Source organism: Lactuca sativa, chromosome 8, assembly GCF_002870075.4.
Source record: "Lactuca sativa cultivar Salinas chromosome 8, Lsat_Salinas_v11, whole genome shotgun sequence".
Classification (NCBI taxonomy): domain Eukaryota; kingdom Viridiplantae; phylum Streptophyta; class Magnoliopsida; order Asterales; family Asteraceae; genus Lactuca; species Lactuca sativa.
This window is the reverse complement of record NC_056630.2, coordinates 110202429-110259296: the sequence shown is the minus strand read 5'-3', so window position 1 is coordinate 110259296 and position 56868 is coordinate 110202429. Positions and strand designations below refer to the sequence as shown.

The 56868-nt window shown below is 36.3% G+C and overlaps 1 protein-coding gene across 1 annotated transcript; it reads left to right on the top strand.

Annotated features, from left to right (window-relative positions):
* The first annotated feature begins 35078 nt into the window (after window positions 1-35078).
* On the top strand, window positions 35079-41043 carry LOC111893149 (uncharacterized). The gene is made up of 11 exons (XM_023889214.3): window positions 35079-35465; window positions 36026-38272; window positions 38368-38497; window positions 38586-38677; window positions 38890-39122; window positions 39205-39291; window positions 39380-39479; window positions 39851-40061; window positions 40166-40295; window positions 40394-40451; window positions 40575-41043. The coding sequence occupies exons 1-11, from the start codon at window positions 35364-35366 to the stop codon at window positions 40719-40721; spliced, it is 3537 nt and encodes a 1178-aa protein (XP_023744982.1). The 5' UTR covers window positions 35079-35363; the 3' UTR covers window positions 40722-41043.
* The last annotated feature ends 15825 nt before the right edge of the window (window positions 41044-56868 follow it).

The following is a 56868-nucleotide window of genomic DNA, read 5'->3' as shown; positions in this document are numbered from 1 at the left end:
CCTCTTTACCTGATCCCTACTCACGGATCTAAAACTAACCTCTCCACCTGATCCATACTCCCGGATCTAAAAATAACCTCTTGATCTAATCCATACTCCCGGATCTAAAACTAACCTCTTGATCTGATCCATACTCCCGGATCTAAAACTAATCTCCTAATTTGATCCATACTCCCAGATCTAAAATTATGCTCAATCCATACTCCCGGACTAGGGACAAATAACTATGTCTTAATCCATACTCCCAGATTAATAACAAGTTTATCTCTTTTATTGACAGTATCGTTTTCGAGACCCCTATCGCAATACGTGTCAATGGGTTTTTAGAGTATACCGGTGAACATCAAGTTCACAACCCCCAACAAGTTGCGAGCCTACTAGTGTTCCAATGGACTGTCTAGAATAGTCTGTGGTTGTCATCCCTACTCTGTTGAATGACGGGGCCATCGCTTGGGTAAAGGTTTCACTCATTTTTCACCTGTCACCCTCATCTCAAGATCTAGATCACCCTTTTATCTCATTATCCAACTCATCTTTTATCACACACCAACTATCTCATCTACCCATGTTCTACCCAACATATTTGTAGATATAAAATACATATACAATTTAACTCATTTAAAAACTATATAAAACATCCATTCGACACTCATCTCAAATAAACAACAATATATAAACACATAGTACGTTTTTCATAGCAAATACTTCATATTTATGTGTTAGAAGAAAGTGACTACACACTCTCACATAACATATATGTAATACATTCAACCAATACTTATATTAAAATCGTGTTTATGAAAGAGACTATACACTCAATTGATAAGACGATTATCGGACAAAACTATGGCTCTCCAAGTAGTAATTCTTCGGTGAAACCGAGATATCTTCACACATCGGGTTTCTCGCGGGCAGAGCTTCGACTTGACAACTCTGTTTATCGGGATCTTCAGAGCATCGGGACTCGCTTCAAGTATCGAGATGATACCGGGGCTTCGGGGGGTTAAAAGTAGGCTTAAAGATGAGTAGAGTAGGAGAGAGGTTGAGAAATTAGCAACCAAACCCGGCTGCCTTCGGTTTCTATTTATAGGGCTGAAATTTCAGATTTCACGTCGTGAACCATCATTTCATGTCGTGAGCTTGGTCAGGCAAAGCTCATTGCGTTCGTCATCAGTCAACTTGCTCTGTCAGGCTCCAGAAGGCGTCAGAAGACATTTCACGTCGTGAACACTGTTTTCACGTCGTGGTCTCTGAAACAACTTTGGGGTTCGCGCCCCGAACTTCAAAAATTCATAACTTCCGCATACGAGCTCCGTTTTTGATGTTCTTTATATCCACACGTAGGTAAGATTATTCTCTACAACTCTCGTTTAGACTCTGTCGGCTAATTTTGAATTTAATTTTTATTATATTTATTTTTAGTAGGTCGAGACAGGAAAACTCCGTTATAAATTCATAACTTCTTCATCCGATGTCCATTTTCGTCTGTCTTTTTATCGTTGAACTACTATTGACAAGATCTTTGATTCGTGTTTACATTGTTTCAGCTAGAAATCCCTCGATCTCATATTCGAACTTCAAGTTGCATACTGCTAAGCTGAAACTTAGAAAAATCATGACTTCTTCATACGAAGTTAGATTTAGACGTTCCTTTTATGCAAGCTCTCGGTTTAACGTATTCTACGACTTTCATTTAGATTGCTAAGGCCAAATATCGCTCTATCGTAAATTCATTATTTACGTCGCACTGTGTCGTGCTGGTTCTGTCGCGAAACTTCGACAGGTCATAACTTCTTCGTTATAACTCGGATTTCTGCATTCTTTATATATCTGTAATCCTTGTCACGACCACTACAACTTCGTTAAGTTTATTCATTCTAAATAGTCTTCTATCAAAAAGTCATTTTTGATGTTCATTGTCTCTAAATTGACTAGCCCTGATCTACGGGCGTTACAGCATATATTGAATGTTGAATTAAAGATAGTTAGCGTTTTGGTTGAATTAAAAATGAAATTTTACCTCATAATTTTAGTTCGTTACATGAAGTAGGTTCAATGAAAAGAGAACCATCAAATCATCTGGATAAGAGCATGTATGTAACATCCCAAAATTCAAGGCCAAAAATTTCGGTTTTAGTTTAACAATTCATAAACCAACAGTATAAAAACATTCGTAATAATATCCCATGTAAAAACCAAAGCACCACTAATCAAAACAAGTTATTGTACAATAATATCATAGTGTAATCCCAAAGATCTCATGCAGAAATCATAGTGTGATGCGTTGCGATCGAGCCGACTCCTTTCCTTTGAAAACGAAGTACCTGAAACCAAAACTAAAATCATAGTGTGATGCGCTGCGATCGAGCCAACTCCTTTCCGGTCGCTGAGCTAAAAGGACCCCCACACAGTCATCCCCACACGACTTTCGAACAAATCCTCTTCTGTCAATAATTACGACTAGTTATCTTACCATTGTGGCTCTAACGACCTTCTGATCTAATTGATTAGGTCCATACTTCGAGTCCTGAAGTCACCAATCCAAAGCTAAAAGTGATTGCTACCTGACCAATGGTAGCCTTATATCACAAGCAATCTTATACGGTCCATTGCTTCCATGATCCCATAACTGTAGCGGCATTCCTACAGTCTTATTACTGGCTCAACCAGGTCTAATTCCTCTGGGGAAATCCATAAACCAATCTGTGGATCTGCCACGCCCTCATTGCTGCACCCAAACTGGTGGGTACTATTGTTCCTTTCACGTTCCAAAAACATGATCATGCTATCTACCAACCTTGTGAGTGCTACGGATACACCTACCGTCTCCTAACACTCTATCACTATCTACCAACCTCATGAATGCTACGGCTACACCTGCAGACTTACAATATTCTAGCACTGTCTGACCGCTAGTGAATGCTACGACTACCCCCACAATCTTACAACACTTTCCATGCTAACTGGTTGTTAGTGAATGCTACAGCTACCCCTGCATTCTTACAACACTTTCCATACTATCTGACTGCTAGTGAATGTTACGGCTACCCCTGTAGTCTTACAACACTTTCCACATTATATGACCGTTTGTGAATGCTACGGCTACCCCCGTAGCCTCACAACATTTTCCATACCTGGTCGAACACGCACTCGACCTAACACTCAACTGAACTTGAATTCTAACCGAAGCTCTATCCTGGTTCCCAAAACCTGCTATCTGATGCCAAGAAAAAGCATGAACCAAATGTTGGAACGTTTTCTAAACTCCCAACTCACCCAATCCTCAACCTAGACGGCTACTCGACCGCCTTCCCCCCTGACGGGGATGTGTAACTCATCCTAGTTTCACACTTATTTCTTCTCTTGAATATCGATCGATTCTCCCCCACTTAAATTCTACTAAGTCTTCCCGACACGTGAGAATTGAAGGATTCCCAATCCTTCTTACATCCTAATAGTCCATTGTCGACAACATGTTCTTACCAATGCTAGCGATCAAATACCAGTCAAACCTTAAGATCGCCCATCCTCTAAAATCTTGAAGAGTACTCTTGAAATCTGGTCCATTATGACACCTCAATCCACCTCCCATGCTGACAACTGGAGGCCTTAATCTTCACTCTGGCTGACGAATCCTTGTTCCTACTTCCAAATCTCGTAGCACCACAAAATTCTAACCGAACACAGCCTATGTGAAACTACAACTCTCTTGAACATCTAATGACCAACCACTTATGCATCTAACACCCACAACTGACACCACCATCTTCATACTACCACTCCTTTCCTAGCAACAGTAGTGCCTTGAACTCCGAAGTTCTTCCATAAACAATTGTCGACCATACCTGAACAATGATGGGACCACTGAACTTTGACTTCACTGGAGAACTATCGCTCTAACCCTGCCCAAATATCCTCTAAATGATACTCCTGCACAAATCCATACAAGAATCCGAAATGGTAACGGTACACATGAGACCCATCCCGCAAGATACGTCCCTCTGTAGGTTCATCAAGGACTTTCCGGCATGCAGAATGGCGTATAACAATCCTTGATAACCCAGACAATAGCATAGAACCAATCCGAGACCTGACTTATCCAAATTCACTCACAATTCTTAAGCGATATAGATTCCCGACATCCACCTAGTAGTAGTAGAAGATGACATACCCACAACATCTGGAGGAATCCTGATCAACTTTTATAGAGATACTTCGACCCTCCTGAGATCATGGGGAAAAATTCCCTTCCGATCTTGATGATAGGAGCTAACTATGGGATCCTCCTTCCTAAAGGATTTTTAAGGGTTCACAGACTTTGGGCTTTAGATGAGCCCCTAACTGCCCCGCGACAAATCTGGCCCGAAAGGCCCCGAGATGACTGTCGAAAGCTCCCAAATCCCTTCCTTGGTTGAACAAAAGACCACCGAGGTCCATTCCCAAAACTGTGCGAGTAATCTCCGATGAGATGAGCTCTTGCGATCGCGCATCAATTGGCTTAGGCCCTACTCCTTAGCTGAAACCAAAATCTAAGTCCCATTCTTGAGTGCTCAACACTATACCAAACTGACATTTAAGAGATCCGAATATACCCAAGATTCCTTATCCCACAGGCTTCCTAGATTCTGCATGACTATCCCTTATTCGAATATGGATCCTGTGCTTTTAGTAGTATGGGCCCAATACTACCTTCCATATTTATCCATACTTTCCTCAAGAATCATCCAGAATCCTCCAAGTCACCTTCTCAACTGATACCCCGAATGCTCGCTAACATCACAACCAAGTCCACTAAATCATTTCCTAGGCTTCCCTAGGTTCCTGAACCCACCTAGTCCTCAACTAGTGAAAGATTCCCAGTAATGTCAACTAGCTACCTCATGAATATAGTCACATGCAACAAAGATCATATACTCCTTCGAGTAAAAGACTCAACCCTAGAACGGTTGGACTCAGACAATAGTTTCACAATAAGGTCAAATCTATCACCGTGATATTATCCAGCCTATGCCACAAGTGACTTAGCATATTCACTTAATAGATAGCTCACATTACTAAGTGTCCCACAAATCACAAAGCAAGCAACATTCAAACAATGGAAAATCTAACCAACATATTCCAATCAAATCATTCTATCCTCTTATCGGGAATCTATACTAGAATGAGATTTTAAGGCTCATACAATCAAGCTATCCTATCTTTGACTAATCAGTACTAGGATGCAAGTCTACAAGCATATACAATATGTATATAAGGCATCCTTCCTAGATCCTTAGCCCTAATATAGCATGCAGTTCTCAAACTCATATCATATTATAACATAACATGTATGGGTATCTTAGGGAAAACTTACTTAAGCTCGGCTGATTGCACGCATCACACACCTTGTTCTTTTCAAAGTTCTTTTCCCTTTTTGAATCCCTTTTCAAATTATTTTTATAAAAATGATTTTCTTTTGAAAATTTTCATACCAAGTCCTCAGTTTGAGTCCAGACACACCTGAGAGTGCCCGAATCCCTAAAACTAAGGCTCTAATACCAATTTGTAACATCCCAAAATTCAAGGCAAAAAATTTCGTTTTTAGTTTAACAATTCATATACCAACAGTATAAAAACATCTATAATAATATCCCACGTCAAAACCAAAGTGTCAATAATAAAAACAAGTTATTGTAAAATAATATCAAAGTGTAATCCCAAAGATCTCATGTGCAGAAATCGTAGTGTGATAAACTCGATCGAGCCGACTCTTTCGTTTTCAACGAAGTACCTGAAACCAAAACTGAAAACCGTAAGCACAAAGCTTAGTGATTTCCCCCATCATACTACATACCATATAACACACATACTGCAAAACATATTTGGGTGCTGGCCTACCCCTTCGGTATCTTTCAACCGGTATTCGGGGATTGTTTCACCCCTATCACTACCACATAATAACATAGCATAACATACCTAAATATACTATCAGGCATATCTGGGTACCTGACCTACCCATTCGGTATCTTTCAACCGGTATCCGGGAGCTGGCCTCCCCTTCGGCATCTTTCAACCGATAACCGGAAGCTGGCCTCCCATTCGGTATCTTTCAACCGGTAACCATGGACTATTTCACCACCTACCACTACCATATAATAACATAAAATAACATACTACTAGGCATACATGGGTTCTAACTACCCCTTCGGTATCTTTCAACCGGTATTCGGGGACTATTTCACCCATACTAATACTAACGTATATAACAGAGCATCCTAGCACATAAAGCATATCAGATAGTGGCAAACCAGATAATTATCACAAGGATAATCATCTAACAAATATCTCCTACTAGTGGGTCGGCATTGTAGCCTTAGACCCACTTCTACTGGAAGGTAACTCACCTCACACTGTTGAAGTCCCGCGGACAAAAATCTAGCTGCTGGATGGCAGAATTTCGAACTGTCAATCATCAAAATAACACCCAATCCGTAATTGGGTTCCAACATATACCCATAAGTCCATGCTTGGGGTAAAAGGCTACTTTACCTCCAACTTAGCTTGACTCAAGCCCAAGGCCATTCCAAAGGCCCAAAAGTTAACTATGAGTCAAAGCCCAACATATGGCCCAATTATCCAAATTAGGCCCAAACCACTACATGGTCTTCCCCTAAGGTCCATCCATATATTCTTAATCCATATGATTGTTCTTAAATGTCCCATTAATAGCCCAATCACCAAAGCCCAATAGAAAGGCCCAACTTAAGGCCCAAGTAAGATTAGGGTTTCACATAAAATGACTCACTTAACCCATTAAGGACTTAATCTATTAAGTCCATCAATCTACTAGGTCAATCATATAGTGTGGTCGGGCTTAATACATAATCCCAATCCGGTCATCCAAAATGCGGGTCCCGACAACCCATAACCCATATAATCTAAAATTAGGGTTTTCTAGCCCTAATTAAGGTTTCCAACCCAATCACAACCCAATAGGCCCAAAAGCTAAGTCCTTAGATCCATTAGGGGTTCAGGCCCACTAGGGTTTCATTAGTTGGGCACCACCCACTACCACCTCGAGTAGTGGTGGTCAATAGCAGATCATGGTGGCAGCCACCACCTCACGGTGGTGGTTATGGTTCCAGTCTATTTTTGTCTAAGCATCCCAAAAGCAACTAAACACAAGCAAAAGCACACCGCCACCTAACACAGCGGCTGGTGGCGGCAGCTACCACATCACGGTGGTGGTTATGAGTTTTCTTTTTATTATTCTAGCACCAATTACTACATTACAATGCAATATCCTAAATAACACACACACACACTAATACAAACACACACACACACACACAACCACTGTAACGCCCGTAGATCCGGGCTAGTCAATTTAGAGGCAATAGGGGTCGAAAATGACTTTTCGACAAAAGATTATTTAGAATAAATAATCTTAACCAAGTTGAAGAATATATCACAAGGTTTCCATGCATATAAAGAACGCCGAAATCCGAGTTATAACGAAGAAGTTATGACCCGTCGAAGTTTCGCGACGGAACCGGCATGACACCGGGAAGCGTAAATAGTGAATTTATGATAGAGCGAGATTTAGCCTTAGCGATCTAAACGAAAGTCGTATAATATGTTAAAATAAGAACATCGATAAAAAGAACGCCCAAATCTGACTTCGTATGAAGAAGTTATGATTTTTCGAAGTTTCGGACTAGCAGTGTACAGCCCGAAATTCGAATATTAGATCGAGTGATTTTTAGCCAACACGACCTAAACAAGAATCGAAGATCTCAGTAAGAGTAGCGTAACGAGAAAAATATGGGCGAAAACGGACGTCAGATGAAGAAGTTATGAGGATTTAACGGACCAATCCTGTCCCGGCCTGTTAATAATATAAAATTTAAAATCGAGCCAAAATTAGCCGACGGAGTCTAAATAAAAGTTGTAGAGTACGTTCCCGCCTTCGCGTGGATATAAAGAACGTCAAAAACAGAGTTCGTATGCGAAAGTTACGAATTTTTAAAGATTAAACTTGAATTTGTGAAGTTGTTGCTAGATGAGATGACGTGGCACGATCTAGACCATCCATCGCTGAAGAAAGCCTCGCCTCGGATGCATGACACGCAACCCCTCGCATACGCCCAGCGTTAGCATCAGACGCCCCGCGTACGAGGTTCGGAACGCCCCGCGTAGAAGAACTCTTCCTCGGCCCATAAGCATCCACGTCTCACCATCCGAAGCTTGCCATGCCTCAGTCTTATCCGAAGCTACGTGCAACGTAATGCTGCTGTACACCCAGTGTACCTCCGAAGGCTCGTGCCTATAAATAGGCTGCGAGGGTTGCCGAGCAAAACACACCAATTTCTTTCTCTCACTAAAATTATTTCTCTCTCTAATGGTTTTAACCCTCCCCTAAGCCTAGGTGATCCCCTAGCACCCTAAGGAAGCCCCGAGGCTCCCGGAGTCCCGAGAAAAAGGAGCCTTTCGGTTTCAAAACGCTGCTCCAATTAAGTTCTGGTTTTCGATAAAATTCGTTGTAAGTGTGCTACGCTTACGTAATTTTTAATATAGCTTTCAAATAATTATAGGAATGTTATTAGGTCCTTAAAATAATTATTTGGGCTATTATTATGAGTTATATTGAGTGTTATTAACACTTATATAATAATAATAATCGTCAGACTAATTAATTTGTCGCGGTTATCGTTAGACTAATTAATGGGTGTCTACTCTCACCCACCGCTTCCTTGATCGGTGGAGGGTCGTTAGCCGAACGGGTAGGACAAGGACTTATAAATTCTCATTAAAAGTATAATGATACTACTAACATAACTAAACCTTATTAAATTCCCAATCTTAGTTATTTTAGGAAAATGTGAATAAGGTGCTAATCCATGAAATTACACTTTACACTTTGTTTAAGTCGTTAGTGGAGCGTGTGTGGTCAACCGGCACATCGATTGAGGGGTAATACATTAAGGGTACCAAGTAATTTGCATGGTTACTTCACACCTTGTTTTGTGATCTTCGGCATCCCAGTCACAAAACTTGAAGGGCACACTCGAGATTGAAACATGCCATTGAAAAGTTCAATGAATCTCAAAAGAATCTAGGAGTTTCAAAACCAATTAAAACCTAATAATACATTTCATTTATCTTGGTGGAAATTGGTGAATCGTCATTCACCTACCTTGAAATACTCTATAGCTTGGATTACGACATCCTTCTTCCAAGTTATAAAATATTGTGTTGGGTCCTAGCATTAATTTCATATTGGGTGTTATATTAGGGACTTTAAATCAAGTATCTTGAATATCTCCAAAAAAGATGTCTAGTTCAGACATCTATGATCATCCCAAATCTCTTGGAACTTCATTTCCTCCACCTCCTCCAATTATTCTCCCTAACCCACAAGTTCTTGAGAAGTTTAAGGTCACTCAAGCCCTATTGGAAAGCAAAGGTCTATGTGTGATCACATTTTGGAAATGTAGTCACATATTGACAAGCCGGGAGAGTTGGGTGTCAAAGTCTTGAGAAAGTTGGTGGCTCAACTACTTTCTAAGTCACATAGTGAGTTCCTTTGGGACTCCTATGAAACAGACTATGACAAGACCCTTAATGATCTTATCTATTTGCTAAGATCAACTTCCTAAAACTTTATGGACATTGACAATGATGACATTGGATATCCAGTAAAGCTCTCTCTTCCCAATGGAAAGGGATCGACCATAGTCAACTCGGTTGACCAAATGGTAAAGAGAGAGGCTAAGTCTTAGATAGTCCCATTATCAAGGGTCCAATGCCAAAGGAAGGGGCATTGGTTGTGAAGCTGCCAAATTTACCTAAGGATGTTAAAGTCAATAAGTTTGACTCTGCTTCAGGTAAAGTACATTGTCTAACTCTATTAAGTTCCTACTTGGAGATTCTTATTACATGATGTGACTGGATCACATGTTGATGTTTGAAGAATCAAAGAAAAGTGAAGAAACTTAAAGAAAGAATATGCTGAATCTAATCGCGTACATGGATTTCTATCGCATAGTTTGAAGATCGGATTCTTGAGCTACTTCTTAGGAGTTATGATATATTGCTTAGGAATAGATAACAACAAAGTTTTCATGTGCTTTTGCTCTGTAAGGATAGTTTTTTCCGCAAAGTTTTTAAAATAAAAGGAAAAATTTTGATTTTATTTATTTTAAAATATCCTTACAATGGCATTTGTGAAAATCTTTGTTGCTTATAAGATTCCATTAAGAGCAAAAGTGGAAATATGAATTTGATTCTTTCATTTGTGGTAGTGTCCAAATTTACCAAATTAGGAAAGATTCTCATCACCCAAGTTTCAGTTGGATAGAAACTTGGAATCATGCAAGTTGTATAGTATGATGAATGAAAACTTTCAAGCATTGGAAAATTAAGACTAATTACTTGTTCACATGGATGTGTGAGTCAAGTACAGGACTAAGGGATCGAGTACACATTCTTGTGCACTGATTAAGTCCACAACAAAAGATCGATAAGACTATACATCATGATTTAGTAAAGTTTAGTAAATATGGTTATACTTACAGACTTAAGTATAATTCTGAAGCATTGGAAAAAATTTCAGTGTATGGCAGAACGAATGAGAAGAATCAAATTAGGCAGAAGGATAAAAGTTTCTCAAATCTGAAAAGATGAGGTAGTACTTTAGTATCATGTTTTAAGATCATCTTAATGATTTTGAGACCTTATCACAATTCATCCTCCAAGTGCACTCTGATAGTTAAGAAGAGGAGTTATGAATTGTTGAAGTGGTTAAATCAAGAAGATGATTCATACATCGTTCCAAAAACAATTCTTAGAGTTATACTCTAAGATTGTAACTTGAGTGACATGTCTTAAAGAAGGTTTAAAACACTTGTCAAATGTAAGAGTAAAAGTTTTCTACTCGTGTATATTTGAAATTGGTAATTTGTGATGTTTTGGATAAAACAAAGACCAAATAAGGCCAATTGTGTTAAGTGTCTGTCTTGATTAGAATCCACACTATTTCTTGAATATATGGCAAGAAAGTCTTATAGGTCAAGGAGACAGTGGGAGTCTAAAAGATCCTGAAAGGGTTTCAAGAGGTAATCAAGAATAAAACTTGTATTTCATCACCAGCACATAACTAGAGGTTTATAACATATCGTGCTAAAATTTATGTGCTTATTCCAGTTAAGTTGGCTATACATTTGAGTTCTACATGTTCTCAATTGTTTGCATAGCTACTTGGAAGCAATGGCAGGCCCTTGAGCTGCCATGTGTCAAGAAGTTAAGATTGCACAAGTTCAATCCATATGAGTTAGGATTTTTCACTAACCTAGTCTTGTGATTATGGTTTGACAAATTCACGTGGATAAGAACATATATACCATAAAATCTAAGTGTCATAAGGTTTCTCTTCGATTCATGAAAATGATGGTAAGGAAACTCTTTCACTAAGTAGATTTTAAGTAGATAACAATTGTGATATTTGCAGTTCTCAAAGTCGTTAGTGGAGCGTGCGTGGTTAACCGACACACTAATATTGACTTATGAGAAATGGCAAAAGGTCTAAACAATTGAGACTATGATTACAGCATCCCTTTTCATAGTTCTGAAATTGTTTAGATACACCTGTGAGCTATCTAAGATAAGGTGTATAATTTTGATAAAGTCTTATCAAAGCAATCTAGTATCAGAAATCTGAACTTTGGTAAGAATGTCAATAAAGTATTGAATTCTAGAGTTCCAGCTGTTTTTCTGGATACATGTCAAAGCTAGTGGGAGCATAAGTGTTATGCTAATAATCATCATGTTAGTGGGAGCATGATAATTATGATAAGAATTGCAAGTTAGCAATGTTAATTATAGAAAACAAAAGTTTCAATTCGTGAGGTTGCAGGGGTTGAAAAAGTTGTTTTGCTATAATTAAGGGAGAGAAAATTATACTTCATTTCAATTTTAAAAAGCTTTGATTGAGTTTATAATCATTCTAAAGAGCTTATATTGAGGTTTTAATCACCTTTAGTCAAGTATATATATATATATATATATATATATATATATATATATATATATATATATATATATGAATTTCATGTTGGATTTGTTCAACTTAAGAAAATTCTTTATATTGCGTTCTCAAAATTCGATTATGATTACGACATCCCTTTTCATAGTCAAAATTTGAAAATATGGCAAACAAAAATTATTATGGCAAAAGACTGGTCTAGAACCATGTCTTTATGTGAAACATCATGAATCGTGTCCCATTTACTTTGGGTACAAGATCGATTACATGTGCTATAATATTTATCCTTTCTGAATTTTCCAAATGCCTTGGGGCATTAAGGAGGAAAATGTCTAGAATTGGATATGACTAAAGTGATTAAGCAATTGTCGAGGACAATCTAAGGTTTACCAAAGATTGGTTGCTCAAGGACAATTGGAAGTATATTGTTAATATTAGAAGGACCATATTGACATAGTCTGAAAAGAGGCAACTCTTGTTCAGAAGTGGTAGTCAAAATGGGAATATAGAGTTATCTTCATAGGTGGAAGCAATATGTGTAAGGTTAAAAAAACTTAATGCAAGAAGCATGTTCAAATCAATGCGCTTTGAATCTGAGACATCGTTTCCATGGAATTGCTCTCCATTGCGATACTCTGTAATGATTGTTGCCAAGCCTTTGTGGCTTTGTGCATAATCATTACAAGCGGAACAGTGCATATGAGTTTAAAATGTAAACAAATTTCGATAAATGATAGGAATTTGGAATTCTTACATTTAAGACAAGGAATTGGCAGTGTGAAAAGAGGATCATTGAAATTATGTTCAATTGATCTAGTTCACAAAGAAAAGGATCATAGACAAACATAGAGTTCATACTTGGTGTATGGCAAAGCTATTGTTTAGAAAACATAGTGTACATGCTTGGAGCATGGGACACCTAGTGTTTTAATTCAAGTATTATAAAGTTGATAAAATCGAAACAATGAATAATGAGTAACTAGTATGGTGATAAATAGAAAGTGTTTTATTTATATTCATATGTTTTGATACCATATTAGATTCATTTATTCTTGTGTTTCACTTTGCATGTTTTGACTTCCATAATAACTAGGTTATTCTTTCAGAATGACTAAGTTATTCAAACCATCCACAGTCGGTCATATGTTGGAAGTAGATATGAATCAAGACTGTCATGGGTTGGCTTGTAGAGGTCCAAGTTGGTGGACAAAGTTGTGCTACAACACTCATGAGTGCTCATAAGTTCTGAGTATTGGATTCAACCCATGCTCATTTGAATCACTTCATGGATTTTATCACGAGTGACCATGAGACGATAATATCTTATATTCTTCAAACCTAGAGATATGAGTTGTTACTATGAGTTGGTTGTACATTGATTGCACAAAACCGCATTCGGTAACTCGATGTTATAAAACGTGCCTTTGTGTATGATTCAACAAGTAGTAGAACAAGCCATATGAGTCAAAGTTTATCCATTCCTTTTACATTCGGGATAAAAGTGATATATGTGGTCCCCTCGATGATTTAATGATGACACATGTGAGTGCTTGGCCAAGCCAGGACTGATTTGATTTGTTCAATCAGTCAGTCGTCATGAATCAGAAATCGAGAAACAATAAATGGACAGAGAGAATGATTATAAGCCATGTCTCAGTCCATGTGATATCTAGAATGGAGGAATATATGATCCCTTATCTAATGGACAAGTCATTCACAAGGTCAGAGTTCGACAGTGGCTTTAAGAGCTACGATTGCCAGTTAGGTTTTGAAGTCATACTCAATAATAGTTTTAGACTTATCCAAGTGGGATACTGTTGGATTAATGTATAAGTCCATAACTATATTTGGTATGTACTTGACCCGACCCGACATGGTCCATTTGGGTTGCACTTCATTAACACAATTTATATGGATAGTCTTTTGAGAATAATATATTTATGATTTATATTAGTATATTATAAGTTTTAATATATTAATATGGAATCATATTATTTAATTAGTATTGATCAAGACTTAATTTAGAATTAATTAAGTGATCAAAATGAACTAATTAATTATGGACTCTTATATATATGGAATGGGCCAAGTTCATTTAGCTTGGGCTAAGCTTTCATGGATAGTCCATGGAGTGTGTAACCCATGGATCATATGAAATGCAAGGTCATGGGTTTAACCCTAGTCTCCACACTATATAAAGATGTCCTTGGTTAGTGAAAATGGCACGAGTGTGGGTACACTAAGAGGGCTAGCCGATTTCACTAGAGAGAACCAAAGTATTCTTATTCTCAAAGTCTTCCAAGATGTTTTGGTGATTTGTGATTCCACTTGAGGCTGCCACACTATTGGGGCTAAGATCTTAAAGCTTGAAGACATCAAGCTACACCAAAAAGGTATGTCATCTAACTAGTCTTTGTAGTATAGTTGCCTCGTAGTATGCTAGTTAGGATTAAAGCCTTGGAAAGTTCTTATTTGCATGTATAATAGAGAAAACATAGATCCAAGGTTTATAGGGTTGCATGTACGCCGTAGGAGTGTTAGAATGCTCAAAACCCATCATAATAAGGCTTTTGGACAAAGATCTATGTCCTAAGGGACTAGGGTTTTAACTAAACCCAATGAAAAGGATTATCAGCGGGTAAAGTTGGAAACTTTACCCTTAAAAGGGCATTTCCAATGTGTTGATGGAGTATGGACCTTGGATTTAGAGAGTAGAGACTTAATCTGTTAAGATGGCCCAAACAGATAGAGGAACTCGTCAAGTCCATAAAGGAACTTGACGAGTTGATTCGTGTTGTCCCGGTTTAGCTTAAGATAGAACTCGATGAGTCTGCGAAGGGACTCGACGGGTTGATTTGCCAAATCGCAACTATGAGCAGCCAGGGAACTCGACGAGGTAGGGGGATGACTCGACGAGTTGGATCGTGATTTTAGGATTTTTGAGTTATAGAACGCGGCCAGTTAATAGGTCAACTCGGAGAGTTGGGTCAACTTAGAATGTTGAATTTGACCAGAGGTAAAATGGTCATTATACCCTTAGAAGGATTCTCAGTTTTTGATTAAGTGATTTATGTGAATGATAGTCGGGGAGCCGCTGGACCAACAGTCACAAATTCCTCACACGAGATTTCATTAGCCAGCTTGAGAGGGGAGTTTCCTTCAGTAGGAATTAATCGAAGGCACCAATGTCGGCCCGTGTAGAGTAGGTAAGTGTGGGTTGGTCCTGTATTTTAGAATAATTATGTTTAGTAGCTAAGTGTAGGTTGGGCTCGTACCTTAGACTTGTTATGATTAGTAGCTAAGTGTGGGTAGGTCCCGTATCTTAGTATTACTTGAGTATTTTTATGAACTGGTAGATTATGTTATACTTATTGTCTGCGTGATACTTGTATGTATGTTTAGTTAGCGGAGTGTGCGTGGGGGCCTGTATCTCCCGGACAGCGGAGCGTGGGCAAGGCCCGTACCTCCTAGCCAGTTAAGTGTGGGCGAGGCCCGTATCTCTTAGTTAGAAGAGTTTGGGAGAGGCCCGTATCTCTGAGGCAGTTAAGTGTGCGCGAGGCCCATATCTCATAGTTAGCCGAGTGTGGGCGGGGGCCCGTATCTCCTTGAGTGTGGGCGAGGCTTATATCTCCTAGGTGCATGTTATATGTTATGTGTATGGTATGGGGTAGTATGGGGAGACTCGCTAAGCTTCGTTCTTATAGTTTTAAATTTTGGTTTCAGGTACTTTCGGTAGCAAAGGGAAGAGCTCAGGATGATTGTAGTGCACACACCGTTCGTTCAGCCTGGGATGTTTTGAACTCTGATATTTTGACACGTGGTTTTGATACAGGATATTGATATGATGATTTTTTTGATATATTACTTATGTTATTATGAGATGATGGATGGTATCTATGGTTTTATGAATAACTAAAAATGAAAATTTTGAATTATATTTTTGGGATGTTTCATTACATTTCAAATATTTAAATTTATGATTAAATATTTTATAAGTTTTCATTGTCAACTATTTTTATCCATATTATGATTGTATTTGAAAGTTATTAAATGAAAATAATATTTTGATGGATGTATTATATATAATATATATTTTACTATTTATTAAATAATATATATATATATAATAAAACATGCCTAGCTATAAAGTTTCAAATGTTTTGCTATTATCTCAATTTAATAAAATAATTAACAATCATTACTAGATAACATTTGAAAATTATTAACAATCATTACTAGATAACATTTGAAAATTATTGAAATTCGATAGTAAAACCAACAAAATCGTTAGTACAATAAGTGTTTTTATGTGAGTATATATATATATATATATATATATATATATATATATATATATATATATATATATATATATATATATATATATATATCCGATTAGGTTGTCGTATTCTAACTAATTATTGTGTGGATGTAGGAATGATTATGGACCAATCATGTTTGTTATTTTAAGAAAAGACATTTATCCATATTATTAGATAAAAGAAAATAGAATAATATCATTCAATTAAAAGAAGGGTAAAAATTTACATTTTCATTACTTTTAAATTCGAAAACACAAGTTTAAAGAGGAAATTTTCGGGTTGTAAGAGATTTTTGATTATCTTCATTTTGAATTCTGATTTTTTTAATTAATTCAATTTTAATTTTGTCATAATATTATTTTGGTCGAATGATGTTCAATGATATTGGTTTATTAGAATATTATTCTATTAGAATATTAATGAAAATAATAAAAGGTTTTGAACCTAAAATTGAATAATAATAACATTCTAAGATATTCATACACATCCGAACTTAAATACAAATTCATGAATATTCTTACAGACTAATACGTTTTAATATAATTGTAACTAGTCGAATCCCCACGCGTTGCGCGAGAATAAAATTATATAGTTAAAATAATAACTTTTACCAAATTATTATTTAATATTTCTACTTTGAAACAAAATGTTAGTAGTAAAGCAAACATATAGTTAACATATTAGTTTTATTAAATATTATATTTTAATTTTTAAGTCATTGTGATATATACAATTATTTGATAATTTTATAAACCGTTTAATATTGTGTAAATTATATATCAAATGAATGATAATATAATGGGTAACAAAACGTATGAACAAAAATATGAACTGCAACTTTTACTAACATAAAAATAGAAAAACATCTATTATAACATTTGTATTAAAATGATATATATACAACGAATAATAAAAACTATGAAAAATAATACTATAACTTTTAATAACATAAAGACACTAAAACATCTATTATAACATTTATATTAACTGTTCATATTTAAATTACAAAATCTCTTCAAATATATTAATGTTTTTAATAAGCAAAACTTTACAACCTTATAAAAGAAAGGAAAATAAAAAGTTATTAGTGATTACTAATTAATAATCATAAGTTAAAAACTCTTGAGTTGTAACTAATAAATATACATAAATTAGAAAACTCTTGAGTTGTAGCGTGAGTTTCAAGTGAATGCGGTACTTGGAAATGTATTATTATTATTATTATTATTATTATTATTATTATTATTATTATTATTATATTCGTGTAATTAATTGGTTTTGATGCATCATTTTAATCCCTTCAATTATTAAACATAAAGATATTTAATTATAAATTTATAATATATTTTCGTAATTAATGTCATATGTAATTATTGTCATAGTAATATGGATAAATTACTTTCATATGAAGAACATATCATGATAAGTCTATCATAATTACATATCAAATATTCAAAATTATGTTATCTTTTAAATATTGTCTTTTAAATATGTTGTGTAGGATAACCCAACAAAAATATAATAGAAAATAAATATAATCAAAATAGAAAAACTACAACCAAATAAATACGAGCATTGGATAGTTGAATATATAAATAAAGATGTTACATAAACATATATTTAAATCAAAAGAAAAAACTAACATTCGTCAACTTTGCTCAAACAAAAAAACCTATATCCATTTTATGAATCTTCTTTCTTCATTTAACATCATTCAACTATAGAAACTTGATGATAATTCTTCACTAACCTGCAATCAAAAAAAAATTCTTGAAAAAGAAGAATGATGTTTGGAGAGTCATATTCAAGATTGAGTAATACACACAAATCACATATAAAGATTAAATGAGAAACTGAATATAAAGAAAAAATAGAAAAGCTTCATTTGTTTTGGTTGAAAGAAAAAAATCATATTACAATTACCATCGATACGACATAACCCATTTCTTTAAATCATCATATTTGGATCGACATAAATCATTTCTTCAAATCATTATATTTGGATCGTGAATGCTTCAACTACATGAAAACTTTTGAATCACAATATCTTCAAATCCTTCTTACATGTAAGATTTTATATAACACAAAAGACACAAAAGATTGGCCTTTTTATACTAAACTTTTCACTAAATGCTAATTAAACATAATATAAGTTATAAAACTTTTGAGTGTTAAATCATAATTAAGAAAACTTTTGAGTTGAATTAGTTAAAAAAAGGGGGTTTCAAATGAATGTGGTATGAGGAAAATTAAAAAAGAGAGTTTCAAATGTATGAGATTCAAGAAAAAATGCTAGCTTTATAAGTATGTATGATATTCTAACAGGATGTCATCAAAATGAATAAAATTCTTAAGAATAACATTCTCAAATATACAATTATTGAACAAATACACTTAATCTTCTTCACTGGTCCAAATAACCGACTTGTTTACACTTAATCTTTTTCAATGTAACTTGTTATTGAACTCAATTCCAAGTCTTTCTCTTGAATGATCAATCATGGATTCCTTCTTCAAACCATTCTGAAAGAATAACTCATTACCAAATGAAAAAGAAAAAACTAAAGTCTTTTGTACAAATCTGCAGACATGTGAATTGTACCAAAATTCATAACCAAGAATTATACCAAAACTTCATCTTCTAATGAAATCCATAATACACTTGATCTTCTTCAAGAATCCAAAATACACTTGAGAAAAAAATATTTTTGCAAACTGATTTGATTCCAACCATAATAGAAAAAGTCAACATCACTTGATCTTCTTTAAGAATATTGAACAACTGAACCAATTTGTTTGTAATTAGAAGATTAGAACTAACGAATTATTTAAATACATAAAAATAGAGAGTTAGTTTCGTTTTTAACATTCACTATGCACTTATCAACATGATGTCTTGTGCCTGATACAAAATATAAAGCATAGAAATGATACAAAATATAAAGCATAGAAAAAAAAACTCCAAATAGAAAATGTATATGATAGCAATATTCATATCTTCCTTTATTTAACTAGGTATAACTGTGACTATGGTGTCAATAATCTTAAAGAAGTTATTTTAGCCACTAATTGTTTATCGTGCTTTGGATTCTATATCTAATGTTTGTTAATGTGACAGAAAGAGTGCAAATTTAGACAAAACGATTCCTCTAAAATCAAATGTTTTGATGGCTATGATATTGTAAATCAAGAGAATAAAGTTCCACATATGGTTTTCATTAAAATGGTGTTACAAGCAATTGAGTGCAATGTTTTTTCACACATGTTATAGGACTATTTGTTGTTTTTATTTAAATTAGCATTTGCGTTTCCAGAATCAACAGCGAAATCATATATTAATTTGATAAATGTAGTTTTATTGAAACACAGTTAGTATTTTACATCAAACAATATAATAAACATGAAATTATAACTCAAAATAATCAAAAGAAACTCGAGCAGAAATTACCTGAAATCAAGACTGAAAGGGTTCTTGAAACCCCTCTTGGGCATTTTAAGCCTCAAGTGAGCTTTACCACCTTTAAAACCGAACGTATGAGTCCCTCTAGCTTTCTACCCCTTATGACCCCTACCCGCAGTCTTACCCTTACCCGACCTGATTCCACGACCTTTTCTTGTTTTCTGTTTCATAGCGCCTTTTTTCCCTCAGATCAGTCAAGCTCAACAAATCGTGGCAATTAGATAAAAGAAAGTATGGATAAGTAACATAAACATAAATATAGTAATAAGAAGATGAAAAACTCAAAAATCGGATACGAAAAAACTCACAGATAGGGTGTGTTGGCGGAGGACGGCGCATGAGGTGGGTGTCACTGGAAAAAAAGAGAGGGAAGCATCGGGCATATGGCGATTGTGATAATTTTCTGGGTACTCGGACAATTGTGAGAACTATTGGTCGATCGATGATAGGTTTACGGAGAGGACCCCTGATGAATTTTGGTGTAGGTTGCGATAAATTTTAGTGGAGGCTGCGATGAGAACGAATGGAGGAATGAAATAAAATTAGGGTGTTGACTAATGAGTTCAAGATGGGATCGACTTAAGAGATCATATATATATATATATATATATATATATATATATATATATATATATATATATATATATATATATATATATATAGTATTAAATGTTCAATTTTTTTCATTGAAATTTAATTGTTTCCATAAAAAACATAATTATAATTAATGATACTATACAAGATTACTAATATACCCTTATCTATTAATGAAAATTCAAATTAATTAAATTTGAAATGATTTGTCCATAATGATTCATATATCCACTTAATACTTAGTTAGAATATTTAAATCTAACTCTCTTTCTTTCTCTCTCTCTCTCTCTCTCTCTCTCTCGTGTGTGTGTGTGTGCGTGTGTATATATATATATATATATATATATATATATATATATATATATATATATATATATATATATATATATATATATATATACTAGTTGAATCCCCGCGCGTTGCGCGTGAATATAATTATCTAATTAAAATAATAACATTTAACAAATTGTGATTTAATATTTTTACATGTAAAACTAACGTCAATAGCAAAATAAACTCTATAGTTAGCATAATAGTTTTATTAGTTTTAATAAATTTATATCATTAGTTATTTTCACTATTAATTCTTGATTTTATAGACCGTTTTATGTTGTGTAAATTATATATCAACCATATATTGATTTCTATGTATAAAAAAACAAAGTGGTATGAAAAAAAAATACTACAACTTTTGATGATTTTATAGAACGCTTTAAGTTTTGGAAATTATATATAAAATGTATGCCGATTTGTATATAAAACAAATAACAAATAGTATGAAAAACACTATAGCTTTTAATAAAATAAAAACACAATAATACTAACCTTATTTAGGGTTTATGTTCTATAATTTCCTATAAGAGTGGTGCTTGTATTATAACTTGTCAACCATACATTTGACGCGTTAAGGAATATCACAATTAACCTAAAATTCTAATACAAGTTGAGTTGACCTGGTTGACTTGTGTTGACTTTGTTTGACCTAGAATTGACAGTTATCACAAACAACAATATTGGAGAAATCTCTGATAAATCTCCAGTAGTAGCCTGTCAAGCCAAGAAAACTCCTGATCTCGGATGGGGAACTCGGCACCTCCCATCGCATAACTGCCTCAATCTTGTCCAGGTCAACCAAAATCCCATTCTGATTAATGAGGTATCCTAAGAGCTGGACCTCTCGTAACCAGAAATCACACTTGAAGAATTTGGCATAAAGCCTCTTCGTCCTCAATACCCCAAGAATCTCCCGAAGATGCTCCTCGTGTTGCTCTCTGGACCTTGAGTACACCAAAATGTCGTCGATGAACACGATCACCGACCTGTCCAGCATGGGCCTACACACCCGGTTCATGAGATCCATGAACGTTGTCGGTGTGTTGGTGTGACAACCCAAAATTTATTCCATCGTTATAACCCGTTTCCGTTAATAGAATATTCTATTTTATAAAAGTTCCGTTAATTTGGGGTAGACAAATCAATAAATGTTTTATTTTATTTCATTTTATGTTATTACCTTCGTAATGAAATAAATAAAAACACGTGAATTACCCTTCCATTTAGTTGGAAAAAGTTTTTTTTAATTACGACCATTTAATCGGGTAAAACTTTAAACCTCGTTTAACATAAGTATCGGGTAGATGTATATCGGGTACAACACTCAAGCCCTAGATAAGGGTGAGTGGACACTCTTTTGGACCTTTTACCACACTAGACACACACACACACACACACACACACACACACACTCTCTCTCTCTCTCTCTACTCTCTCTCCTCAAGTCCGATTTTCTCCAAAAACCGCAAGTTTCCGCTCCAAATCGTAAGTTCTTTCATCCTAACTTGTTCTACAACCCATTGCATGCCATTATAGCTCAAAAATTGTCCAAGAAGGCAAAGAGTAAGGATTTTACGGCCCAAGAACACTCTAGGGCCGTAAACCCCTAAAAATGTGCCAAAATGGTCCCAAATCCCTTCCTTAGGCTTAGAGGCTAAGTTAGAACATACCCTAGAAGTGTTTTAACCATTTAATCTTATGTTTAGAGGCTTAAAAGAGAGTTTACAGCCCAAGAATATCCTTAGGCCGTGAACTCCCTTAAATAATGCAAAATGAGCCTTTAAACCCCTAAATAGCCTTATACCTTCACTTAGAAATGGTTAGGAATGATCAAATGACCTCAAAATCGAAGAATGGAAGGTGTCCAAGAGTTCACGGCCAAAGCCATGGGGCTTACGACCGTAAACTCCCAAGGAGTGGTCCTAGGACCGTAAACTCCAAGGGAGTGCTCCTTTGGAACCTTAAACACCCCTCTAGCCTTGTATATTGCCTTGGAATCCCTTCTAGAGCCACAAGAGTCTTGAAAACACACAATTACACTCCTCCCATGAGTTTACGGTCGTAAACTCATGGGGGAGGTGCTCTCCCATCCATAAACTCACCTAAGGTGAGTTTGTGAGGAGTAAACTCCATAGTGAGGCCTAAAACTCCTTCCTTGCAACCCATTAGCCTTCTAGCACTCAACCATAGAGCTTTTATTCACATTAGGATGTCTATATGTGTTTAATTAGAGTTTAAATCACTAATTACTTGTAAACATATGTATTCATATGTTACTAGGGTCATAAAGGGTGTACAAGTCTTTACTTGACACCAAATGCTCATTCGATACTTCCACCCGATCTATTCATTGCAGGTGAGTTCATACCCCTTAATGAACCTTTTCAAATGTTTTTACATGTTTTAGGGGGGATACAAGTTTAATGCAACAAGTTTTTTTTATCAAATCATATGTGATTCATAACTTACCATCAAAAAGGGATTTTTTTTATACTTTTAGCTACTTATCAATAAAACTGTTTTAAATAATTATCAAATGTGTTTTTAAGGTTAAATTGTTGTTAAAATATTTTCAAACTATGTTTAAACTACTTTTATTTTAAAATATATCTACACTAATATATTTATATAAGTAAGACTTGAAGGACTTAGGACCGATAACTCGCCTTATTTCCTGTTCTTGTTTGATGTGGTCTTAGGGTATCTGTTATCCGTCCGACTATCATTGATTTCTTACTTATATATCATATATATTTGTGTTAGATATGAAAGTCTTCATCTTATTCAGTACCTTTGTTAATCAAAGGCAGGAAATCACACACTCTAGTTAACTATAATAGGTATAGTTAAGACTGCTGCTCGTTACCTCTATTACTACTATACTCACTATAACTGCTACTATTACAAGTTAATGTACGTATAAGAGAACACTCTATGTACTATACTAGAAGTCTACTATACTATAACACAAGAGAATACACTAATCCAGAGTATAACACACTATCCCTCTATAAGGCACTCTACCGCGCTTACACCATGTGACCAGGGCTTCCCGGAAGGAAAGCAACACTACATGTATAGATCTATACAGAACGGACGCTATTACATCCCGACTGTTAACTACAGTCCGAGCCGACTAGGCCCAGGGGTGGCACTACATCACTACACTACGTATGACCGCGAAGGTCATCGGACTCTCTATTATCATTCAGTTTGGTTACATGAGGGGTTACATCCATATCCAAATTAATACACTAAGACTTAAAGTCTAAGATAACATCCCGAAGTAAATAAATATCTATTACTAATTGAAGTTTGCATCACTACTACAGTCAGCAGGCATAACTTTTCCTCATCTATGTTACTTAAATGAGATTTATTACTGTACTTTTATAACTGAAGGTTTCAATGATAATAATTTTACACACTCAAAGGATTTAACTTATAAATGTACATTTCTGGAAAATATAGGATTTTCTAGGGATTTCTACTACTCACAACCATAAATTTCAGTTTTTATATTACATGTTTGTAAACTCTTTTACACAAACAACGATACTAAATTCTTATGAACTCACCAACTTTATGCTGATACTCGTTTTCAAAATAACTTGTATCCTCAGGTCAAAGATAGACACGTACTGGTGCAGCTTTTGAGAAGATGGAGCATATACAAGACCCATCTTTTATTTTTGTTATACTTTTGGTGTCTATTAACTATACGGAACACGTTTGTATTTAAATCACTATATTAATGAAATGGTTGTTGTCGCTTGTTTTTACTATTATGAAATTGTTATGATACTGTACATGACGTCCTCCACCCCAGAACGTATTCCGCCGTTCTCGGTTTTGGGGTGTGACAGTTGGTGAGCCCGAAAGGCATCACCACAAACTCGTAGTGCCTATAACGAGTCCTAAAGGTCGTCTTCTTGATATACTCCTAGCAAACTATCAAGTCTCATCTGATGCACCCAAATCTCAAATCAATCTTGGAAAACCAAGACGTCCGCTTCAACTGATCAAATAAATCGTCGATCCTCGGTAGTGGATATCAGTTTTTGACCGTCAACTTTTTCAACTCCCGGTAGTCGATGCATATCCGGTGTGAACCAACCTTTTTTTGACAAAAAGAATCGGTGCTCCCCACGGTGAGTTGCTCAGTCTGATAAATCCCTTCCCCAGTAGCTCCTAAAGCTGCGAGGATAACTCCAGCATCTTGGGTGACGCAAGGCGATAAGGTGCCTTGGTAATAGGTGCCGCGCCCGAAACTAAATTGGATCGAAACTCCACCTGCTTCTTGAAAGGCACACCTGGTAACTCCTCGGGTAAAACATTCGAGAACTCACGCACAATCAGGACATCAGAGATAAAACTCGACCTCTCAGTGGGAACTCTCGTATCCGTCACATATGTTAAATATCCCATACATCCCTTTTGTAAACTCTGTCTCACCCTGGCAGCAAAACAGAAAGCTGAGCCGGATCTGGTCCGCTCGCCATACACAGTAAGCACTCCCCCACTAGGGTCTCATATGGTCACCATCTGACGCTCACAGTCAATCAAAGCTCCAAACCGGCTCAACCAGTCCATACCCACTATGACACAGACATCATCCATTGCTATCAGTACCAGATCTATCGGGAACTCAACACCAAAAATCTACAATACACATCCTCAGAATACCTCAGTGGCAAAAACCGCATGCTCGTCAGCTATAGAAACCCTCAATGGTCGACTCAACGCCTCGCGTCTGACACTAATGTGACGACTAAAGGATAAGGACACAAAAGATCGACTCGCACCCAAGTCAAATAACACCAACACAGACACATAACTCACAAGAAAAGTACCTATACACAACACAATATAAGCATAAAAATCTCAAAACAACATAAAATAAGGAGATACGTACCAGCCACGACATCAGGTGTTGCGCGGACCTCCTCCGTTGTCAACTGGAAAGCTCTCCCACGAGTTGTCAGAGCCGCGACTTTCACCGACCGACTATCAGTAGCATGCAGGGTAGCAGGAGTAGAAGTCTGGGCTGATCCCTGAGTGAGCTGAGGGAACTCAGCCTTCTGATGGTCGGTCTGGTTGTAGTGAAAGCAAACTGCAAATCCCTTAGGACAATCCTTCGTTATATGTCCCTCTTTTCCACACTTGTAGCAAATCCTCTTCCGACATGATACATCATGACTCTTGCCTCACTTGCTACAAGTGAGGTCCTTTTGGCCCCCAACTCTCGTATCAGCGGGCTTGGCCCGCTTCGTCGCCGACTGCGACTGTACCGGTCTCCTATCTCTACTCCGAGACTCCTCCTCCTCTTTGGTCTGCAACTCTAGCTTAATCTCCCTCCTTCCGGAATTAGTATGAAGCTCAACCAATGTATGGTATGACTAGTTTGCCACGAACTCCCGAATATCCCTCCTCAAGATGCTCAAATACCGACTCACACATGCTTGCTCGGTAAACACGTGCTCAGGGCAAAATATCGCTCTCTCATGAAACATCCTCATAATCTCTGTCACAGTTTCTATCTTCTGCTTGGGAGACAAAAACTCCTGGGCTAATCGTTCCCTCTCCACCTGGGGAACATACTCATCTCGGAAAAACCGTGCAAACCTCTCCCATGTCACTGCAGCATGGTCTGCAGGAGTAAAACTAGTAGTCACGAACTTCCACCAGTCCTTTGCTCCCAAGCGAAGCTGGTTCAGTGCAAATCAAACCCTCGGGTGATCTTGGCATGAACATGTATAGAAACATCACTCAATGTCAGAGATCCATCTTATGGCAGCAATTGGATCCTGTGTGCCGTCAAACTCTGGTGGTTTCGTGTTGCTGAACTCCCAAAACAACACCGAGCCACCTCCATGTGGCCTTACAGCAGCTATGGTTGCGGTGGCTGCAGCAACAACAGCCTCCATAATAGCAACGTATCGCTCGTCGGATGTCTCAATCATCATGGTCTTAATAGACCCGAACATCTCGGGTATGGCCTCTCTAATAGCTACGACCACCTCCTCATGAATGATCTTGTGGATCTCCATCTCCTCATCGTTGGCACTGTTGCTCTCGGGGTTGTGGCATGTACCCATCATAATGTCTCTGAAACACAACACGAAAAATCATCAAAGACTTGTTCGAGCATACTCACACTCGATTCTCGTCCCTACATGCGCCTTAGTATCTTAAGGATTCTTACTTGGCTTTCATGCAAATCCGGTGCTTTTAGTAGTACGGGCCTAATACTACCTTCCACGCCAACCCGTAGTCACCCCAAGTCCTCCTCCCAGGATCCTAATTCACAAGTACTCTATCTCTCACTAGTATCAATCTACTCTCTCGGTAGGCTCCTCCTATGCCCCATCTAGGTATCTCTCCTAGATTATCCCTCGACTAAAAACTCTTTCTGAGAAATTCCTGCTATGTACTCTCACTCAACACATACTCAAGGCAAATAACAAATAACATTGATCAATAGCATACCCTAGACTAAGGCATCATGAATCAGGCAACTCTAGCCCTAATTTATGAAATACCTAGCCTATCCTCTAGCATGCAGCTCCAATATATCATAAATATCTCATAATATAAACAAATAATGGTATTTTGCAAAATCACCGTTCAGGCTTTGGCTGATTGTACACACTGCTCTGTCTCGTTTTCTCTTTAAAACTCTTACTCGTTTTAGAAAAAATATTTCTCTTTATAAAATTTTCTCAATTCCTCAGTTTGAGTCCAGACATACCCGAGAGTACATCCAAATCCCTCAAACTAAGGCTCTGATACCAACTTGTAACACCGTAAATTTTCAAACAATTTTTTTCATTTTCAAAACCACATAATTCTCAATATCACATTTCAAAACCACAATTGTCAAATTGTCAAAAACACAAATTCATAAATTGTTTAATAAAATCCAGGACCCTCAATAACATAAACTCCATCTCGTGTGTATAATCAAGCCGACGCCTTCCTGTAATCCTGAGAAGTACCTAAAACACATAACACATAACACGGTAAGCACAAAGCTTAGGGAGTTCACCAAAATAGCAACACATCACATTATCCTCTCATGGACATATCTAGATAGAGACCCTTTGGTCAATGTGTCTAAGTGGGAACCCTTCGGTCCCACAACTCGGGTTGGACCCTTCGGTCCTGACTCAATAAAGATCGGGATAATACACATCAAAAATCACAAAGACATAATGCAAGATATCACAATTCTCAATATAAGCATACAAGACCTATCGGGCACACAATGATACCACTCATGGTAAGTATAGTGAGAAGACTCACCTCATAAGTAAGCAAGAAATCCTCGTAACCCTCGAACGGTCTAATCCTCGCCTACACGTCATAATCATCTCTAATTAACACTTATCACCTCAACCTAAATAAGTCAAGCTAACCTCTTTCTCTAACCCTTGGAAAGGGTAAAAGACCATTTTACCCCTCCATGGTCTCCAATCCATGTCTTGACCAAACCCTAAAAGTCAACAGAAGTCAATACTCGAGTCATCAGTCCCTGTTGACTCAACTCGTCGAGTGCATCCATGTGACTTGTCGAGTTCCCTCGTTTCCTCATAAATGTTGTGAAAATCTAAATTAACTCGTCGAGTTGTCTCATCAACTCGTCGAGTTACACATGTTTAGATTTGTCGGGAAAAACCCTAACGGACTCGTCGAGTCAGCTCACCGACTCGTCGAGTCCCTTCAGACCATTTCCTCATTCATAATTTTTTAGGTAGAAATGATGTCTTATACTTTGGATATAGCCTTCTAAGGCTCACTTATCACGTAAAGTTGCAAGCTTTACGTTCATGCATGACATCTAGGGCTCAAAATGCCAAAACAAGCTCTATAAAGGGTTTCATGCATGGAGACTTGCTCAATGCTTGATAAAGCTTGGATCTTTGGGCTCATTGGACCTCGTTTTTTCTAGATCTGGAGTCTCAACTCCATGACAAGCTCCATCAACTCAGGAACCACAAGATAAGGGGGGAAAAGCCCTAAAACTCTCTAGAAAGAGATCTATCAAAAGAAATGCTCAAGGTGGTAGCTTTTTACCTCCAAACTGAAGCTAGCACAGAGAAACACTTGATCCACAAGCCTCTTCTTGTTCCAAAGCTTGATGCTCTTCACTCTTCTTCCAAATGTGCACTAAAACACCCAAAGTTAGCTCATCTCTCTCTCTCTCTCTCTCTCTCTCTCTCTCTATATATATATATATATATATATATCCCACATATAGATACACACGATTAGGGTTTCTCACAGAGGGTTAGAATGATAAGGGAGGCGGAAATGAGGGCTTAAGGTCCTTTAAATAGGACACAAACCCTGAAAATTAGGGTTTTCTCACCCAAATCCGACTCATCGAGTCGGGGTCCTCCGACTCATCGAGTATACTTCAGAAATCACACGGTCATTAACTCCTCTACTCGGCGAGTTGGGGAATCCAACTCGTCGAGTTGCCCTAACATCATGAATGTAAATAATTAAATATTATACCTGGGAGTCGGGATGTTACACAATCCAAGGAAATAAAACATAAACACAAAGACACCAACAAACTCAAAAAAACACAGAAAACACGTAAAGACAGAGAATACAAAAAACACAAGATGAAAGAAAGACAGACACACATAAACAGTAGCAATCAGACAACAGTCAAAGGGCAAAATAAAGTAGAAAAACATAGGAGGAAATGGGAGAAGATGAAAATTCGAGAAATTTATTAGCATTAGGAATGCTGCAACAGACGTCGGAACATGTGAAGGATTGAATCCAGGGGAGACACCACATATTTACTCGAATGAATTAAACCCAACATTGAAATCAAAATCGATTGATTTTTCATTGAGCACCATCAAATATCGTTATAGCCCTAACATTTCATTCATGATCGACATCCAAAGACGATCAATCGAGGTGGAGTTAATTTGGGAGAAAGAAAAAGACATAAAGAATAGATTTCAGAGGCATCGTCATCGTCTTCATCAATATTTGTTTGATAAAGTGGTGGAGGAGAGGAGTCACGAAGGTCTTTGCACATGAACAGAACATGTGTCCAAAAAGAAAAAACCGACTAGTTAAAAATGAAGACCAAGGACTAAACTGTTAATCCCTTAAAATCTTGTGGTCAAACTCTGAATGCCAGGTAATAAGGGGACGAAAACTGTAATATTGAAAAAGTTTGTGGCCAAAATCAAAACCATATAAACTCTACTGTTCCTAAGTTCTATGTGCATTAATATATATATATATATATATATATATATATATATATATATATATATATATATATATATATATTAATGATGTATTTACAACTAAAACGTTGATTTAAACTATTTTTTTCACAACTCATTGCCATTTTTTTCATTTGTGTTTTACTTTAATGTTTTTTCATCTTCGGTTTCAAAAGCATCATTTCAAAACTCAATTTCATTTAAAATTAGAGGATATTTGAGATTACTTTTCAAATTGACTTTTTAGACTTTTGTTTTATTACAAAAAATTAAAAGTTTAAAAGATATTTGGTAATTTCAAAATTCATTTTAAATTGATTTTTTGACAAAAAGAAAAACAAGGTGTTTTAGAAGTCAGTGACTTTTGGTTTTTTGGTTTTTGTTTCCTTAAAAGTTAATCCAAATATATTTAAAAAACTCCTTTTGGAAAAAGTTATAAGCCAAAAAATGATTTTGTCAAAAAAAACTTTTTAAGTTAAAAACAATCCCAAACATCCCCTTAATTTTTATATTTAAATAATGTGTTGTTATGTTGAAATTTTAATTTAGTAATATAACTTTTTAAATTCCAAGTATGGTACTTATTTGATGTTTTTTTGTCATTAATTGATACTTATATGATTTAATTACACATGATTAAAATATTTAACTGTAATTATTCAATTCAATTAATAATATGATCATGTAATATCTCGATTAATAATTATGTCAAAAACCTCCAACTCACTATTAAAAATGTTGGCTTAGACTATTACTTGATATTTTTCTTTAGAAAACGAAAGTGTTAAAATATTTACAACACGTTACTAGTTATTATTACTAATGTGTCAAAACTAAAATTTATATTAAAAACAATTTTTCATTAAAGTTATATGCAAATACTAATGTGTTTCTGGATGTTGTTAGTGATTTTTTTAGAATATTTTCATATCATAACAGTTTTCATAGAAAAACAAAAAACAAAAACAACGCAAAACATAAAATAGGTTTTTATGCAAATGATAATTTTTTTTAAAGGACTAATTAAATATATAAAATAATATTTAATATTCATATCATCATCTTAATATTTCACAACTAATGTTGTGTTAGAAAATGGTAAAAATCAAGATTAAACGTTTTAATAAAAAATATATTTATGAAATAATAAGTCATAAATTTTCAACAATCCATGTTAAAATATATTCATAATAATACATATTGATTCGTTATACAAATGTCTGCAATATTTCTAACCTTCTTCGGTACTATTATAACATTATAATATAGGGTAAATGTCACTGTAGTCCTACAATGTTTTGAGTTTTTGTTGATTCGGTCCCTTAACTTGATTTCTTGCTTTTTAAGGGATTAAAGTTCATAACAACCTGTCTACTTTGCCATCCTAACCGATTGTAGCCGGTTTCACGTGTCACGTCAACTAAAATTGCCAAATCATCACCAACATGGACTCACTTGGTAAAATCAACTTAGAACAGTTGAAGACGAAGATGAATTTTTGTGTTTATGGAACTTACTTTGAAAATCAATATTATCGAACGCACTTGACGTGTCGAGTACCGAAATAGTCAAATTGGTTATGATGCGTCACTGAGTTGGTTATCGAACAATTGAAGAACAGTCAATGTAAAATTCAAAATTGGTGTTTATTGATGTTTCGATAGTAATATGGATTGAAATCGTTTCGATAATCACAAGTTCAAGATCGAAGTTTTACGTGTGGTGATATCGAAGTTCAGATGAATGGTTAGTGAGTTACCAAAGAATGGTCAAACCATAGAATTGAAAAGTCAAACTTGGAGTTCTTTTGGTTAAATAGAATCAAAGTGAAGTCGGTGAAATCAATTGCAGATTGAAGTGTGAATCGGAAGTAAAAGAAAAAAATGTTAGTCGAAGTGGTAATATTCAATCGACTGGTTAAGGATTCAAGATTTCAAAGGTTTCCAACTTCAGAACTTAAACCACCGGTGAGATTGTTATTGCTTAGATCGAGAATACAAAGAGATTCAAGTTTGAAAAGCGATTGAACAATCATACCCTGGAAACGATTCACACTCACCTTTAATGTTGTCAAGTCCGAAAAGAAAACTGTTCAAGTCCTAGTCCACCTTCAAGCGAATTCATGCTCATATCCAAATAACGTAACTTTGTTAATCGGAAAAGTTGGTCGAGAATGGAGTCATTGAAGCTGTTCTGCATTATATCAAGATGAACAAGTCCGGTGAGGTTACCAGACACATCTTCGGGGATCTCACCTACCAACGAATTCATGGATATATCGAGGAATTTCAGGGATTGGGTTTTGAAAAGGGGATTCAAGATACTAGAATACACCTGAACCTGGTCAACAAACAGAGGAGCGATGACGTCAAGGCGGAGCTGGGTGACGACTTTGGTTTTGTTTATGGATTTGTAATTGAAATGAGTTGAAGATCGAAAACTTCATTTTTGGTTATGAGTTGATTCAAGCGTGCTGCTTACATTCTATTCACAAGGAAATTTGGGGAAGATAATAACACATGTTATATATTTAGCCCTAAAATTTCAGCATTTTGGCAATTTTAGTTGACATGGCATGTGAAACTGGCTACAATAGGTTAGGATGGCTAAATAGATAGGTTGCTATAGACTTTAATCCCTTAAAAAGCAAGAAATTGAGTTAAGGGACTGAATCGACTAAAACCCAAAACATTATAGGGATACAGTGACATTTACCCTATAATTTAACTAATAACTTACTTTGTTGATTAAGAGACGATAATTTTACATTTGAAGAATGATCAAACATCATGGAATATACATCAATGTTAACTGCTATTTTTGATCTTTCACTCCTACAATCTAACACAACAAAAAAATTATAGGATCTAATTACAATATATGTAACTTAAAAATATCATGCAAAATAAAATTATAGAATTAAAAAATATAGAAATTTTTTTAAGGCCATGAGCCATATCATTCCCTTGACTTTGAATTTTTTATATCTTTCCTTTAAACCAATAAAATGAATTGATCTTTTGAATATTTGATATATCCAAAGAAGATCCTATAACCCATGACATAGTTCATTTTTATATTACAACTATAACCTTCTTTTCAATTTGTGTATATTTCATATAAGATAATTAGAAGGAGAAAAAAAATTGAGTAACCAAGCATGTGAAATAATATTTTTATATATGTTAAATATTTCAACTAATTTATCAATTAAGTATAGTAAGTTGAAGAGGTGGGAAAAAAGGTCGTCGATGATCACCACCCCATCAGATATGACATATATAGAGAAACTGAACAAATTTAATCAGTAGTATAAAAGATATCAATGAAAAAATATAGGGAAAATGACACAAATGCCCTACGAACTTTTTAGGGTTTACTCGTTGAGTCCCTAAAGTTTTTGTCGGGCTTTATGGGTCCCTAAACTAGGATATGACCTACTCTTTTAGTCTATGTCAACCTGTAATAGTCAGTTCAGTGATCTTTTAGACAAAATCAAGGTTCTAAAAGGCGTGAGGCGTGGCGTGGCGGCAAGGCCAAGCCTCAAGCTTAACGAGTTATGGCGAGTCATGGCGTTTTTCAAGGCGTGATGTAAGGCGGCGATTTTGTATTAATTTATAATTACATTACCGCATAAATATAAATTTATATCAAATATACCTAGTTTTTAGAAGTGTTATATCAACAACTAATAACAGAAAGTTAATAAAAAACACAATAATTGTATGTCCGATTAGAAAATATATAAAAAGAGCAAAAAAACGTGTCTAAAACGAAAAAACACGCGTCATAACACGCCATAACGCGCCATGGCACACCATATCACGCCTTGCCATGCGCCACGCCTAACAGCAAGGTTATGAAACTTTTCGTAACGGCGACGCCGCGCCCTACGCCATGGCGCGCCTTTTAGAACACTGGACAAAATAAACTCACATGATGCCCCTATAAAGTCAAAAAAATAAGTTCAGGGATCAATATGAATTGAGTGTGAATCGACTTTAGAAGAAAATGGAAGTTTTTTTTTGTACGAATTGATCCCCAAACTTATTTTTTTGGCTTTATAGGGGCACAATGTGAGGGTTTTTTATTTTTTTTTTTTGTGTCTAAAAGGTCACCGAACCGGCTATTACAGATTGACAGAGACTAAAAGAGTAAGTCATATCCTAGTTTAGAGACCCATAAAACAGACAAAAACTTTAGAGACTCAACGAGTAAACCATAGAAAATTCGTAGGACATTTGTGTCATTTTCCAAAAAATATATTTAACTAATTGTTTTTTTAGATAATCTTTAGCGACGACATATCGTCGCCATATATTTTTTTGAACAACTGAAATGTTGCCACCTTACTTATTACTTATTATGAATGGAAGCCAATTCATAATTTCGTTGGAGAGTATTCCATCAGATTTTTCAAACTATTTCAATTTTCAACGACTACACGTGTCGATGAATGTTTAAATTTTCGAAATTCTTTTAAAAAAGTTTCATCAGCTACATATCGTTGCTTAAAATTAAAACCCTACATCGACTACGTGCTGTTGCTAAAAATCCAAATTATTGAAGTGTTTGTTATAATTAAGGGAGTGTTTGGTTTAACTTTTCACAGCCAAAAGTCCTTTTTGTAAAAGAGAAAAAACAAAAAGATGTTTGGCAAACTAATAACTTTTGGAGTTTTAATACAAGAAAAAACAACTTTTTGGAAAAGTCAGGAAATCATGACTTTTTGTAACTTTTTGAAAAAATTCTTTTGAGCTTTTAAAAGCTAAGTCAAACACCCCCTAAGTAAACTTTTCGAAATTCAATATTGTAATAAAAAGAAATAACCATTAAATATAAATTACTAAAATAAACAACCATTGTTTTTCTTTAATAAAAGAACTTATTTATGAAGATAAAACATAAAACCAACATGACAAGTTAGCTATATATATTTTCCAAATCTTTCATTTATAAAATGGAATAATGGTGTTTTTGGTTTTTGAAACCCAAAAATCTATTTAAAGAAGTTATCATTTTCCCTCACATATATATTGTTTTTCCTTTTAAACAAGGACCATGTATTTCATCGTTTGAGGAACTTTAACTGCGACATGTCTATGTATACATACTGATACGATAGTAGTGGGGGGATATCGAGAAATAATGCAAGAAGCTAATTTCTTTTTATTTTTCTTTTCTTTTTGTGAAGCATCAATTGGCTAATTTCTTACTTGGCCACAACGTTTCGGGAATTCTCCTCAATGTAATATCTAAATATTTGGGTTTAAAGAATCGATTCCAGTGACATACTAAAACCCTCCACCAAACACGTTCAGACTGGTGATCAAGACTCTAAATTTCAATCTCACACCTCCAAAACCTCATCAATGGCGGAGGACATTGAAGCGGCAGGACTGATTTCTGAGCGATCAAGAAAACGCAAGAAACTCGAACCGATTCATAAGCTTCTTCCAAACGAAAAAGTGGAAGTAATGACTGCCCCCATTTCGACCTCTTTTTACTGTATCTTCTTTTAACCTTTCTCGTTTCTGGGTTTATCGATCATGGTACACCAGAATCTGTGTTTGTGTGTCTGTGAGGGTTTTGGTTAAAATCTTGTTTTTTGGGGTTTTAATCTGGTTTTGCCTCATTTTCCTGTTTATCACTTGTTTGACTGATTGCATGCTTTGACTTTGCCTACATTGTGTTCTTTTATTGTTTCAAGATTCCGATCAGTGGTCGATATGTTGATCAATTTGGGGTTTTTGAAGAGGAATGTTAACTAGTTTGATTTCAATCGGTAACTATTTCTTTGGTTAGTATGATTTTAATGGGGGGCAACTCTCTCTTTGTATGAATGTGGGGTTTTTATGTTTGATTTAGTTTACGACTTCAAAAATTTATACTGATTCCAAGTTTATGAATACAAAGCTAAGAAATTTGGGGGTTCTTTATCTTTCTTCCATTTTGAGCTCTGTTATTCCATGCATTATAATTCTATCCACCAAAAAACTATCTTTTTAGCTTTTAATTATGAAACTAATTTCAGGTAAGAAGTATTGAAGAAGGATTCGAAGGCTCTTGGCACTGTGCAACTGTAATCGATAGTAAAAACCAGATTCGTGTGGTCAAGTATGATCACATTACACATGATGATGGTTCTGATAACCTTGTTGATTCTATTCCAGCTTCGTTTCCAGTGAATCACAAACTCCCACCTGACAGGAATACATCAAAGTTTCATAAAAATCGAGGCAGAATAAGGCCAGTGCCTCCTCGGTTTAAGTGTAATTTGAATTGCCTCCATTATGGACAATGTGTGGATGTGTTTCATGAAGATGCATGGTGGGAAGGTGTTGTTCTTGACCATGATGATGGGTCTGATGAACGCCTGGTTTTCTTTCCAGATGTTGGTGATGAACTTAGAGCTAAAATTGAGAATTTACGGTTTACTTGGGACTGGAATCCAGAATCTGATAAATGGAAGCTTCGAGGGAATTGGGTATTCCTTGAAGTTCTTGAGGAACTGGAATCGGAATGGCCGATTCTTGTTTCTGTCAAACAAATTTGGTATGAATTGAGAATGAAGAAGAAGTTTTTGAGAGAAATGAAGGAGTGGACTTGTCAGATAAGTGAAGTCTGGAAAGAGACTGTTAAAGAGGTAATTGTAGATAATTTGAAGTTGACAATGGTGGAGTTTTTCAGTAGGTTACAGCGTGAAGGCCATGGAATCTTGAATATAAACAAAAAAATTCTTGATTTTATTTCAAAGATGAAACCATCTTTTTTTGAATCTCTTCCGGCTATACCCTTTGAACACGAGCTTGATAATGATGTTGTTGATGATGATGTTGTTGTTGATGATGATGATGGTGATGATGATGATGATGATGATGACGACGACGACGACGACATGGGTCCTCCTGGATTTTCAAATGTACATTCGGATCAAGACATGATCATGAGTACTAAACCTGAAAATATTTATGAATGGACAAAAGTAAACGACTGTTGTTTTGCTGAACCTGGTTTAGCTGTTAAATCTGAGTGTTGTCCTGATTCAATCTTTGAGTACAATGAGTTCAAACGTGTTTCTCACAAGCCTTCAGCAGCATTAACTTCAAAAGTAAGGAAACATTTATCGTTTTTAGGTTGGATAATTGAGATCAAGAAAGATCAAGCAAGCTCAACAAAGAAAGATAGTGTTAGATACCGTTACACTACCCCTGAAGGACACCGGTTCATGTCACTTGCTATTGCTTGTGATGTCATATGTTCATGTGCACATGCATCTGAAAATTCTTCCCTTCAGCCATATACACCACCACCTCGACCACCACTAGTGGTGGTTGAACCCGAATACTGTCCACAGGCTGTGGCTGACTATTATTCCATGACATTAGAAAAATCTGGTATTTGGAGGAGGAAACGTGAACAGCTTAATGATATGCAATATAAAGCAAAGAAACATCTATTTGCAGTTGGATGGACATATTCGTATGCTGATGACATGTCTAGAAAGGTTTTGTACACTTCACCAAATGGGAAAAAGTTTTATTCTTTTCGCGAAGCGTGTAAACAGTATTTATTGGAAAGTTTTTGTAGTGGACCCATGGTAAATGTCGAAAAAGATGAAGGAGAAGAAAGAGAAAAAGGAAAAGAGCAAGTTATAGGGAAGCTTGTGATAAAGAAAAAAGACGGTGTTTTGTGCATTGAAGCAGCAGCACCTCCACGAGTACCAAGGGCAAAAGCGTCTTTCTTGAATTTAGATGAAGAAAATCAAGAAACAGGAAAATCTTCAACAAAAAACCGTGTGTTAAGGTCAAGCAAGCGGGCCCGCAAAGAGATTTCACCAACACACAAAACCCCACGAACCGTTTTGTCTTGGTTGATGGATAATAATGTCATTTTATCAAGATCCAAAGTATATTACCTTAATAGGAAAGATGGGAGTATAATGAAAGAAGGGTGGCTAACGATTGATGGGATAACATGTAGTTGTTGTGAAACGGTTTTTAGTCCTTCTAAATTTGAGTTGCATTCTGGAAGTACTTTAAGACGACCTTCTGCTAACATTTTTCTTGAAGATGGTAGGTCTTTATTAGATTGTCAAATTCAACTCAAACGTGATCAAAATGCAAGATTGTGCAAATCTGAACCCAAGAAATTGAAGGGTAATCGGCGTCCAATTATAAATGACAATGATTATATTTGCTCTGTTTGTCATTATGGTGGGGAGTTGGTTTTATGTGACAAATGTCCATCTTCTTTTCACACACATTGCCTAGGATTAAAGGTGAACATTCTTGATTCTTTAAAGAACGTATTTTTAATACTAAAATAAGAGTTTATACTTTATATTAATGTTTGTGATTTCCTTTGTTTGTTTAGGAGGTCCCGGATGGTGATTGGTTCTGCCCTTCATGTCGTTGTCGAATTTGTGATGAAAATAAATTCAGTGATGCTTGTGAAGAAAATACAGATAGTAATGTTCTAAGTTGTGAACAGTGTGAAAGAAGATGTATGTGGGATCAATATCTTTTATATGGTTTTTTCATGTTAGGTGTATTTTTTTTATTTATGTTGATTTTTGAATAAATTTGATGCAGATCATATAGGGTGCTTAAAAAGGAAAGAAGGTTTCTTGAAGCTAGAAAGCTACCCTCAAGTAAATTGGTTTTGTACTTTGAGATGTGAAGAGGTATATATAAATATCTTTTACCTTTTTATTGCATTTTTTTCTCCCATTGATATCTGTCTTATATTCCCTATCAAATGCATTACAACATGTCATGTCAAATGCAATACAATCTGTTCTGACTTATGTCATGTCAAATGTCGTACAACATGTTGTGTCATATTGATGGAAACCATGATATGTAAATAATGAACACACTCATGGTGGTTTTACAGATATTTATGGGGATTAACAAGCTTTTGGGAAAGCCGATTCCAGTTGGGAGAGATGATTTGACATGGACTATATTGAAACACAAGAAGCCTGATGAAACCTTAAATATGGAGGAAATAACTGAGAGTTACAGCAAGCTGAATATTGCCATTAGTGTGATGCATGAGTGTTTTGAGCCTGTTAAAGAACCTCGCACCCAAAGAGATATAGTTGAAGATGTTGTTTTTGGTAGATGGTAAGATTTAGTTTTTCATTTTTGTGGACTATTTATAATAAGTTTTTATTGATTTCTGGTAATTATGTAAAATTAACCACAGGTCAGAGCTAAACCGTTTGAATTTCAAGGGATTCTATACTGTTCTTTTGGAGAAAGATGATGAGCTTGTTTCAGCAGCTACAATAAGGTAATATGATGACAAAGATATGCTGTTTATCTCCTTTTATTCTTGTTATTTGACACATTTGTTACATTTGATTGTTACTATTTTCAAGGATTTATGGAGAGAAAGTAGCTGAAATCCCGCTTGTTGGCACACGATTCCGATTCCGTAGGCGTGGAATGTGTCATGCTCTTATGAATGAGCTTGAAAAGGTAAAATCTTAGGCTTTCACTGAAGCATTGTATCATAAAAATACGTTTGTTAAGGCCTGTTTGGTTTGTGGATTCCAGAGGAAATCGATGGAATTGGAATTCCATATTCCATTTCAAGGTGTGTTTCATTGTCAAACGGATGGAATCTTGGAATTTCATATTACAAAATACCCTCATTGACTAATACGTATATATTGAAATAAATTATAAATAAGCAATTTAATTATAAGTGAATTGAAAAAGTGTTCAATCTTGAATTCCAATCCAACCAAACATGTGATAGATTCTGATTCCATTGACAGATTCTGTTCCTTACAAACACATTTTGTGAATTAATATTTTCTAATGTTTTTCTATCTTTTGGTTTACAGAAACTGATGGAATTAGGAGTAGAAAGACTAGTTTTGCCAGCTGTCCCGAGTGTGCTACACACTTGGACATCATCATTTGGGTTCTCCATAATGACAGAATCAGAGAAATTGGAGTTTTTAGGTTACACTTTTCTTGATTTCCAAGGCACACAAATGTGTCAAAAACGTTTAGTGAAGACTCCACCCTCTGCAGAGTCAAGCATATCAAGAGGTGTGTTTTCTTTATCAACCCCTTTTACTATTTAAGGCAAAAAAAAAAAAATCTTTGGTTAAATGCTTTAATATCACAAAAAAAAAAATTATAATTTGATGCAGAGAATAATCATGAGACTGTTAATGGAAGCAATGGTGTAGATTTGGATGGAGTCAGTGCTGTTTCTGAAGTGTCTCAAACAGAAAAAGTTGAGGAAAGTGGGATGATGATGATCGATCATCATTCTTTAAAGTATGTTTCCAAACACTTCAAGTGAAATTATAATCAAACATTACAGTTATTTCTCATCAGAAAAAGTTTGTTTTTTATTTTTATTTTTATTTTGATAGGGCTGATGATGGAAACCAGGACAACAATGGCAATGGATCAGCTCCACCTGAAATCTTGGTAACTCCTGTTGATTTTGATTTCTTCTGGAGGAAATTGTAGGAAATACCAATGTTATTTGACTTTATTTCTTGTAATTTGTCCTTGTTTACACAAAATACTTAAATTATTGATTGATTGTAGGAAAAGCAAGCAACTCATGTTGAATGTGAAAGTGAAATAAGCATGGAGTATTCCATGGAAGCATCAAACTCCAAGGAGGATGACAACAATGACAATAACAGCCATCTGAAATGCTATCAAAGAAGGAAAGTCATTTGCGGGAGTTGACTTTGTCTTTTTTGTTTTAGAAGAAAAAGTAAATAGCAACAAACTTCTGATTCCCCTTTTTAACAATAATAATAATAATAAGCAAGGATAAGGTAAGGTGTTTTATTAGAGATGTAAATTAAGTAGTGAGATTTGTGTAAAGTTTATGGAGATGGGGCCCACCTGTCGTGTCGTGTCGTGTCATTTTTATGTACAGCTAACTAGTGGCTGTAAGTAGATGATGATGGATGCCCGTAAAGCTCCGAATTTTGCTTTTCAGACTTTTCTTGGTGCTTTCGGTTGGCATGAAGAGTAATATATGCAACGCAACTTTGTGTTTCAAGTTCTAAATACAAAATTTGCTTTCTAGTAGGAAGCTCTTCAACATATTGAGATCATGGGATCACAACCACTGATGTGTTGTGATCCCAGTGTGTAGCTATGCCTTGATCTTGGTAGGGCCCGTTTGGAACAGATCAAGGTGTAGCTACAGTATAGTGTGGATTGTCGTAACCAATTTTGAAAAGTAACCATTATTGTGAAAATTGTTTGTTAGAAATGTAAAGGTAAAATGGTCATTTGGTTTCATTCAGACTGGATGTTTAGTCTAGAAAAGAAACGAACATTATGTATGCAGTTAACCATGTAACAACTTTACTCATACATGACTTAATGGGGGAAGAGAAGAAAACAAGTGTTGAATAGGTGGTAAATGATGTTTGTCTAGAGAGTGCTAAATGTATACCAATTAGTGAAGATGAATAGATGACATGAAAGAAAAGGGACGTAAAATTATGGTCTGGATAGATAGATATGCTTCCTTCCTTTTACTTAACCTATTAAGACATACTATATGTATTAAGTATAGAAGGGAATGGCTAATACATATATGGTGTAATTGACTTATGATAAGATTGTTTGTTTGGTGCTTAATTGACAAATAAGGCTTTGTTGGTTAGCACATACCACATGAGTGTATGTACTCTCCATGTTCAGTTCATGATTTGTTTACAAATAGACCCCACACACATCCTCATCGACATCCTAAAAATCAAATCTCTTTTGTAAAAAGATTTCACACAAAAAATTAGAATTATGTAAATGATAAATATCAAATAAATACTATACATGTTTTCATCACGTCAATCATTTATACTTGATTTATGTTTTCGTTATGATCTTATAACGTTTGTAGTCTAATAATGTTTTAGGAAAATGTAGTACCTTTTAGTTGGTTATTCGGAAAAGCAATATTTTGGGAAAGACCTTTTTTCTTTTTTCTTTTTTGTAATTTATATTTATACATTTGCTCTTTATCCCTTAATAATCGAGGTTTTATATTCAAATTTTTTTTTTCTCATCACCCTTGTTCCAGATACATTATTATATATATATATATATATATATATATATATATATATATATATATATATATATATATATATATATATATATATATATATATATATAATATATATATATAACCAAAATAGTTATGTGGGGCAATTCACTATTCATTCCACCTAAGCATAGTCATTTTTTAAGTTTTCATATTGGATTCTTTTTTCATTTTACTACCTTTACTTTTATCTTTTTTTATATTTTGTACCCTGAACTAATTTTGATATAACAATTTTTATCCTTATAGTTTTAAAATTTTTATATATTTATATTCTTTTTCCTTAATTAATTTTTATTTAACAGTTTTCACTCATTATAATTTTAAAGTTAAATTATTAGTATTTTATACATTATAACGTGAATTGTTTGTATCTATATTTTATTTTGATATTTTTGTGTTCCACTTTACATGATTTAATTATCTCAATGGTATATATGGTGTCAAACTATATTTTTTAACATACCGGATCTTCCGCAGCAACGCGCGGATGGTCTAAACCCTAGTTTAATTCAAATATCAAGTTACAAAAAAATAATATGAAATAGCTTATTTATCTATTTTATGTTGGAGAAAAAAGCGGCTTTACATCCCTCCTTTGTTAACAAGCTTGATATCTATTCTTGCCTTTGCGAATAACACAAGTAATGCCATCTCTCGTTATGCCTTTTTTCAATCATTTAGACTGTTGTGAATGAAATTCTAACTTTCCCATCTATGTTCATACCTATTATTGAATCGTATATATTCTTTTCATTCAATTCACTCAATTACCCATAAGCCAAAAATATACTTACATATTTATATATATTTCTCATCTTTAATGAACATCAATTAAACGTTTTGTTTGATTTAATTTATGTTTGGTGAATATTAATATAATAATCTATTTATCAAATAAAGCTATCTAAAATATTATAAGTATTTTGGATGATATTAGATTCGTTTCAATTATATATTAGTTTATAGCGATGAGAACTATGATTATAAAATTAATTAAATTTCATAGTAAAAAACTCAAAATTATTAATCAGTTATTTTAAATAAATTATTAAGTAATGGATTTTTTTAGTTATATAAAATTATAATCGTTGATTTAAATAAAAACACGACCTTATAATCCGTATTAATTTTATTTTAATTTTTACCCTAATATTATTAATTCAATGTAATTAGAGTGAAAAATTTAAAATTTAAAATTTAAAATGAAGAATCAATAAGTTGATAAATGACATTACATTAATTACAATGTCTAATAAAGTGACACATAATAAAAAAAAACATATTTTTTTTTGTTTAGAATAGGGATAGATCCCTTAACGATGTCTTTGTAACGATTTGTACATTTTAAAAGGATGATTGTTATTATCTTAAATAATCAAAACTAAATTAACTTCCCCATAAATATAATTAAGATAGATAAAACTATAAATTTGGTCCTTGTGGTTTGAAAAAATTGTGGATGAGATAAAAAAAAATTCAACTTGTATTGAAGGTCCAAAATTAAGAGTTTTTCGTGAATTTGGTCCCAAAATTAGGAATTTCTGTGAATTTGGTCTACGATGGACTTGAAATGACGGTTTTACCCTTTTAATTTCTATTTTTTTTATATTTCTTCATATTTATTTTAATACTTATTTAAATAAAAATAAAGACAAACAATTAGACCTACACCCTAAAGTCCCATGCCTTCTTTTTTCTAACCTAACCTATCTTGAAGAACCCCAAACCGATGCTTAAGAGTTTCTCGATGTCTTCTACCTCCATCAGACCACCAGATAAAACTCTTCCTCCGTCAACCCAAGTGGCACCGCCATTTCCATCTCTTCCTTTTCATATGTGTTAATATCCTCATCTCCGCCGCCATCGAGCTTCATTTGTACCGTTGAGATTTCTCTGTGTCGATTCACTTGCAAATCAAAATTTTCTTACTCAGATAAATCATCAATCTCCTGTGCCGATTCGATTTAGGTTTAATTTCTGAATCTCGTGGTGTTCATTAGAAGCATGATGCTTTCTGTTGGTCTGTTGAAAATGAGAGTTCTTTGTTTATCTTGGTTTTTTCTTCATCTGAGTTTAATTGGGTTTGGTTAGTTACATCATCTATTTTTCACAATTATGGAGTATTTGAATTATGAATCAGAACTAGAACTATTGAAGGATTTTTGAAGATAGATGAGGAAGAAAAATATGTTTTTTTTTTCCTGATTCGAAGATGATATATATATATATATATATATATATATATATATATATATATATATATATATAGAGAGAGAGAGAGAGAGAGAGAGGAGAGAGAGAGAGAGAGAGAGAGAGAGAGAGAGAGAGAGAGAGAGGAGAGAGAGAGAGAGAGAGAGAGAGAGAGAGAGAGCAATTTGGTCCTTGTTGTATTAAAAAAAAAGAGTCCAAAAACTTTACAACTTGTATAAAAAATCCAAAATCAAAAAATTTCATGATTTTAATCCAAAAAAAAAAAAGTTAAAAAAACCGTTATGGCTTTTTATTTTTTTTCCTCTTTCTATAATTGTTTTAATAGTACTACTTTAATTAAAAAAAGAAAAAAAATTGCCAATCTCTCTCTCTCTCTCTCTCTCTCCTCTCTCTCCTCTCTCTCTCTCTCTCTCTCTCTCTCTCTCTCTCTCTCTCTCTCTCTCTCTCTCTCTCTCTCTCTCTCTCTCTCTCTCTCTCTCTCTCTCTCTCTCTCTCTCTCTCTCTCTCTCTCTCTCTCTCTCTCTCTCTCTCTCGTTAATGTATATTTATAATATAGGAGTATTAGATTACAGAAAATTCTAAAATCATTAATTTAAATACAAGGACGCCATGACTAAAAGGTATGGGTTCTGAGATTCTCTTTGCATTCGTACCCTTTTGTCCACAAAAGTATGACCACGACCTAACATAAAATAACACTTTAGGACCTAAAGATATCAAAATATTTTCAAATTTCGGCTAATGATTCGAAGCGTAACTAAATGTTTTCCATCAAAAAAAATAATTTGTATTGTCTATTACCTCTTTTATATGAAAATGGGTTAATAAATTAAAAGGGTAACGGAATATCAGTTATCAGTTATGTCTCTTATTTAAAAATTAATTAATAAATTAACTGTAATGTAAACAATTGGTCATTTTCATTTTTCTGTACACCATAAGTTCTCAAACTCAGACATCATTGTGATTAGGTATTACACCTTGGCATTTACATAGTAGTCATTTATAACCTAAGTAGGTGTGAGACACATGTATTACATGAGTTCATTTAAAATAAAATTTAAATATAAAATTTAAAATATTTAAAAAGTTTGAATTTATAAGAAAAATAAGAAAAATATTGAATTATAAAAATTAAAGTGTTTTTTTTCTTTTCAATTTAAACAAATAATTTAGATAAATAAATAAAGGAAATTAATAAAACTTTAATTTAATAATTTTGAAATTAAAAAGAAAGTCTATTAATGAAATTGATATGCATTTATTATTAGATTTAAATAATATGTGGAATTTAATAAAATAGAAAAACCATAAAATGACATGTGGAATAAAAATTAATTTAAAATAACTATAAAATTACATTTGGCAAAATGAATAAGAATATTATATGTGACAAAAAGATCTTTATTTATTAGGATAGATTGTTTGATAAATTATACACGGTGTCATTTATATCATATCTCGCACCTTAAATCATTATTTTTCTACTTAAATTGACAATATTGTTACCATATCACCCAAATAAGGAAACTCAAACCACGTCTTCCTCTTCTTACATATCCAACTCAAATATGGAGGTTAGGGTGACATAAACCGCACCGCAATTAAAATTAACCGCATAAACCGCAACCGATTAACCGCAACCGCAATAAAAACTGATGGTGAGGTTTTCTGTTTTTCAAAAACCACAAATTTGCGGTACGGTGCAGTTATTAGTTTTCAAAAACCGCACCGCACCGCATATATTATATACAATTTTTTTTTATTAATTAGTAATATATTAAATATTAAAAATAAGACAACTTTCATGGATGAAAGAAGGATAAAATTTTAGAAGACAAAAATGTTGGTTTTTTCTTATCTTTAACTTTGGAAAATTGTGAAATTTGACAATTTTAAGATATTTATTGTTAATTACTGGTAATTTAACATTTTTACTTTTTAAGATATTAGTTGTTTGTAATTTCAGTTAATTGTCTTATACCTTATGGTTTTTATTATTACAAGTAATATGTTTAAACTCTTAAAACTGTTTGCACTGTAAAGTGCGGTTAAAAACCACACAAAATAACCGCACCAAATTAATGTGGTTAATAACCGAAACACAAAAAAACAAAATTGCACTGCAAAAATAACCGTTTAACCGCACCACAAAAATAACCGCACCAAACGGTTTTGAAAATGGATTAACCGTATTTGCGGTTAGTGGTGAGATTTTGGTCAATAATCGCACCGAACCGCACCACGTTCACCCTAATGGAGGTGCAATCCCGATATTGTTGTGATTTTTTTTAACATATGAATACTATTAAAGTAGAAAGACGCTGAAAACAAGGGAAACAATTACAAATAATTAATAGTCAATATTTGATCTTCTAACCGATAAATCCAATTGATTTTAAGTTTATATTTGTATGTATTATAAATTAAAAAAAAAAAGCTTGAGAAACAATCCTATTAAACAAATCCTATTTCCATTTCCTATGCAATCTGCACACCATAGCGTTTATATAATTCTAAATACTTCATAAACGCATCGAGAACACAATTTCCAAGCAAGCTTTCTTCGTGGATGTAATTTTAACAAAGTCTGCCCAGAAAAATACATTCTCTAACTATATTAGCCGAGGGAATTTGCAAATCCCACTACCAACCAATATCTGTCCAAAGATCCACCTTCATCTCGTTGTGCCTCCACAATAACTTGTGGACGCTCATCACGTTACCCGTTAGTGTTTTTAGAAGGTGTTGTATTGGTTCTTTAATGTTAGAAAAAGACGATGAACAGATTGCTTGGATTCTCTGAAAGTCGTGAATCATTATCAGATTGAAGTATTTCGATGGTACAGATCGAACACTTAATTGGATGAAATTCAGAGATACGAAATCAGAGAATGTATGTGAAATGTTCTTCAAAAGATGTACCAAAAAAAATAACCAAAACGGCTATATGATTCCTGTCTGAAAACTGTCACTAGACAGTTACAAACTATAATAAAAAACTACCAAACCGTCACTAAATGGATCTCGGGGAAAATGGTCAACTTTCTAAAAATAGGATTTTTGATGCATTTTTTAATATAGCAACATAGACCAAATAAAAAATTTCTGAGCCAGGGACTCTGCCCCTTGGACCCCGCCAGGGGCGCTGCCCCCGGACTCACGTTCGTTTAGGGGCTTTGCCCCTAAATAACAATGTACTTTGAATCTTGAAAAACTTGAACAAGTGTGCACTCCTACACCATCCTAACTTGTTCAATATTAAACAAGATCATTTTTTATATAAAATCACCAACATTTAATTTCTTATTAGATCTACGTTGCTCCTACTAGCTTCTTGTAACAATAGTATTCTCTATAGAAATTCAACACTTCAAGTAACAAAACATCTTGTTCTCAATACGGTTGTAGAAGTAGTAAACCCATAGTTTTCTTAGGGTAGCCTAAAAATACACATATTGTTAATGCACTCTAGTTTCTTGGAAGTCTCACGCCTTGCGTGAGCCTCACAACCTTACACCTACGATGAGCATAAGCGGGTACCCGCCTAATTTTGTTGGAACCAGAACTGGAACTGGCGGTTCTTAAGATGTTGGAACCGGAACCGGAACTGACTACACAGGTTCCAATTCCGGGTACCCACTTTCAAAATATATTTTAATAAAAAAAAACTAGATTTCAATAAAAAAAATTTAGTTATTCAAAACAGTAAGTGTTTTATTTCTTTTTAAAAAATCTCACTTACTAATCTACCCTATTACTCGACAGTAATGTGCTAATTCATGCAAAAAGTGATTCACAGAACCTCATTTTATATAACCTGACATAGTTATGCTCTTTGTATCTACCCATCGATGTGGGATTGCAAGATATACAAATAACAATCTGTGTACAACATCTATTTTTTTTTTGAAATTTCTATTAATCTATCATTCTTTAATCTAATCCTCACTTAACTTGGATTAAGTTGTTGCTTCATTTCACATTGGCCCTTAAAGAAACTCAATTATTCTTTACGAGAACAAATACAATGCTTCTTTAAGTCCTGAAGTAAATAAATTTACCTTTATTATATATATATATATATATATATATATATATATATATATATATATTAGTTACGACTGTTACCCAGCGGGTAGCGGTTCCGAGAAAATAAGAACCGGAAGCGGAACCGCATAAGGCGGTTCTGAAACTTTAGGAACCGGAACCGGAACCACTTAATGTAACTTCCCGAAATCAGGTATATCTCCTAGGTCCGTCTTCTTTCCTTAAGTTGTCAGTTTTAGCCCTTGTGTAATTCGTGTGATGATCGAGTACGCTAGGCGTAATATAGAGTACGCCGCGCGTACTCGTGAGCGTATTCATGACACGGAGGTTGCCTGGTACACAGGGCGTACCAGGCCCAGAATGAAACCCTAATTCTAAGTGAGCCCCCTATTTAAAGAACGTGATGGCCTCATTGTTGGCCACCATTTCCAGAGACTTGCCTATCCAAAACCCTAATCCTCGTTCTTGAAGCTTGAAAGTTCCCTTGAGAGCTTGTTGGTGTGTTCTTGAGCCATAAGAGTGGAAAGAAAGCTTTGGAGAAGAAGGAGTAAGAGCCCAAGCACTTAGATATGAGCTTAGCAGTGTGAGAAGCTTCATTTGGAGGTATAAAGCTTCAAACTTTCTTCCTTTTCTGTTGTGTGTTCTTATTTAGCATGTTTTAGGGTTTTTGTCCCAAAAGTTGATGGCTTTGTAAGTTGATGAGCTCTAAGAACCTAGATTTGTCCCTTGCTAGTGTGTTTCATGTTATAAAGTCATAAAAATCCAATCTTGGTCATTAAGAACTAACCATGCATGGGATATGGACTTGAGAAAGAAAATGGATGGAGGTTTTGAGTGTTTAAGGTCAAACCAGCCATGCAAAGGCATACAATCTTCGACTTTATGGATTAGGAGGATGTAGGGGGTCCAGATCTGCATTTTGAGCCAAGGTCTTAACTGATTAAGACCATAAGTGAAGAAATAATGAAACTGGGACGTACGCTGAGCGTAAATCCCAGTACGCGGGGCGTAGGGTTCAATCAGCCCGATATCAGCGTATTGGGCGAGTACGCCTAGCGTAGGAATCTGGTACGCGCAACGTACTCGCCGACGTTGACTTTTGTTGACTTTTAGGGTTCGGTCAACAAATGGACTTTTGGATTCAAGAAGGGGTAAAATGGTCTTTTACCCTTCTGTGAGAGCCTAGGGGGGTGGTCTAGCTTAATGAGTGCTGCTATTCAGTAAGAATTTCTGTTTATGTGTATTAGACGGAAGCTAGACCGGAGATTAAAGTTCGAGATTATTCTGAGATAGTTCGAGGTGAGTCTTCTCACTATACCTTACCTAGAGTGGTAATTATATGTGACCGGAAGGTCGTATGTGCTTGTATGTGATATGTGATATATGTTTTATGTGATATGCTATGTTATGAGTTGCCTGGTTCGGACCGGAAGGTCGACAGGGCTTGGACCGGTAGGTCAATAGAGTTAGGTCGGAAGGTCAACAGGGTAGGGTTCAATCAGCCCGATATCAGCGTAGTGGGAGAGTACGCCCAGCGTAGGAATCTGGTACACGTAGCGTACTCGCAAACGTTGACTTTTGTTGACTTTTAGGGTTCGGTCAACAAATGGACTTTTGGATTCAAGAAGGGGTAAAATGGTCTTTTACCCTTCTGTGAGAGCCTAGGGGGTGGTCTAGCTTAATGAGTGTTGTTATTCAGTAAGAATTTCTATTTATGTGTATTAGACGGAGGCTAGACCGGAGATTAGAGTTCGATATTATTCTGAGATAGTTCGAGGTGAGTCTTCTCACTATACCTTACCTAGAGTGGTAATTATATGTGACTGGAAGGTCGTATGTGCTTGTATGTGATATGTGATATATGTTTTATGTGATATGCTATGTTAGGAGTTGCCTGGTTCGGACCGGAAGGTCAATAGAGTTGGGCCGGAAGGTCAATAGAGTAGGAGCGGAAGGTCATCAGGGTAGGGCCGGAAGGTCTACCAGAGTTGTGGAGCCAGAAGGTCCACTGAGACACATTGGCCGGAAGGCATCATAGAGCTATAGCCTCGAGTGGCTAATTTATATGCATGTGGTGTTTTGGGGAACTCACTAAGTATTCGTGCTTACCGTGTTATGTGTTATGTGTTTCAGGTACTTTAGAGGATCGCGGGAAGGCACTGGCGTGATTGTACACACACTCGGTACATTGAGCTATGATTGTGGATCCTGGATTTGATATGATGTTTAGAAAACTTTGTTGACTATTATGGTGTTTTATATAAAATGACATGCGTTTTGTGAAATTAAAAATTAAAATTTTATTTGAAAAATCATGTTGTTACAAGTTGGTATCAGAGCCTTGGTTTGAGGGATTCGGATACACCTTCGGGCATATCTGGACTCAAACTGAGAAAAGGATTTATAGAAAAGAGCAGTGTGTTCAATCAGCCAGCGCCCAAACGGTGATTTCCCAAAATACCCTTACGTTATGTGTTATGTTATTATGAGATGTGTTATGCATGCTAGAGAAGGCTAGGTAATACATATCTTAGGACTAGAATGGTCTGATATGTGATGCCTTAGCCTAGGAGTTTCTGTTGTTGTGAGTTGCTTTGAGTGCATGTAGGTAGCAGAGAGTAGCATGTGAGAAGTCTGCTAGAGAGTAGGTTGTATTCAGGGTGGCATAGAGTACTTGCAAGTTGGGATCCTAGGAGGAGGACTTGGTGTGGATACAGATACGGCGTGGAAGGTAGTATTGGGCCCGTACTACTGAAAGCACCGGATCGGTAAACATTCCAAGTAAGAATCTTTAGGGTGCTAAGGAACAAGTAGGAACGGTTGATCGAGTGTGAGTAATCTCGGTCGAGTCTCTGATTATTTTATGTCGTATTTCAGAAGCATCATGGTGGGTACGCGCCACACTCCAGAGAGCAGCGGTGTTAGCGATGATGAGATTCGTAGGATGATTCATGATGAGGTGGTTGCAACCATTCGAGCTGAGATACGGGAGATGTTTGGGTCTATCAAGACCACATTGATTGAGACATTTGACAAGTGATACACTGCTGTTACCGATGTTGCTGTTGTTGCGGCCATTGCAGTCGTCGCTGCTGCTAGGCCATAGGTGGTGACTTGCTGCTGTACCGGGAGTTCAGCAATATGAAGCCACCAGAGTTTGATGGGACTGAGGATCTGATAGCAGCGATGAGATGGATTTCTAACATTGAGGGATGCTTCTATACATGTTCTTGTCCAGAGCATCTGAGGGTACGGTTCGCGTTGAATCAGCTTCGCTTGGGAGCGAAGGACTGGTGGAAATTTGTGACAACCGATTTCTCTGTTGTAGAGCTTACCGCAGTGACTTGGGAGAGGTTCACCGCTATGTTTCGAGACAAGTACGTTCCCCCGGTGGAGAGGGAACGGTTGGCCCAAGAGTTCTTGTCCCTCAAACAGGGGACTGAGTCTGTGACTGTGATCACGCAGATGTTTCATGAGAGGGTGTTGTTTTTCCCTGAGCACGTGTCTACCGAGTAGACACGTATGCGCCGATATCCGAGCATACTAAGGAGAGACATTCTTGAGTTCGTGACGAACTCGACGTACCAAAAATTTGCCGAGCTCCAGGCAACTGCTCGTAAGAGGGAGATTGAGCTAGAGACTCAGGTCAGGGAGGAGGCGGAGTCTCAGGGGAAGGATAGGCGGCCGACACAGTCTTAACTGGTGGCCAAGTGGGCAAAGCCCGCTGATTCGAGATCGGAAGGCAAGAAGGGTCGCACTTGTGGAAAGTGCGGCAAGAGTCACGAGGGAGTCTGTAGATCAGGTGCTTGCTACAAGTGTAGTAAGGAGGGGCACATAGTCAAGGATTTCCCAAAAGGGTTCACAGTCTGTTTTCACTGTAACCAGATCGGCCATCGGAAGGCCGAATACCCGCAACTGTTGTAGGGGTTAGCGCATGGATCTCCACCTGCTCCTATCCGATCTACTGAGAGTCGGCTAGTGAAGGCCGAGGTACTAAAGGCTCGCATGAGAGCCTTTTAGTTGAACGCGGAGGAGGTCCGTGCAACACCCGACGTTGTGGCTGGTATGTGATCTTTTGTTCATTCTTTTGATTATATATGGTGCTTATTTGTGATAATGTTTAGGTAGTTTTCTTGTGAGTTCTGTACCTGCTTTGGTGTTGTTTGACTTGGGTGCGAGTCGATCTTTCGTATCTTTAGCATTTAGTCGCTACATTAGTATGCGATGAGAGGCATTGAGTCAGCCTCTGAGAGTCTCTATAGCTGATGAGCATGCGGTGTTTGCGACTGATGTGATCCGGGGATGTGTGCTCGAGATTTTCAGAGTTAAGTTTCCGATAGATATGGTAGTGATCGTGATGGGTGATGTCTGTGTTATTGTGGGTATGGATTGGATGAGTTGATTCGGAGCTATGATCGACTGCGAGCGTCAGATGGTGACGATACAAGACCCTAGTGGGGGAGTACTTACTACATATGGAGAGGGTACCAGATCTGGGTCAGCATTTTGTTCGGCTGCCAGAGCGAGACAGAGCTTGCAACAGGGCTGCATGGGTTTTCTGGCGTGTGTGCTGGATACGCGTGATATTACGGAGAGACCGAGTACTATCGCTGAGGTTCCGGTGGTTAGCGAGTTTCCAGATGTTTTTCCCGAGGAGTTACCGGGTGTGCCACCCGAGAGACATGTGGAATTTCGCATTGATTTGCTTCCAGGGGCGACACCTATCGCCAAAGCACCCTATCGCCTTACGCGCCAGAGATGCAGAAATTATTCTCGCAGCTTCAAGAGTTGTTGGGAAAGGGATTTATCCGGTTGAGTAGCTCGCCGTGGGGAGCGTGAATCCTTTTTGTTAAGAAGAAGGATGGTTCACACCAGATGTGCATTAATTACCGGGAGTTGAACAAGTTGACGGTCAAGAACCATTATCCACTCCCGAGGATCGACGATCTGTTTGATCAGTTGCAGGGTGCATCTTGGTTCTTCAAGATCGATTTGAGGTCTGGTTATCATCAGATGAGAGTTCGTGAGGAGGATATTCCTAAGACAGCATTTAGAACTCGTTATGGGCATTACGAGTTCGTGGTGATGCCTTTCGGGCTCACCAATGCACCAGCAACGTTCATGGATCTCATGAACCATGTGTGCAGACCTATGTTGGATCGTTCGGTGATCGTGTTTATTGACGATATTTTGGTGTATTCGAGGTCTCGATAGCAGCATGAGGAGCATTTGAGAGAGGTTCTCTGAGTATTGAGATCGAAGAGGCTTTATGCCAAATTCTCCAAGTGTGATTTTTGGTTACGAGAGGTCCAGTTTTTGGGACACCTTGTTAATTAAAATGGAATTTTGGTCGACCCGGCCAAAATTGAGGTGGTTATGAGTTGGGAGGTGCCGAGATCCCCCACCGAGATCAAGAGTTTTATGGGGTTAGCCGGCTACTATCGGAGGTTTATCAGAGAGTTCTCCAAGATTGTTGTTCCTCTCACCAAGTTGACCCGGAAGGGTGTTGCTTTTGTTTGGGGTCCCGATCAGCAGACCTCGTTTGAGACTCTTCGCCAGAGGTTGTGCGAAGCTCCAGTGTTAGCTCTTCCTGAGGGAATGGAGGACTTTGTGGTTTATTGTGATGCATCTGTATCGGGGTTAGGTGCAGTGCTTATGCAGAGGGGGCACGTGATAACATATGCATCGAGGCAGCTGAAGCCTCACGATACGAGGTATCCCACCCATAATTTAGAGTTGGGGGCAGTGGTGTTCTCCCTCAAGATTTGGCGCCATTACTTGTACGGGGTTCGATGTACCATTTACACAGACCACAGGAGCTTGAAGTATCTGATGGATCGGCCCAACCTGAATATGCGCCAGAGGAGATGGTTGTACGTGGTAAAAGATTACGATTGCGAGATTTTGTATCACCCGTGCAAGGCAAACGTGGTGGCCGATGCCCTGAGCCGCAAGGCAGAGAGTAGGAGTGAGCGCGGTGCGGTTCGGTACGATTATTAGCCAAAACCTCACTACTAACCGCAATTGCGGTTAATCCATTTTCAAAACCGTTTGGTGCGGTTATTTTTATGGTGCGGTTAGGTGGTTATTTTTGCGGTGCGGTTTGTTTTTTTTGTGTTGCGGTTATTAACTGCATGGATTTGGTGCGGTTATTTTGTGTGTTTTTTAACCATAGTTTAGAGCTCAAACGGTTTTTAAGAGTTCAAACATATTACTTGTAATAATAAAAAAAACATAAGGTATAAGAAAATTAACTTAAATCACAAACAAAAAATATCTTAAAAACGTCAAATCAATTTTAATTAACCATAAATATTTTAAAATTGTCTAATTTCACAATTTTACAAAGTTAAACATAACAAAAAACTAACACTTTTTTCTTCTAGTATTTTATCCATCTTTCATCCATAAAACTTGTCTTATTTTTAATATTTAATATATTAATAATTAATAAAAAAAATTGTATATAATATATTCGGTGCGGTGCGGTTTTTGAAAACTAATAACCGCACCGCACTACAAATTTGCGGTTTTTGAAAAATAGAAAACCTCACCATCGGTTTTTATTGCGGTTGCGGTTTATGCGGTTAGTTTTAGTTGCGGTGCGGTTTTTTCTCACCCTAGCAGAGAGTTCCACAATTCGGGATGTATGCATGAGGATGACAGTGATGACTCCGGTGTTGGATACCATTCGAGAGGCCCAGGCGGAGGCCATGAGACCAGTGAACCGCAAGAAGGAGCGAGTGATCGGCCAAGTATCCGAGTTTGTGATGGATAGCCGAGGGCTTTTGACTTTTCAAGGTTGGATTTGGGTAACTTATACGGGTGGGGCTCGTAGCACTCTGATGGAGGAGGCGCATAGGTTGATGTTTCCGATCTATCCCGGGGCCACTAAGATGTATTTGGATCTGAAGAGAAACTATTGGTGGCCTTGTATGAAGAGGGATGTAGCGTGGGTAGTAGAGAGGTGCCTGACCTGCCGCCGGGTCAAGGCAGAGCACTAGCGTCTACATGGTCCATTGCAGCCTTTGGAGATTTCCAGTGAAAGTGGGAGCAGATCTCGATGGATTTTATCACCAAATTGCTGAGGACGGCGCCTGGAGTGGACGCGATCTGGGTGATTGTGGATCGGTTGATGAAGAGTGCTCACTTCCTTACTATTAGTGAAATCTCTTCTGCTGAGAGGCTAACAGAGATTTATGTGCGAGAAGTGGTGGCTCGGCATGGAGTGCCGACGTCCATAGTATCGGTTCGGGATGTGCGCTTTACTTCCAGATTCTGGAAGAAGTTCCATGAGGAGTTGGGAACGCGATTGCATTTTAGTACCGCCTATTACCCACAGACAAACGGACAGAGTGAGCGGACGATTCAGACACTCGAGGACATGCTTCGGGCATGTGTTTTGGATTTTGGTGGGAGTTGGGACTCATACCTACCTTTGGCAGAGTTTTCCTATAACAACAGCCATCACTTGAGCATCGGTATGCCTCCCTTTGAACTTCTTTATGGGAGGAGGCATCGTACTCCCATCTGCTGGGAGAGGTGGGATAGAGAGTTATGGGCGGCACTGAGATAGTGTTGAAGACGACCGAGCAGATTCAGCAGGTCCGACAGAGGTTGCAAACAACTCAGAGACGTCAGAAGAGTTACGCAGGCAGACGACGATCTGAGCTTGAGTTTCAGGTCGGAGATTTTGTGCTTCTGAAAGTTTCGCCTTGGAAAGGAGTAATTCGGTTTAGGAAGCGGGGTAAGTTGGGGCCTCGATATATTGGACCTGTCAGGGTGATTGCCACGGTAGGCAAGGTAGCATATCAATTGGAGCTACCTGAGGAGTTGAGCCAGATCCATAGCACCTTACACGTGTCCCAGTTGCGGAAGTGTGTGGTTGATGAGACGGCAGTAGTACCATTAGAGGACATTCAGGTGGATGCGAGCCTAAATTACATTGAGAGGCCGATCGCGATCCTATATCGGAAAGTGAAAGTTCTGAGGAACAAGGAACTGCCTCTGGTTTAGGTTTAATGGCAGCATTGGAGGGGATCCGATTTGACTTGGGAACCAAAGTTGGAGATGCGGGAGTAGTTACCCGAGTTATTTGCGGAGCAAGACTTCAAGGGCGAAGCCTGATTCTAGTGGGGGAGAATTGTAACATCCCGAAATCAGGTATATCTCCTTCGTCCTTCTTCTTTCCTTAAGTTGTCAGTTTTAGCCTTTGTGTAATTCGTGTGATGATTGAGTATGTCGAGCGTAATATAGAGTAAGTCGCACGTACTCGTGAGTGTATTCATGACGCGGAGGTTTCCTGGTACGCAGGGCGTACCAAGGTGTATGCGGGGCATACCAGGACCAGAATGAAACCCTAATTCTAAGTGAGCCCCTATTTAAAGAACGTGATGGCCACCATTTCCAGAGACTTGCCTATCCAAAACCCTAATCCTCGTTCTTGAAGCTTGAAAGTGCCCTTGAGAGCTTGTTGGTGTGTTCTTGAGCCATAAGAATGGAAAG

Bases quoted from the DNA above. Each gene is read 5' to 3' on its own strand.
- LOC111893149 (XM_023889214.3), top strand. From the start codon at position 35,364: ATGGCGGAGGACATTGAAGCGGCAGGACTGATTTCTGAGCGATCAAGA. The intron at 35,466-36,025 runs GTAATGACTGCC...AACTAATTTCAG, and splicing joins TTCCAAACGAAAAAGTGGAA to GTAAGAAGTATTGAAGAAGG. The intron at 40,452-40,574 runs GTAACTCCTGTT...GATTGATTGTAG, and splicing joins CAGCTCCACCTGAAATCTTG to GAAAAGCAAGCAACTCATGT.